Here is a 72089-nt window from a genome sequence, read left to right as displayed (position 1 = left end):
GAAATTTTACTAACAAACAAGATGACCATATATGGTCATGTGACCTCATTGAACATGCATAAATGTAATAACTCAAGCACAGTAAACAGACGGGAACATGCAACCTGTGCAATATCGAAGCTATGAGACAAGAGATGTGACTAACTAATGTGATGACCATATATGGTCATGTGACATCATCAAATATACATCTCTAGCACTGTTACAGATAGAAACATACAACCAGTGCAATATTGAAGTTATTGCACAACAGAGGTGACTAACATATCCGATGACCATATATGGTCATATGACCTCATCAAATATGCATAAATGTAATAACTCCAGCACTGTTACAGATAGGAACATGCAACCAATGCCATATTGAAGTTACTGCACAACAGAGATGACAGCCATATCTGATGACCATATATGGTCATGTGACCTCATCAAACATGCATAAATATAATAACTCAAGCACTGTCACATGCAACCTGTGCAATATCGAAACTATGGGACAAGAGATGTGAATAACTAATGTGATGACCATATATGGTCATGTGACCTCAACAAATATGCATAAATGTAATAACTCAAGCACTGTTACAGACAGGAACATGCAACTAGTGCAATATTGAAAGTCTTGCACAAGAGAGATGACTAACATATCCGATGCCCATACACGGTCATGTGACATCATTAAATATGCATAAATGTAATAACTCAAGCACTGTTACAGACGGTAACATGCAACCTGTGCAATATTGAATCTATGGAACAAGGGATGTGACTAACTAATGTGATGACCATATATGGTCATGTGACCTCGTCAAATATGCGTAAATGTTATATCTCAAGCACTGTTACAGATAGGAACATGCAACCAATGCAATATTGAAGTTATTGCACAACAGAGCTGACAAAAACATCCGATGACCATATATGGTCATGGGACATCATTAAATATGCAAGACTGTAATACCTTAAACACTGTTACAGACAGGAACATGTAACATGTTTAGTATGAAGACCATGCAATTCCTTTAATATATTATTGTCAGTGTTGCTGATTTTGGAACGCTGCTAATAAATCAGTGGGCTCGAAACCCGACATTGCTGCAACGCAGCTATATTTAGGGTTTCGAGCCCTATGGGGCGAAACCCTATTGTAATTGCTTTGATTATTAGGCTTTCAAGTCCCTTCAGGCTTGAAAGCCTATTGTTTTTGTTATGTTTATTATTATTATTATTATTATTATTATTATTATTATTATTATTATTATTATTATTATTATTCTTCCGCCAAGTTCAAACGACTTCTTCTCTGAAACGGCTGGACCGTTTTGCCTGAAAATTTGTATATACCTTCTACATGTCATGCCATTAAAAGTGACTGAAACAGATTTTCGATTAGTCACGTGGTTCGGCCGCCATCTTGGAACTCATTAAATATGCATGTCTCTTGTATCTCAAAAACTATTGCATGTACAAACATGGAACTAATGGTATATTGAAGGCAACGGACAAGAGAATTGGCCAAAATATTCGTTGACCATATATGGTCATAGAACTCATTTAATATGCATGTCTCTAATATCTCAAGCGCTATTCCATGTACAAACATGGAACAAACACTATATTGAAGACAATTGAAAAGAGAATTGGCCAACATATCCGTTGACCATATAAGGTCATATACCTCATTAAATATGCATACCTATAATATCTCAGGCACTATTTCACATACAGACATGGAACCATTGCTATATTGAAGGCTTTGGACAAGAGAAATTGTCAACATCTTCAATGACCATATATGGTCATATAACTCATTAAATATGCATGTCTCCAATATCTCAAGCACTAATGCATATATAAACATGGTACCAATGCTATTTTGAAGGCACTGGGAAAGGAAATTGGCCAACATATCCGTTGACCATATATGGTCATAGAACTCATTTAATATGCATGTCTCTAATATTGCAAGCAGTATTGAAGTTAGAGACATGGAAATAGCGCTATAATGAAGGCATTGGGCCAGAACGTCATGTAAGCTACACTTATATACATTGCACAAATCAAATCTTCAAACTTTTTTTTCCAAATTTAATGGTGTTATGGCCCTTTTTTCTTGAAAGCCGTTAATAGCTGCTCTGCAGCTATATTTAGGCTTTCAAGTCCCTTCAGGCTTGAAAGCCTATTGTTTTTGTTAAGTTTATTATTATTATTATTATTATTATTATTATTATTATTATTATTATTATTATTATTCTTCCGCCAACTTCAAACGACTTCTTCTCTGAAACGGCTGGACCGTTTTGCCTGAAAATTTGTATATACCTTCTACATGTCATGCCATTAAAAGTGACTGAAACAGATTTTCGATTAGTCACGTGGTTCGGCCGCCATCTTGAAACTCATTAAATATGCATGTCTCTTGTATTTCAAAAACTATTGCATGTACCAACATGGAACTAACGGTATATTAAAGGCAACGGACAAGAGAATTGGCCAAAATATTCGTTTACCATATATGGTCATAGAACTCATTAAATATGCATGTCTCTTATATCTCAAGCACTATTGCATGTACAAACGTGAAACTAAGGCTATATTGAAGGTAATGGTCAAGAGAATGAGCCAACATATTCGTTGACCATATAAGGTCATATACCTCATTAAATATGCATATCTATAATATCTCAGGCACTATTGCACATGCAGACATGGAACAATAGCTATATTGAAGGCTTTGGACAAGAGAAATTGTCAACATGTTCCATGACCATATATGGTCATATAACTCATTAAATATGCATGTCTCCAATATCTCAAGCACTATTGCATGTATAAACATGGTACCAATGCTATATTGAAGGAACTGAGAAAGAAAATTGGCCAACATATCCGTTGACCATATATGGTCATAGAACTCATTTAATATGCATGTCTCTAATATCTCAAGCGCTATTTCATGTACAAACATGGAACTAACACTATATTGAAGGCAATAGCAAAGAGAATTGGCCAACATATTCGTTGACCATATATGGTCATATAACTCATTAAATATGCATGTCTCCAATATCTCAAGCACTGTTGCATGTATAAACATGGTACCAATGCTATATTGAAGGAACTGGGAAAGAAAATTGGCCAACATATCCGTTGACCATATATGGTCATAGAACTCATTTAATATGCATGTCTCTAATATCTGAAGCACTATTCCATGTACAAACATGGAACAAACACTATATTGAAGGAAATAGAAAAGAGAATTGGCCAACATATCCGTTGACCATATATGGTCATAGAACTCATTAAATATGCATGTCTCCAATATCTCGAGCGCTATTCCATGTACAAACATGGAACAAACACTATATTGAAGGAAATAGAAAAGAAAATTGGCCAACATATCTGTTGACCATATATGGTCATAGATCTCATTAAATATGCATGTCTCTAATATTTCAAGCAGTATTGCATGTACAGACAGGGTATCAACGCTATATTGAAGGCAATGGAAAGAGAATTGGCCAACATATCCGTTGACCATATATGGCCATAGAACTCATTAGTTATGCATATATATAATATATCGAGCACTTTTGAGGTTAGAGACATGGAAATAGCGCTATAATGAAGGCATTGAGTCAGAACGTCGTGTAACCTACAAGTATATACATTGCACAAATCAAATCTTCAAACTTTTTTTTCCAAATTTAATGGTGTTATGGCCCTTTTTTCTTGAAAGCCGTTAATAGCTGCTCTGCAGCTATATTTAGGCTTTCAAGTCCCTTCAGGCTTGAAAGCCTATTGTTTTTGTTATGTTTATTATTATTATTATTATTATTATTATTATTATTATTATTATTATTATTATTATTCTTCCGCCAACTTCAAACGACTTCTTCTCTGAAATGGCTGGACCGTTTTGCCTGAAAATTTGTATATACCTTCTACATGTCATGCCATTAAAAGTGACTGAAACAGATTTTTGATTAGTCACGTGGTTCGGCCGCCATCTTGGAACTCATTAAATATGCATGTCTCTTGTATCTCCAAAACTATTGCATGTACAAACATGGAACTAACGGTATGTTGAAGGCAACGGACAAGAGAATTGGCCAAAATATTCGTTGACCATATATGGTCATAGAACTCATTAAATATGCATGTCTCTTATATCTCAAGCACTATTGCATGTACAAACGTGAAACTGACGCTATATTGAAGGAAATGGTCAAGAGAATGAGCCAACATATGTGTTGACCATATAAGGTCATATACCTCATTAAATATGCATACCTATAATATCTCAGGCACTATTGCACATACAGACATGGAACCATTGCTATATTGAAGGCTTTGGACAAGAGAAATTGTCAACATCTTCAATGACCATATATGGTCATATAACTCATTAAATATGCATGTCTCCAATATCTCAAGCACTATTGCATGTACAAAAATGGAACTAACGGTATACCGAAGGCAATGGACAAGAAAATTGACCAACATATTCGTTGACCATATATGGTCATAGAAGTCATTAAATATGCATGTCTCCAATATCTCATGCACCATTGCAAGTATAAACATAGAACTAACGGTATACCGAAGGCAATGGACAAGAAAATTGACCAACATATTCGTTGACCATATATGGTCATAGAACTCATTAAATATACATGTCTCCAATATCTCAAGCACCATTGCAAGTATAAACATGGTACCAATGATATATTGAAGGCAATGGACAAAAAAATTGGCCAACATATCCGTTGACTATATATGGTCATAGAACTCATTTAATATGCATGTCTCTAATATCTCAAGCGCTATTCCATTGACAAACATGGAACAAACACTATATTGAAGGCAATAGAAAAGAGAATTGGCCAACACATCCGTTGACCATATATGGTCATATAACTCATTAAATATGCATGTCTCTAGTATTTCAAGCAGTATTGCATGTACAGACAGGGTACCAACGCTATATTGAAGGCAATGGAAAAGAGAATTGGCCAAAATATCTGTTGACCATATATGGTCATAGAACTCATTAAATATGCATATATAATATCTCGAGCACTATTGAAGTTAGAGACATGGAAATAGCATTATAATGAAGACATTGGGCCAGAACATCGTGTAACCTATACGTATATACATTGCACAAATCAAATCTTCAAACTTTTTTTTTCAAATTTAATGGTGTTATGGCCCTTCAGGCTTGAAAGCCGTTAATAGCTGCTCTGCAGCTATATTTATTATTATTATTATTATTATTATTTTTCCGCCGTTTTTTGTAACCGCTGTAACTTGAAAAATAATGCTGCGATTGATTTGCTATTTTGCATGCTGATAAAGGGCTATGAGTTGTGGTTCATACCCCAAAACCAGCCATGTAGGTCACATGACCTGGCCGCCATCTTGGGTAGAACACAAACCGGAAGTGCTCAATTGCACCACTTTCTGAGGGTCTAGGAACTTCCGGTTTTTTTGTGTGGCATCATTAGCTCATGTCTAGCAAATATCAGCAATAAAATCTTTAGCGGTCATGTGACCTTGGCCGCCATATTGGATTTTCCGAAAATTGACAAAAAACTTTTAAAATCTTCTTCTCAAAAATGGCTCATTCATGTGATTATACATTTGCTTTGCAGCACCTATGGCCATAGCTCTACAAAGTGACTGAAGCAGATTTTTGAAAAATGGCTTCCTTTGGCAGCCATCTTGGATTTAATAAAAAGTGAAAGTACGCTATAACTCATGAACAATTTGCCAGATTTAAACCAAAGTTGGCATACATCATCCCTTCAATAAGATGATTATGTGTTCATAAAAATATTTCCCATGATTCAAGTGGTTTTGGCGGCCATATTGAATTTATCAAAAAATTGCAAAAAACCTCAAAAAATTATCTTCTTAAAAACTGCTTGTTTGTTTGACAATCAATTTAGCATATAGTATCTCTGTTGATAGCTCTACAAAGTAACTGTAGCAGATTTTCGAAAAATGGCTTCTTTTGGCAGCCATCTTGGATTTAGTAAAAAGTGAAAGTACACTATAACTTATGAACGATTTGCCAGATTTAAACAAAACTTGGCATACAACATCCGCTCAATGAGATGATTATGCGTTCATGGAAATATTTCCCATGATTCAAGTGGTTTTGGCGGCCATGTTGAATTTATCACAAAAATTCAAAAAACCTCAAAAAATTATCTTGTTAAAAACTGCTTCCTTGTTTGAAAAGCAATTCAGCATATAGTATCTCTGTCGATAGCTCTACAAAGTTACTGAAGCAGATTTTCGAAAAATGGCTTCCTTTGGCAGCCATCTTGGATTTAGTAAAAAGTGAAAGCACGCTATAACTTGTGAACAATTTGCCAGATTTAAACAAAACTTGGCATACAACATCCGCTCAATGAGATGATTATGTGTTCATGGAAATATTTCCCATGATTCAAGTGGTTTTGGCGGCCATGTTGAATTTATCACAAAAATTCAAAAAACCTCAAAAAAATATCTTGTTAAAAACTGCTTGCTTGTTTGAAAAGCAATTTAGCATATAGTATCTCTGTTGATAGCTCTACAAAGTTACTGAAGTAGATTTTTAAAAATGGCTTCCTTTGGCAGCCATCTTGGATTTAGTGAAAAGTGAAATTATGCTATAAATTATGAACAATTTTCCAGATTTCGACAAAACTTGGCATACAACATCCACTCAATAAGATGATTATGTGTTCATAAAAATATTTCCCATGACTCAAGTGGTTTTGGCGGCCATCTTGAATTTATCACAAAAATGCCAAAAACCTCAAGAAATTATTATCTTAAAAACTGCTTGCTTGTTTGACAATCTATTTAGCATATAGTATCTCTGTTGATAGCTCTACAAAGTTACTGAAGCCGATTTTCGAAAAATGGCTTCCTTTGGCAGCCATCTTGGATTTAGTAAAAAAGTGAAAGTACGCTATAACTTATGAACGATTTGCCAGATTTAAACAAAACTTGGCATACAACATCCGCTCAATGAGATGATTATGTGTTCATGAATATATTTCCCATGATTCAAGTGGTTTTGGCGGCCATGTTGAATTTATCACAAAAATTCAAAAAACCTCAAAAAATTATCTTGTTAAAAACTGCTTCCTTGTTTGAAAAGCAATTTAGCATATAGTATCTCTGTTGATAGCTCTACAAAGTTACTAAAGTAGATTATCGAAAAATGGCTTCCTTTGGCAGCCATCTTGGATTTAGTAAAAGAGAAAAAGTTCTATAACTCATGAACTATTTGTCCTTGCATTAAGTTTATCATATTCCTGTGAAATCAAATCCATATGTTGTGTAGTTTGTCTGCTATCTTTCATTCTAGACATGAAACATTCGTCAAATAATCACATCGAGCAAGTGCAATTTGCCATGAGCCACGCAGGCTCGAAACCCGTCATCGCTGCTATGCAGCTATATTTACTCCTTTGAATTTATGTTATACCAATGCGTAAAATTACTATTTATCTTTATAGATACTCGTATAGCATTTTGTGAAGATGTACAACCGCATTTGCTTTATTCAGACAGTGTTTACAATGATTTGTTATCTAAGCGAATGTTTTTCGTATATGGTTGTCGTATTGACAATTAACGTATAATTCAATTAGTTGGCACGGTTATACCAAGGCAAATTAGAACATACGTGAATTGTGATTAAAATGAATATATGTGTCATAAGCGTGATCCGGTGGTGAAATGTCACGAGAGGCTGGGACAAGAATTAAGGAGTCCGGAATATATATTTGCTATTACTTCATATAAAACTGAATAAACGTTTTGTTCATATTTATTTTGTAATTTCAATCAGCATCGTCAATGAATTATTATTCCCGCGACTGAACTTTAGATTATAAAACAAATAGATGATCCTGAACACTCACCTCCCTGCAATAAGTCTTTTGCGCATGTCTGTGCCATAGAATTGTGTCCGATTTCTTGATCAAATATGTTATTTCCTTCATCCTCGTTCGTATCTGGTCAACGTGCATTTTAGCACTAAAATAGTTTCCAAAATATGCATCTGTCGGAAGACAACTTGGAAATGCGAAGACATAATTTGAAGTACCAAAGACACTTGTAGACACAAGTTGTAAAGTTATGCGAAAGTCATTAAATTTGTATAGAGAAGCAAACCCGCAAGTGGCGTATTCGACACCATGGCATTTCACTTGTGGGGAGAATGTGGCCATTTAGAATCCAATTTGCTGTCCAAGGTGTGAATTCACATGAGTAAACACCCGAGAAAACAGTTGGTCACGTGACCAGTAATTCGTTCACGGTAAATAAATGTCAAGTCGGAAACAGATTATGGCAGTGACGTTGGCGGCATCTTTGATGTACCAGCCATATGGAAACAAGGATCACGTGGTTTCCAAAAAAACAAATTCATTTGCAGAGTGGATTCCCGTGTTCTGTCACTTTTAAAATTGCTTGGTGCGATTGTTGTTTCTTGAGTAGAATATTCTCTGCTTGAAGGTGAGTATGATTAGTATAAACAGTTTTATGAAGATTTGAAGTTGATGAGCGTCGCAGTATGGTCAAAAAATACTTTAAAAGATGTAGTATACTTATACCCTACACCCAAGTAGCATATGCTGAGATTCCATCATTGGTAGATATCGCACTTTACAGAATGTATACATGAAATTACATTAGATCCCCCACTGGGAGGGAGATTTCAAATAGCAACAAAACTTCAATTTATTGTTCTGAGCTACTTAATTTCACTTGGTGTATGTGGATCTCAATGATATTTTTTTCATTGTGCATAATGTCGCGTTCAGTGTTAACTATCAGTTTAAGGTAGAGATGCAGGTTCTTGGGCACTTGGGAATGATTTTTTTTGTTTTTGCTATTTATTATCCAAACAGTCTTGCCTATAGACTGTTAAAATTTTGTAGAATTTGAATAATGGAACATACTTAAAAAAACGATTTTAAAATATAGATAACAGGTGAAAACATTCTCTTATTTGAATGCTTAGCAAGATTTAGCAAGGCTGTACAAAAATAATAAAAAAAGAAACATGGTGAAAAAAAGAAATGATGGGATCTCCATATTATGCACTATATTTAACTTTTAACAATACGATAATACAATTAAATTTAGAACTGTTACAGCCATTTAAATTATGAGCATTAGCAAGCTTCTTACTGAGTGAATTGTTATGCAAATTAGCAAGCTTCTTTTGAGTGCACATTCCAGAAAAAAATAGCGCCTAGACGCTTTGACCTTTTGTTTTGAAATTTTCACAAGTGATTGACAATGTGTTTATCTTCAAAACGCCGTCGGGCATTGTTTTTGGTTGAACAGTGTTAGCTGGGTAGCCTGGGTGTGAATTTATGCATAAACTTGAAGTAGTGAAATTTACAACTGGTAGACAGTTTTCAAGACGGCACTTTCTTCATAGTAAACAGATGTACCCATTAACCAATTTTGACAGGGAACAGAAGCATGATTTAGAAGCTATTTTTTTTTCAAATCACTTAATGACCAAAAAAGCACATTATTGTGCATATTTCAAACTACATTGTCCATAAAAAATACTAACAAAATTTTAAAATTCATGCAATAAGCTTTCCGTAAATATATAGTTTTGTTGACAAGGGAGGTCATCTTGGTTTCCTAATTAAAATTAATTAAGCTAATTAAAATACCTGTCAGGTAAACTGCATCTCTACCTTAATAGTGATATTTCACTCTAAACGTCACTAACTGTGAATGATATGTACCATGGTCAATTGATAAATTAATAGATCAGCTCTCTAAAATACAAGTTGGGAATTTACCCATTATTCACGCAAAAGATTGTAAATTATGGTTTGACAACCAAATTAGTTTACAACTGTCCGTTTGAGTACTTAGTTAACATATAAAAACATTTCGTTTTGTGGTGCAGTATATATTTCGCAATAAACACGACAAATGCAGAAAAAGTACAATTCCAGTGTTAGTTTGCGCGTTTTAAAGGCTGTGATACACAGAATAAACAAGATATTCGTCATCATACATAATCAAATTTATTAAACTCGTGTAGAAAATTCATTTATGCAAATTAGCCTGGACAGTCTATGTAGAAATGACTAAATGCTCATAAATTATAATCGTTGCGATTATTTGTGCGTTGTAAAACTGTAAAATAGATACTGAGATAGACAAGATATAAAATTATTCAACAAAATGTATGAAAATTTAATATTATCGTTTAATAAATCTGTATTGTATTCAGTTTATTTATACTAATCGTATACTATGCTTTTTTTTCTGATTATACGAAAAATGAATGTCCTTACAAAGTTATTCCATTAAAATATCATAAACATCCGCTACAAGAACATATCGGTTCAGTAATTGCTAGTGGACAAGGACAAACCCACTTTGCTAAGTACATATACAAGTACAATACTTATTATTCACATGATATTTTCGGGCAAGGCATTGTAGATATAATTAAAGATTTTACTAAAATATATCAATATGGCGTATAAGGATCGGGTTTATGGATCAGCGTTTTTACATTGTGTCTACTTATACTAAATATTGGACATATGGTTAGGAAATGTTAACAAGCATTGTTCCGTTTCACGGATCTTTTTGACTGAGCGGTATGCACCATCTTGCAAACATATATATGTCTAATTGATATGCAAATTAATACCATCGTCTCATTCGAATGCATGCGTGTGCAAATGATGTATTGAGACAATGTAAATATATAATCACGTACTAAATATCCAATCTAGATTGAGACCAATGTTTTAATAAACCATTTTCCGTTCACTGCGAGATCCCGCGTTATGCGTGAAATTGAACGTAAAAACAGGACGAAAGTGTTTCGGGAATATTTCCATGCTTAATAGTGTGCTGTACACATTTGATGATGGTCAATTTGGATGAAGTGAGGATATTCAAACGCAATATTTCCCTGTCGAAGATTGGCCGGTCGATGTGAGCTACGAAATAAAACAATTCGAGTTCAAAATCAAATCATTCGATTGTTGCGGCAGGCGTTCGGTGAGCGTCATTTCACGCAACTCGCGAGATCTTGCAGTTGAACGGAAAATCACCCATTCACGAAGAGTTAAATAACGAGTATAATTAATCCATATTATTTTAAATTAAACTCCGAAGACCGCATTTTTGGTTTAATTGGTAAGCGTCTGAAAAACCAGTTGGTTTACACCGCACATTTGGCGAGTTTCCCATAGTGGATTACACCAGTTTTTTTTGGAAATTGTTGACAAACCCCATCGTGGTTGTAATGTACTGACCACTTGATATAATGCATTTATAATCACGGGTCACTCGTGTCACTGCATTTTTACATTCTCAGCGATCACTATTATAATAATAATTCAATCATGCAATATCATGCCAATTTTATAAACTGTGTAATTTATTGTATTGTACGATATTTAGAGTGTATTGTAATTTGTGTAATGTTTATATTTGATGTAATCAAAAACGTTTTGGTGATAACTGTGTACGTGATTACCCGGATTGTAATTGAAGCTTTCAAGTTGCAATGCGGTGCGCAATTGTTGGTATGGAACATAACGATACAAGTTACGTAAATATAGTTTTTAGCTTCAGCAATTACTATGTAAACCTGGGAAGGCAAAAAAACATATACTAGTTAAGTGCTCGTATTTGTGAAGTGCCTGTAATCCGTAATCTTTAATTCTGGGACGTAATTTTTTTCTTGTGAAATCAGACATTTATGCGTAAATGGTCATGTGGTTTTATGTGCTCCTCTTTGTTATTGAAAATCCCCATTGCATGATGCATTAATCCAAGTCTAAAACGAATATGTGTCAATACTGCTGTTCGATACATAATTGAGACCTAATCGGATTATTATTTTAAATGTTGTCTTTGCAAAACTACGCATACGCGGTGGTTGTTATTGTACGTACAAAAAACAGCCAGTGCGCATGCATATTAAAGAATTTAGTTATATATCCCTCATCTGGTCAAGTCAATGTAAATTAAAGTATAATAGGCTGGCAGGATGAGGGTTAATAGAACCATTTCTCAGATATGAGCGTTTTCGGGACATGACAATATACAATTCCAAAAAAACAAACAATGTCCATGCTTTCAGTGTCTTGAATTTTATAAGTAATCTTGTAACAAAGCTGTTTTTTCTGATTCAGGATGTTGTCATATATACTGTGTGTGACTGTACTGATTGGTGCACAGTGCCAAGCGGTTTTAGTAGAACCCAAACGTGAGTGCGGATTGGCGCCAGTATACCACGGAGATATACCCGATGCCTATGCTATCGTTTTTAATGTGAGTGTAGCGGTCAAATTGGAAAATATACTAGATCTAGACAAAAATCGTATAAGGAAGTTTAAAAATAATAATAACACAGAATAATTAACTGACAATTGAAAAATAAACAAAATAAACTAACGGGTAAACTACGCTACACCAGTGAGAGAAACATATATGGACTCTGTGAATTCATTTGAATATTCTAACAATGTCATATGTTTTGTCATACTAATTAAACAGGAAGTTGACAATTGAGTTGTAAAATAGAATTATGGGAATATGAAAATACAACACATCTCAACTACGCTGTAAATAATAACATTACGCCTTTTCTACAATAAACAGGACATAAAATAATTATTGTCAACATTCTATTTCACACCCAAATCGCATCAAAAGAGAACAGTAAACCAACCGTTACGGTTATCTTTGAATAACTACTTCATTTTGTTTTACAAACGATAGCTTGCATGCAATATTATCAACAAAACTGAGACCAAAATTCATTAAGATAAAACAACAATTTCCAATAGTTCTGTTTGTTAAGCATATATATTTATACTCTCGCATTTCCATTATATAGTGTTAATTCATGTTCTACCTTACTTAAGATAAACAAGAAATTTCACTTCACCTTGGATCAGGTCCGTAATAACGAGAATAGAAACATTGTCAAATAATAATCTACAACAATTTGGAATTATTTATTTATTATATAAATAATTTGTACTTGACATTCACATGGATGAGTGCATATTTTTTTTTCCTTTTGTCAATTCTGGAATAGAATATCCAGATTTTAGCATATTAGCTTCAATCAACGTATGAAGTATATATACAAACAACGTGTATAAAAATGTGTTTTCTATATTATTTATTCAATGTGCGATGTCATAATTGTGTTTTCGAATTCAGCAATTGTTTTAACTGTAAACCCGTTACGTGTTTCCTTTACTTGTACTGACATACAACTTGCTATTCATTATCGTATAGGAGGCATTTACTTTATCAGAGGTCCAGGCCATCTTAGGCGGCGTGGTTGGCCCTGGATTAGTTATTGAGAAAATTAATTGCAACTTTGTTGTGTCGTGGGCTGAAGTTACCATCAGTAGTGTAGAACGAATGGAACTGGTAAGTTATGTTTTTATATATCATTAATGATAATTAAGTTAACAGTGCGTGTTCATTCTAGGAATACAAATACAATATGTATTCATATTGTGAAGTACCACCCACTGTTCAATATATACACCATACATTTTTGAAAATGTAGATGAGTAATGAGAAATTTACTGCAGAATATGAATTTAGGCGATTCCCTTAAAGTAAATTATGCTTGTAAAAAGATACATTTACTAAGTTAGGAGTCTTGGCTTGTTTTGGAGGTCAGCTACATTGTGGGATGTTTGCCCAGTGGATAAGAACATCAAGTTCTCCAGTAAAAAGATACAGCTGTATGTGAAAAAGGTCTGAGCTGATATTTTTAATATTGCAACAAAAACAACATTATTATCACACATTTTAATGTTTTAGTGATCAGTTGCGTCACAAATGCTAAGGTCATGGACACCATCCATCAATTAGTGATATTTACTTCACAGTCAAGTGTTATTCGTCAGTTGTCGTTCCCGGAGCAGTTCGCGTTACGTCGTTTTATCTCTGATCAGACTTTGTACTCTTGCTTTACAGTTACATTATCTTTTGTATATAAACAAATATATGCAAATACTCCAGTAAATATGTTTCCGTTTCAGGTCCGCGCGTTATCTTCAGTGCAGTTTGTTCAGGGAGTGTACGGTGTAGCATTGGCTGAAAACTGGGGTCTGGACAGAATTAATCAGAGATTGCTACCACTGGATAGTGATTACCTAACCCCAAGATGCGTAGTGACAAAAGTTTGCACTGCGTTGGGTAAGGCAACTATTGCTGATTATTGGTATAATCTATGTAACGACTTGGGATGACGTATTCCTAATGTGTTTGTCAGTCAGCGCTTGTGGAGAAGAATTCCACTGCAATGTTTCATTGAAAGAGCTACGCTACATTTTTTTGTGTAATAATGGTTAGATTATTATATATTTTATACCTTGAAGCATAACTGAAATTGGTCAAATGAATCATAGCGCCTCTGTCATCGCGAAGATGTTTGTTTCTATGCGACGTATACAATGCGCGTAAATACATTGTTTTGTTTTTTTTAATTCGAACGCGCGCTGCGTGGCGAACGTTTATCGCGCTGTACGACAACTGCGATTTTGTAATTATATGACGCGCGACAGGCAAGGCAAACACATTTCCCGCCTTCGATATTTTAGTCGAATATTTAATGTACGTGATCTGTCCACTAACCGAGTTAATGTATTCATGTTGTTACTGTTTTAAACTCACGCCATTGCGTTCAATGCCTTGAATCTATACCCGTACTTAAAATGAATTGTATGTGTACAAGGATGCGTTCGTAAACGCGTACGTTTTTTAAAAGGTACCCTGATGTTCCTGTACTTGTCACCAACTAGAATTAACGCCAACAACATTTTATTATTAATATTCACATTTGTACTTATTTCATCAGTAAATTATAACCATACGCTATTCATCGACGGAATTTACTATAAAGTCCTAGTAGGCTGATAACAAATTAATTCTACCATATGACATATGAGGGCCCATTAGTGTACACAATATATGCAAGTTACCTTTCCTGTTCCAGCCCTCCCGCGACGACGCATTTTAGTGACATAAATGGGTAACACATTCTCAATTATGAACGAACGACTTGTTGCAGCGAGCAATTATTGCATGCAATATCATCTGTGTTTTTGTTGACGTAATAGTGGAACTATTTGTCCACGTGGTGAAATATTCAAGGACATTCACATGTAACCACACTGTGAATAAATTTCACACGTTTTACAACAAAATAATAATTTTGCGATTGAAATATGATACTTTCATTAAACTAGTTCGATAATAAATATATGAATGTAACACAAATTTGAATGGGAGGGGATATGTACAAGTATTGACAGTATACCACCCATTTGGTAATTTATTCACTATTATTATCAACGTTTTATTATATGATTTTTCGTAGATAATGAAAACAATACATATCATTTTATTGTAGATGCTCCTAATATTTATTTGATTGATACTGGAATTCTCTACACACACGAGGAATTCGAAGGAAGGGCGAAACCTCACTATGACCACTTCCCAGACGAAGGTTACAATGTAAGTAGAGGATTTGTTGGAAGCGGGAGAGTCACGTGACTTATGTTCACTCATCAAATAGTGTTACATTCTCCTTCGTCACCGCGCCCAGTACTCCTAATACAATTGTTACATAGATCCTGGACACATTGAACGTGACGACAAAAGACAACATTATTCGTAAGTCAAAAAACAAGTCCTGTGATTCTCTCGTTCTCGGCGCGAATTGGGCGGCCATTTACGTCTAAGATTCTAGCAAATGTATAATCGTGAAATTGCAAATATCAATTAACTTGTTACTGCATTATGATCGAAAACAAAAGATCTCGAATATAATTTTATAGCTCTACATGTTGCAAACTTCCAGTTTACGATAAATCAAAATCCTGAGTGTTCATCGGCATGCAGTATCAACACAATATTGAAAAAAAATGTGTGTTTCCGTTCATATTGCATTTTTAAAGCAGATTTGCTGCTTTGTATTTACATTGGTTATAAGGAGCCCAACTATTAGAGGAGAATACGCACACAACAAAAAAAGCTACAAGAGACCACCAGTAAAAAGCATACGCTGTCATATTCTGGGGAGCTGAATAAAGAGATGTCTTCTTTGTTATCAACATGCACTAGTTTAGAGTTGTCCATCTCCAGAAATGTTGACATCTCCCCTTTTAACAAATTGTTTCTTTTACGAGAGTTATAAAAAAGTCTTTCGTCTCACATAACGCGACAGTTCAGTGGAATGAAACAGCGTAATGCAAATCTAATTGATCTGTTAATGCCAAGCAAGTCGAACATTTAACACCATTTTGGTGGTTTCAGATGTATGTAATGTTAAGCCGTGTATATTTAAAAAAGTCATTTCAAATTTCAAATACATGCCAAGGTCAATCATTTGAAAATTATCTAATAAATCACCAAAATAATCTCGTATCAGAACTACTGATCTTAAAAAAACATACTTTAGTTGACGTCCTAGTGTATAACCCCGATATATGTATAAGAAAAACGAATAATTATTGTTCGTGTTTATCTAAGGGATTTCGATTTCGCGGATATCATAGAGCGGTTATTCTACACGTTATGAAATTATATTACGTTGTTTCAACAAAGACACAACAAGCTGGCGTTGGATGTCATTCTTTGTTTACACGCAAATTGATTTCAAAGTACAAATTCGCATTTTATAATTGATTGGTTCACGCGCAACAACAATAATATATCAAGCATGTTGATATACTACATCTTACTCAGATGAAGAAATACATAACAGTATTAGCGCAAATGCACTTACATATATCTTTATCGAAGTAAAAAACAACACAGTTTGTTCATGACACCTCTCCTATTACAATGCAGTTTGATTTTTGACGTCAGTTGTTTATTTTGACTATAAAGTGCACGAATGAATGCATATGAAGTTCTGAAAGGACACATTCAATATGATGCTTATTAATTGCGTATGTCCATTTCACAGGGAATTGACATTGAAGGCCATGGTACTCACGTGGCTGGCATAGCCGGTGGGAAGACGTTCGGCGTTTCTAAAAATGCGAATCTCTGGAGTGTTCGCATATTTAATAAGGATGGCGTAGCAACGTCTAAAGGAATTTGGCATGGTGAGTGTTATCGATATACAGGGGTAGTGTTGAATTCGTGATCATAATCAACAATCGCTTGAAAATAATATGATACACATCATAGTCATACATTTGCCGTGCTGGTATTTTCCACCAAATGAGTTATACATTTATTGTTTTTGTGTAACAGATTTTATGTCAATTGCAAGTTAATCAGTATATGTGTTTTCTGTGCTTGTATATTTCTTCTCTGAAATACGACTATGTGGTTATCTGGTTTCCATTCTTCTGAAACCTCCGCTTCCAAAACGAACTTTCACTCATCCAAATATTTCTTATTGTTCTGCACTTACGCACTACTAGTAAACTTCAGATTACAATTGAACCGAACAGTGTATGCTGTCATTTCCGGTGCTGCTATAACACCCACCTATAATCGCGTTCTCTTGCAGGATTACTTAGCGTTTTCAACGATGGACAATTACCCGCCGTCATCAATTTGTCTATCGTATCAGCGTCCTCATTACTAGATAAGTTTGGTACTTTAATTATACGTAATATTCAGAACCGTGATAGGATTCCCGTCATCGTTGCTGCGGGAAATAAGGACAGTGACGCGGGAGACTATTGGCCAGCTAATTCTAATATTGTAAGTTCATTACCATCTTATTTGATTGGCGTGTCCATATTCACCACTTATATCATTGACGTAAAATATCAGACAATCGTTGATTTGCATACTCAGTATTTCCGCATTGACGCGCGCGTATTGAACCCGCAAGATCTTAAAGCGGATGGGTCGTTACCTGCGCACGCGCAGGAATTGAATCCCAAGCGACGATGATAACGCGCGATAAAAAACGCAAAGGCTCATGGGTAAACACGTGTTTGTAAACGCTATGGCCGCTTTAAGATCTGCATTACATATCACTATATATAGATATCAAATTTGTATATCGTTAACTTATGCATCCTTGGTAGTGTCATATATATTGGAAGATTGAGTACATCCACCGCCTCCTGTCAACTTGTATATGACACCCATCGTATATCAATTTGAGTCATTATGGTCTTAATACAGATGGCATTAATGCATTTAAACAAGCATAAATGACAATGCCATAATAGCTTTGTACCTAAAATACGGAACACCGTAGTTTATGTACGCTATAGAGGAAAGGCGAGACACAGGAGAAAACTACAAAGGCAAGGTTACGGCAACTCACCTAATTCTTCATTTACACGTGGAATCGAATTGGTTAACAATTCATTTGCGTAGATCTACATAATCGTGACATTTGCTATGGTTTGATAAACTGTAGTGTGCCAAATGTGGGGATTTTTTTTAAAACAATTTACGTTTGTTTTTTTACTTATCTCAAGGTGACGGTGGTTGGAGCAACGGATAGTAACGATGTCAGGGCAACCTTTTCCAATGTCGGAGAATATGTTAACTTATTCGCCCCAGGGGTGGATATTGAAAGTGCTGGAATAGGATCCGATACAGAGGTGGTAACCAAATCTGGGACGTCGATGTCAACTCCGTACGTTACGGGTAAGTATCAAAAGATACAATAAGTTGATTCGTGAAGGCAGAATCTTATGTGCTGCGTCTTTACATTTGCGTCATATGCCTGTCAGCGTATTACATATATCTATAATACCAATATTTGTGTTATCTCACTACTAACTCGCTATTACTGATTACACTGAAGGAATTGCGTCACGGATCAAGACTCAAGTTCCAGGAGCCACCGCAGAAGAAGTGCTTTTCAAAATGAACTACTTTGCCACTAAAGATGTTGTAGTTGATGCCGCCGGTACCCCTAATAGGCTATTTTACGGGTGTCATCCCTAGGTGAGCGTGAAATAGATTAATAACCGAAATAACATTTTGCATTTTCCCTCCTTCAAACTGAGCATCATAAATGTTACTGGTGTTAACGAAAATGACATTGACATTGACAAGTGATATGTGACAATGGTTAAACAGTTTCTTTCAGAAGACGTTGAACATTATCATTCTATAATTTATCAACATGCTCTTTTTGTTTTCACAGATTATCTTCACTAGAACAGTGTTCTTTCTTAATTAGTGATGCACATGAAATATAATTCTTCGTTCTGTTCATAAAATATTATCACGTTCTTTTGTGGGATGTATTCTTCATGACGTAATCATCTATAACGCTAATTTAAGATTCCATATTACCAGACACCGTACACGTAAATGCACTATATGGCTTTATATTGTCCCCATAGCAACTCATTAACAATACCACATGAAAACGTACATTATTGTTGTTATGACAATGTATTGTACTCGATAGTAATCCATTGTACTATTCACAGGTCAGTTCTGTACAAATAAAATAGAAATCTCAATAATTGTTGGTGGATTTGTATTTGTGTATTGTGTGTATTGATGGAAAACGAAAAAAATTAAAACGATACTGCTTAGGTTAATATGCGTCATACAATTTCTACGACTTGTGGGTAGACATTCTATTTGTCTGTTGTTTGCACAAAAGTAGATCTTTTAAGCGGCTCAGAAAGCAAGCACGTGGTACACATGGTAACGTAATTTATTATTTATTTTCCTTTTTCGGTAAACCCAAACACACTCTTCACACTCTCGAAGACGGGCAGTTACAGTTATCCGCTAAATTTGCGACACAGAATCTATGATACTGTATTGTTGAATTTCTACTTCCAATTTCTGTAATTTGTTTGGTTAAACAAGAAACGAAAACACTATACCAAAGATGGCCTGTGGGTCGTTAGTTGCCAGGCGTGGATAAAAAAATGTGCACATTCAATAATCAAATATGACGTGCACCCGCATATATTACACGGATTAGAAATGATCATTGTATAATTTTATTGACACCGTTCACATAATTTAATATACAAATGTGTTATCACGGTAAGTGTAATGTTTTAATATTCTCAAAAAAAAAGACTGTTCATCACGACTAAGATGTGAATAATTGCCAGAGAAATAATGAAGGTAATGTCGCACATTCCATTAACAATTCTTCACACGCACAGTATATTACAAGTGATAGAGTGTGTTCAACGATTAAAACTCGTGTTTATATTGTCACTTTTAGTGGCGATGTAACGACAAGGCGAGCGTCTTGTTTCATTTGCATAATCGCTAACTGTAAACCAGAGAATATTCAGGCTATTTAAATTAATTAGAGCAAATCCGAATATTATTGAAGAGTAAGTAATAGCTGTGTATTTAATTGATTTAAGTTAGACAAAACAGAAAGATTTTAGATTATTTGTTTTCCAATATAAAACGAATATCCACAGACAAGCTCGAACACTTTCTGTTTGGTTATTGTCGTCGTACTGCGTTATAGGTTGTCTGATTTACTGTGAACACCATATGGTAACCCGAGTTGTACTAAATATATCCATACATATTCATTTATTTAGCCGTACAAAAGTATATTGCTTGGTGTGTGAGTGTGTGCAATTTCCAACCACTATTTATTCTCATTTCAGACGAATAGTCTTTATTGAATTCTTGAATATTCATGACGCTTTGAGTGTGTGGGAGTATACTTTAGTGGCGATATATGTTAATGAATAATCACGGCTGTTGAGCTGTTGCGAGTATTCTAATAAATGTACAGAGCGTTATGAAATGTTAATAACTAAAAAAATAGAATGTCAATACCCAACGTTTATACAATGCAATTTCCACTTTTTTAAGGTGAATATGGGAAAATAATGTATGAGATCTCCATGTCAAAAACTGAAATAATGGTGTCATCATACGCAATTCCATACTACATCGCGTCCACTGTTCCAAATACCATTGCTAAATAGGCCAGCTGAAAAGTAACCACCATGACGGTAGAGATTAAAAAAAAATATTTAGGGCAAATCAAGTCGCGTGGTTTTCTCGCTCCCAGCGTGATCTCGGCGGCTGTATTGAGTTCATTATCACACGGAGATTAATAAACCATAACACGAGTATTCATGTTAGTGTATATGTGTGTCGGTGTGGAATTCATTCTTAAATTCTTCAATTGTTATTGTGTATGCCGCATTTACTTCAGGATAGTATGTGCGCATGTGCGTGAAAGGGAAACAGTAAAACAATTGACATGTCAGTTTCTAAAAACATATTGATAAGAAAGAGTAAAATATAGAGTAAGGACGTTGCAACTAAATATAAAAATACATTCGGTGTGTTATAATTTGTAATTAATTTTACTGCAACGCGTTAATGTTATACTTCATCTGCCAAATGCTATGTATTACTAGAATGTATCTGATGCCATCATTCTGGTTCTACGTTTATAAGGTGAAGTTGGAATTGTTAGCTTGCCAAAATCAAGAAGTGGCATTGGTTGTTTTCCGTTAAAAAATAATTGTTAAACACACTTAATTAATTAATAAGATAAATACACAACAAATTGTCAACAAGAACAATTCGATTTCGAGAGAGACCCAAATCATCCTGCCATGGAGGCAGCGATTTTGAAAAGTTCTTTGCAATTTTCAAAAGGGGTAAGCACTTTGCAGCAAAAGTTTGCATTCTTGGAGTGCATTGGGTTCTAGATGTTACCAAAAGGTCTTCGCCTGTTATACGTGCATGGCCTAAATCAATTTCCTACCACAACACATTGTATTTAGAATCGGCCCTATCAACACGGGTATGAAACACTACGGAACAAAAGGCCGTTAATAGGCGCAGCGTACACGAACTGATATTTCCTCATCCACAAATCATTCTCTAATTCCCATCATCTGCTGAAACTGACAGAATCCAGGATCTGCTTAAAATAACCCCTGCTTTTGACTTCGTAATTGGGAATTAATGTCAGTAACATTATGGCATGTCTCTTATTAATGCAAGAAATCACCAGCTGCAACGCGGTCACCGATTGGCTAAAAATGCTGCCAATCACTTGGCCGGTATATAATTGCACATATCCCATATCTGCCAAATGAGTTCATTCGACAGTACAAAAACAATTCATCGTTACAAAATACTCACCGAAACAGGTTAATTCCTGGTCGAAGATTAAGTTGGTTACTTCTAAAACACGTTTATAATCGAATGTAAAAAAAATAATACATACATTGTTTCGACCAACAATGTTGTTCACACAACTGTTAATTTTTCACATGGCAAATAAGAACACTAATCAAACATAAAAAAACAAATATTGAAGAGTGCAAACTATCGCATTTTTTTCAAACAATGTTACGTTTTGAACTGCGTTATTGGCCGTTATAATGCGTCCTGCAGCTGGTCAACATATCATGTATTTCCCGTATAACACATGACGGTTTCCTCAAATCGGAAGTGTATCACTCAACAGTACAGTTCACACATAAGTCCAACAAGAGATGACACCTGCCGAGTAAATATCTTTGTAAACGTGCGAAACCATGTGTGATATTGGGGTTATTACTCGATAACGGGCAATACGTTTTCACAAAGATTGTCATGTAACAAACCCAATATATATGGGTATGTAATTACAGGCAGGCATTGTCATAACAACACAAGATTTGAACTCGAACACTCGGCCTAGCGCCTCGGCGCTGTTTAAATACCTGATGAAATACTGCAACACAATGCATCTACACTATAGCTCTCGTGTATCAAGTACAGACATACGTAAAATAGATACTAGTATGTTGGATGTGTACACAAATCAACAAAAATAGTCACAATAATAATTTATAATTAAACCTTATCTAATGTGGTGAAATATTAATATGAGGAAGACTTAATAGAGAAGATCGTTGTATTCTACAGTATTCCAATGATTATCTTGATAAAGTTAGGTCGCAACACAACGGTAAAAGTTGGCATAAAACGTATTGTTATCATATGTGTATGTTACTACTTTGATCACAGATCACGTGCGTACACGGCAGGGTGACAACAATGTAAATCTTATTCATATATGAACAGTTGTTTGTTCGTCATTCAGTATGTCAATTATTAATAAACATACTTATTAAGTATCGTGCGTGTTCGGCTTTGTCCTGAAGCCATTTTAGCCTACTAGCTATGTCGCATTTATAGCAATCGAATGTTTAGTAGCCGACGGGTATCATGTTTATTAAATTTGGCATTTTGGTTGTAAATTGTAAAGTGTTGTATCATCTACACTTGTTCGATATATGTGCTAATTTAGGTTCGATTGGATGCACGCACACCTATCAATAGATATTATTTTATTTTGATGTTTTTCATTATTTAGAATAAATATGACATAAATAAATTGACTTCATTTCATCACAATTCTTAAAAACCGGTAAAAACCAGATTAGAATAAGCCTCAATAACGAAAAATCGCCTTTAATGCAAGCCATATGGATAAAGATCGCCAGACACCATCTTGCTTCAAGTCGACTCATTTGACGTGTGAATTCACATCGTCCAGCACAGTGACAATACGTGGTAGGACTTTTATTACTGATCTAATTACCCTCCAGTATAAGGTATGTCTTATTTATTAATTTTAATTTAAAATCATTTACAGTAAAAGAAAGGTGTTATAACCAGCATCAAAGTATTGCTTGGAATTTAGTTTTCAAACTATATATACCATATGTTTGTAAAATATAGTGAACATTAGGAATGTCTGAAATGACAAAATATAGTTACGATATTCGGTTAGTCACTTTCATAGCCACTGCAAAAAATCTACCGTGTTAATGTTGATGCTTAATATGTGTGTATAAAAGATCGTAACTTCGGATGCATTTTTTTGCTTTTGAAATGTGAATAGTTGTATATTTATGCCATGTAATGACATCTAATCATGTTATTCATAATGTTTAAACAAACATCTAGATGTTATTTGTATTATTAACATCGGATATTAGTTTCTATAAGTTTTCGCCAGAGCCATTTTGTTCTAGTAGTGTTGATGGAATGGTGCGTGTACACACAACGCCAATTGTGTCTAAATCCTATCCTCGGGGGCGGACATCCGGGCATTTTCACCGCCTGGCAACCCACGGCGGTGAAAACAAAGGCCCAAAACTCGCAGAAAACGGTATTTTGGGATGATTGTTGAGACTCCTCTGAACAGTGTAACAAGATTAGCCCTACGTGTGTAACATATATAAATTTGGTTGTTCAGGATTACTTCTAAGTTGAGTTTGTGTTGTTTTCTCGAATTTTCACCGGCTCGACCGGCGTTCCACAGCAGCGCGCACAGAGCCCATAGAAATGCATGTACAGTGGTGCGCGACGTAGTAACGTAGCTCCGCCCCCGAGGATATGATCAGAGCACTGATCCAGCGCCAGTCATGATATATATTCTACCCTGGTGCTTTTAACACTCAACAAATGAGAGTAGTGTGTATCTGGTCAAACACAAAGTATGGCATTTAGTAAACCAAGAAACTGTAATGGCCTTCCTGTATTTGTGTTGTGGTTATATATCGCCACTGTGATACGACATTTTCCATACAAAAAGGTGATCACGTGGTGATGTTTATCAAAATACACAATATATTGCAATATAGGCATGTTGGGTTGTAACAAATGTTAAATAGGATATTGAATGAGAAAACTTCATGTCCCAAAGTCTTGCTGATATCAACAACCAAAAGAACACTAGACCACATATCAAAACAACATCAATGTTGTCAGCAGTGTTCATATCAAGCTTTTACATCACAAAATCAATTGATCACTAGAGGGCGCAATTTTCATGAAAGATATGGTAATCATTTTTTGATTTGTTTTTGTTCAATCAGGATGTTGTTTTCTATTTTGTTTGTCGTTATACCTATTGGTGTATATTGCCAAATAGACCCATCACTAACGGAGTGTGGTATGGTTCCGCTGTATCACGGAGATATACCCGATGAATACGCCGTCATTTTTACGGTAAGTTATTCATATTTATATTATATATTAATTAAAGAAACTCTGGAAATGTTAATGAATACATACACACATACAATCGAGCCCAATAGCGTTACATTTCACATATTTCATTAGTACGAGTCACGAAGGACTAGATTATTATTTTATATTGTTTTGTTTTTCTTTTACTTTATAATATGTTTTCAACCTAATTGTACCATTCATTGGATCGATACATTGCCCCTACGTGTGTTATTACCATTAGGTCAATGACTTCAGTAGATCATCTAAGCTATACATCTTTAAGCAAACATACATGACGAGGAAGACGTCACACAATGAAGACCATGATCTAAAACAAGTTGATGGGAAGCATTTTTATAAAGCCTAACCCATTTGCAGAAGAAAGGGGAGATCTCATTTCATTTGTCTCAAAGGATAATGCTGAATCAACTGCAAACATATCTAACAAAGCAGCTATGGCAAGTGCAATGACTAGAATTGTTGTATGACGATTATTTTACTGCTAGTTAGCCACACGAGCTGGAAAGGAATTGCATTAGAAAGTGGATTTTCCCTCTTGTCACAGTTCTTGAAATTGCTTGCCTCGCTGATAACAAGAAAGAGCTGATTAGTTTTCGCTCACATCAAACGAGGATGATTCAAACTAAAGGAAATCAAAGCGTGTCTACTGACGGGCAGGACGTTATCATATTTCCACAACGCGATGTGTCTAGTATAACACCTTGGTCACAAGAAGAACCTGAAACACAAGTGATGGATGGTGCATGTTGCTCATTCAGCAAAAGGTCTTTTTGCCCATTCATTCAAACACAATACTCTTACACGTTCAAGTGTCTGCCAATGTTCCATGTATTGACGGGATGCAACACAACATCGTCCTTAGCTGATCATGTTACGAAAACGCCATGAGTGACTTAAAAAAACTTTCTTCTAGAAGTTACAGATGCGTTCATAGAGTTGGAAGAATGTCCAGAGATTTCCCTGTTCAGTGTTTGGCAATAGTTTAGAGATTTGTGTTTTTGAGAAGATGCTATCATTTTCTGATTATATTAATCTTTGATTCCACATTCCACATGAATACAATATAACATTTATATTTTCGTATATGTGCATTATTTTCAATTACTCGCACTCATATGTATTTCACTGTATAGTGGACATATGTGTGTGCTGGGTAAGTTTGTAACAGGGTATATTTGTGTTCTCAATTATTTCAGAGTTTCCAATTGCGCATATCCAGCCAGCTAGTGCAAGTGCACATTCGGTATATGGTATTTCCAAATATTATACCTCATGACCATGACAGCCAATCAGATTTGAGCATTACAGGTAGACATAATCGTGTGTCGGCCTGCTGCCATATTCGTATGTCTACATCCATCCGGGTACCTTCCTCCTCAATTTACCTGATTTAACAATAATTTGTTAGGGGAACACGATATATTCGTGAACTGATTAGATTGCTTCGCCTCGCTTGACATATAGCTAAACCTATATGTCTATCTCTGTTGAGGTAAACATTTGTATACTGTCCTTTCTTAATCAGTGTGATGTAGCATGACGGGGAGCATGTATACTTCCAGTGGTGTAGTGCATTTGTCGAGTTGTGAGTTTGTAATTCAAGTTTCAATTACTCAAGTTGATATTGCCTGCCGTATTTATTCACCGAGATGAGACGATCAGTTGAAGCTGTTCCACTAATCCAGACCCTACCATTGTAACACATACTACACACTATATTTCAAGAGAACCACGTGTGTGCACAACATTGCCAACACTACAACCTGTTGTGAATTGACGATCAACTCAAGCCAACATGGACAACACAACTGGAAGCAGCAACATCTTATAATTATTATTATTATTAATTGCTACTTGAAGTTATAGATGAAATCATATCTAAATCTTTCAATACAGTAGCTATGGAACCATACTTTACCCACAATCTTCTAGTGAAGAAGATGATGATGATGATGATGAACTGTATAATAGTGATGCAAAGTTAAATATTTAGGGAATGAAAATTATATAGAAAATGTAAAGTGCATTTTTCTATATTTGTGTTTTTTTATTTTTCATCTGGGTCATTATGTTTTTTTGTCCGGACTTAAAAATATAACATGTGTTAGTGTTGAATTCTAGATTGTGTATAGCTCGAGAATCAATTTGAGTAACGGGTTCCGCATGAAGGGTGGGTCACCGTTTCTCAAATGAGAACATTACGTTTTAAAATGTCATGCAATTGATGAATACCTTATGTTAAGTCAATTAGTCGAAATCCTTGCACCTTGAAGGTTACAGCTAGCTAAAATTTGATGAACATACAATCATTAACAACCATTAGCCAAATTAGACAGTTATTATGCAACGTTCATTTCGCCATGTGCTCTGTGTATATGCTTGAGTGCTTGCGTTGTCAACAACTACATATATAGCTTGAAATTTGTTCAATGCTTCTATGCAGGAAGATTTCACTCATCCACAAGTAGAGGATATATTAGCCCCCATTGTTGGCGATGGATTTGAAATCGACACGATTTATTGCAACTTCCGCAACTCGTGGGCAGTGGTGACAGTAACTGATGTCGATAGAATGGAAATGGTGAGTTTATTTGAATGTGGCGTATATTTCTCTCTGATAAACTTAATCTAGAAAAAGTACACGTTGAAGGGTGGAAACGATAATAGAATTGTTATAATATATATGTTACGCAACTAATAAGTACTTGTTTAGTTCTGGTACCAGGCGTTGTCTAAGTGAGCGTTATTAGCTTCAGTAGGTTCTATGTCCACTCAAACACCGACAGGGATCACATAGTACGAGCAATAGGCGAACGCAGACCAATGATAACGTAACTTTTATTCCATGAAGGAATTCAACCAAATCACATTTCAATTAACATTTTACAGATTAATCAGTGGTCTTGAAATTACTACTTTGCATATATCTCTCTACCCACCTGATTTCGTACCCTTGGCGATATTTGAGTCGGCGACGGACAACCAAATAAAAATTATGATTATCACGTTTTCAGGTCCGCCTACTTCCTACAGTGTTGTTTGTTCAGGGGGTGTACAGACTCACTGTGTCAGAAAACTGGGGACAAGACAGAATTAATCAACGAGAAACAAAACTGGATGGCAATTCCACAATATCAAGATGCCAAGTCACTAAAATCTGTCCGGCGACAGGTATGGCAACCACCTGATTTTCTGATCTAGTGTTTGTTTGTTTTGGTCCACTGCACTGTACTACACTACACTACACTGCACTACACAACATTACCACCAGTGCACTACACTGCACAACATCAGACCATATCACAATACACTACACTGAAACATATCAGACCACATTAGACTACACTAAACTACACTACACTACATATATACACACTACACTACACTACTTATACTACACTGCACTACTTATACTACACTACACTACATTGATTATACTACACTATTATTATATAATGATGACAACTGAATCTTATCTATATCTCAGAGTCTCCGAATATCTATATACTTGATACTGGTATTCGTTACTCACACGAGGAATTCGGAGGCAGGGCAGCGTTTGCCTATGACTTTTTGGCATCCGAAAACCAAAATGTAAGTTGAATCTTGATAAACATCACATTCTTACTTTTTAAAACAAACGAAAAACTAGTATAACATATGTTAAAATAGTATCATAGCATAAACATTTAAACATTAGCCGCGTAGTAATAAATGGGGTAATTCCAATGTATGGAATAATAGATAGATAGATAGATGTTAAGTTTTTCAACGCAATCAAGAAATACGGTAGCTTATTTTATTGCTACCTACTATAGGTGATATATAAATATTTTTTTCGTTCATATTTTAAATCTTTCAAATGAATATTAAAATACACACATAGTTTGTAAACCCTTTGAATCCCATAGTTGTTTTTCTTTTGGGTTTCTCGTTTATTTTGCTATGTTTGCATTGATTACTTTAATTGTGGATCAAGTTACATACAGGGGTTGTTCAAACTTTAAGAAAAAAAAAAATATGTGGAAAATGATTTCATGAAAGATGGCAAGAGTAGGAATTCAAATAAAATTGCTGCATATTAAAAACCAATATTAAACAATTTGTTGAATGTTCCGTAATTATGTGAAGGGATAAACAAATCAAACATTACAATTACGACTTAATACATCTCAGAGAACTAATAATACAATGTTAACTAATATTATTAATGTACGCGTAACAATGTATAATTTAAAGCTGGTATTTATAATATGGCATCGCGTTACCTTTATAAGCAACTGTTGATACACACATGGATGAAATACTGTCAAATACTTCATTTTAGATAGAATTAATTTTGACTGAAGGCTTTTTTGATTGTTTTCTATGGAATTTATATTCACTGATATTCACTGAGTTGAATGTAAAATATCGGAAAAATAGAAAATTAATTTCAATGGAAAATAAAGCATTTTACAATAATATATGATTGTTCAACAGTTTCTATGTATTAATGATTAGCTGCATTGTATTGTTTTTAACCTGATTGATGAGGCTACAACAGTCGTGCCGAAGCATATATGCAAACTGCTCTCTGATTGGTCTGATTTGTAGATGTTAGGATTGGGTAGCCAATCAGACAAAAAGTAGCTTCGCATTGACTCTAGTATGTTACCAAAAAAATGCAACTAGCGAATGTTTATTTTCTCACAGGGATTTGATACACATGGTCATGGAACTAAGGTTGCAGCAGTAGCTGCTGGTAAAACTTACGGCCTCGCCAAGAATGCTTATATATGGAGTGTTCGAATATCTAACATAGATGGAGTAATCGATTCTAAAGGCTTGTGGAATGGTAAGTTATTTATATGTTACATAAATTTAAATACACTACAGGATATCGTGGGTTTACTGATATTAACCAATTAATTTATTTCTGTAAATATTTGAATACGTGTATGTTATATCACGTGTTTTACTAGTTTGTATAGTAAATTTCACCAATAGATTAGTGATAAAAGGCGGTACCCTCTGTTGTTGTTGTTGTTGTTGTTGTTGTTGATGTTGTTGTTGTTGTTGTTGTTGTTGTTGTTGTTGTTGTTGTTGTTGTTGTTGTTGTTGTTGAAGGTATGAACCCCGATTTTTTTAATAATTGATAAAGAACAGTAATGTTAACTGTCACAGTGGTTAACAATGCATGTAAGCTAAAACAAACAACTCCATTAAAACCCCAAACATATGGTTGTATAATTTATAGTTATTATAATTCTTTTATTTTATAAACTATTGCGTACATAACTGTCAGACCAGCTGAGAACATTTACTGGTTGAGTTGCAACCCCTGCATTGTTTGCTGCTTTCAACTATAACTGTTATTATTTTTACACTAATTTTTTAGCGGAAAAAATATTGAAGTAATACAGATAAATTCTTACATGGAAATGTCATGACCAGACTTCAAGTGTGCGCACATGATTTAAAAATAGAAACTGAAAGACACTGTCACAGCTAGAGGGGACGTTGTCCATTTTGTGCACATACATGTAACTCAATTGAGGACAATACAATTTGTGTCTCATTTGTCTCATGATTCATAAATTACGTGTCCAGTCTATCCCGTTATCTTATCGCAATGATTGTTATCCTGGTATCGAGCTCGTGAGTTGTACCATTGAAAGTTGCCACTATACGCAATACAGCTAAATTTGCGCATGTGCATATGAAAACATGTGTGCTTGCTGTTCATTGGTCGTCACACATATCTTGCTTTCTATGAATAATTGGACGCACACATCGATATATCTTCCCTAGCTTCTATACTAGCAAAATGTTTACAGATATTTGAAACATCGATTATTGGGTTCCCCTGGCTGTTTTGCTAAATGTTATTTTCTTGTAATTAGGGTTCATTTCCCAATAACTGTAAATCGGCAACGTTTTGTATAAACAGAGGGCTATAAACATTCAGCACTGTACATATTAGATAAGGTGTAGGTGTCCACGTGTCGTTAGCTCGTGACCATTCCATGCATAATTAACATACAATTATCTATGACATGCTAACTACGCTGCCGATTTCCCTCAAAGAGGGGGGCAAGGGTTATTTTCGTTCAACGTAATTGCAATATTTTTTTGTTCGTACAACGTAAATTGAAAAAATAAATTCCGTAATTCTGTAATCACAGGCTAGACGTACAACGTAATCAATCAAATATTTTTTTCGTACACTGTAAAAATGTGTCATTTTTCTCGGTACGTACAAGAATTTACATCCAAAATAAAAAAAGTCGTAAAGTATTATTTTCGAAACTGTAAAACGACTAAATGACACATTTCACTGCAAAATTCAATTTTCACTGTAAACTGTAAAAACGTCTTTTTTCCCTTGTAAATTGTAAAAAGCCTTTTTATTTCCCGTAAAACTGTACCAGCTACCCCCTTGCCTCCCCTCCTCAAACTACCATTGCACGTACTCGCCATTATGATGACATTGCTTGGATGGGGGGGGGGGGGGTGTTCGCCTAAATAATGGGCTCGTCTGTGTCTCGACCGTTTTTGCGTACATCCCTGTCATTGCTCTGCTATTATTCTAACGCAATAATGGACACAGTTCTTTATTTCTTAAGTAACTCAGAATCGCCATGGTAAACCTGCTTCCAGTTATATATTTAATTGCTGCAATGATTCTTAGTAATATGTTTGCTTTTTGTCAAGGGTTGTTATTTGTGTTCAATAATGGCAAGACACCTGCGGTCATTAACCTGTCGATTAACTCAGTGACACCCGACATCCTAGATGCATTTAGCAAACTTATAATACGGAACGTCTTAAAGAAACGAATTCCTATTGTTTCATCTGCGGGTAATAACAATGATGATGCGGGGAATTATTATCCTGCAGACTCCGGTATGGTAAGTTCATGCATAATCTATTTTCTAAAAGACGAACCATTAGAAAACTCGGATAGAAAAACTATGTAAATGGTGTTTTTCTCCACTCACTTTTGAATTAGGTTCTACCTCGAAGTCTATAATGATCCGCTCTGTATGATTTGTGCAATAGTCACAACCCGTCATTTTCGAATTATTCTCGGGGCGAACATCCGGGGATTTTCACTGCCTGGAAACAGTGTGACATGATTACCCCTACATGTGCAACGTATATAAATTTGATTGTTCAGAATTGTCTCATAGTTGTACTGTTTTCTCAACTTAAGCTGTTTTCACCAGTTCTTTGACCAACGTTTCACAGCAGCTCGCGTAGAGCTCATAGAAATGCATGGTACAGCGGTGCGCGACTTAGCAACGTAGAACGTTCTGTGACGTAGCTCCGCTTCCAAGAATAGTTTCAAACAAGCTTCTTTATCTAAATAGAAACTCAGAACATATTCCCATATTGTAATCGTATTATCTATATGCATACGTGTACATTATGTACAGTATATATTTCTTCCACCCTGTCTATTACATGGCTTACACAATTGTCACATTTGCGTCGTCAAATACGCTTTCCGCAACCGTAATTGTAGTTTATAACGGCCAGTCACGTTTGCATGATTTTACATGATGTAATTCAGGCTTTCTTTACATTGTTCATGATATTTATATATTTAAGATATTGCATGTGGAAAACGTATACATAAATTATGCGCCGGGTTAAACCTATGAAAAGTATGCCGATAGAGGGAGGCATACCTGGTGCTCCATCGAGTAATCGGACATGTGTATATAAATAGACCACTCACTATACATAGCTGGTAATGTCACACCGGATTGTACGTGACTTCAATATAAGGTTTTGGTGACCTAAAGCATACTCGACCATCGTTCGTGAGTTAATATTGCATGAATATTTCTACTCGGCGATCACAAACTCTGATCTACTGGCCCCAAAACTAAAGGAACTTGTTAGAAACGGAATGTTTGTATGTTTTATATAGTCAGTAAAAGAGCTGTTATAAAGCAGTCAACAAATCAGTCTACGTGCTGTTCATGTAAGTCAATAATCGTGTTATTCATCGATATCGCGAATTGAGAAGCAAACAGTTGTCAAACTGATAAATCAAACTGACGTGTAGTTCAGTAAAAAATATCAGCGATAGATAGTGGTATCGGCAAATGATCTGTTATACAAAAGCCAATGAGATGTTGAAGTATAATCACGTTATTTGATACACAGATACAAGATGTCCGCAGAGGGTAAACATCACTTAAGACCCCGAGAGTTACTCGTATTATACGAGGAATTAGACTCTTGTCAGAGTTGTTGCGAGTTGTGCTTACGTGCTGTTTTAAGGTAGAAGCCTACTCATAATTTTTGACAAAATTGGTCATAAATCGCATGACAATGTTCATTAGTTTATTTTGTGCAATCATGAAGCTAATGTCCCATGGTACAGTGAAATAGCATTATTTTCTGTATTACAGTTAAGGTTTTTGAGAAACGTGTCTTAATATTTCTTGAAATCGCTATTTTTAGAACAATTCCATAGAACGCAATGGTAAAGAAAAATCGCATTTGTTGGCAATTTTTAAAACCCAGACCCAGAATAATTCAGAACAACAAAAAGTACTCCATCATTAACAATATATGATTTTTTCAGCCTATTTCACCAGGCTAGATTATGAGATATTGCTTAATATCTATGCCATAGGAACCTATGATAAAAGCATTATAATAGTGTCAAAATGGCGACTTTCCACTAAAATACAACCATCAATTTCTCAAAAATAAGGCTCCTTATATTGCCTTGCAGTACAGTTTATTGTAAAATGAATAAATACTGGGTATTTTAATTTATGTGTAGGCTTCTACCTTAAGACGATTGTCTAAACTTGAATCTATTTTCATAATCTGAACGGAATGTATAGGTTCGTAATTAACGTGATCTTTAATCGCATTCATATAGTGTTTTTTTTGCTTGTTTCTTCCTTCAAGGTGATGGTGGTTGGAGCTACTGACGAAAATGATAAGAGGGCGCCCGATTCTAATTTCGGCCCATCTATCGATTTCTTCGCCCCGGGAGTGAATATTGAGACTGCAGGTATTGGGTCAGACACAGAGACTGTAACAACATCCGGTACATCAATGGCGGCAGCCTTTGTCTCAGGTAACGATTACGTCATCTGATATATTGCACCATAGTGAACCAATCAGGTGTCAGAGACTCTTATCAACTGCAATGTAAAGCGGTCCACCGTGTGCATTATATCTAATATATGTAAGATATTTAGGATGTTATATCGAAATTATCATGTTAAATATGTGATCATGAATTTAATATTCTATTTAACAAATTTATCAGTTTCTGACGTGGAGTGTTCTGGCTAAATATATAAGTTAGTTTACTCTATTGCGATTAATAAATATAGTTATTTTTGGAGCTATCACTATATATACCGTATCTGTGATGTTTTAGTAACATAATTACATAACATACAATTCCTGAAAAATGGCAAACCAATTTCTTTGCGCGGATGAATTTAAGGTTGGGATAATTTGAAATGTCATCTCAAATATATGCAATCTGAAACTACCAAAAATATTCGTATAAATATGATTCATGGAGTATTGCGTAAAACGACTAACATGTTGGGATATGTTGTCAAATGTTAACTCTGCTTGCACAGACCAATCAGATTACATCGATGCCTATTACATAGTATGGAAAGTATGGGAATATAGACAAATTATTACACTGTACAGTGATAAACCAGATAAATTCGTCTATTTGTATTTAATTCATTTGTATTTAAGGTCTGGCCGGACTAGTCAAAACACAAGTTCCAGGATCAACCCAGGAAGAAGTGGCCCATAGAATTGGATACTATTCCACGAAGGATGTTGTAGATGACGTAAATGGCTCCCCAAACAGACTATTCTATGCCTGTCACCCCTAGGTGAGTAATAATCAACACTTTATTGCACGAGTCTCGATTGGTTGATTCTGTCTGTCTGTCTGTCTGGCAGATTGATTGGTGGACTCACTGACTAGGGGGCGGAAAGGCTTAATTGATTTCTACTTTATTCTTATTTTACAGGCAAATATTACTGATCATACTAATGGAATCCATCATAGATGGTGGCGCTTGCTCGGCTCGGTAATTTAGCATAACTGTGATTCCCCAAAATGACGCTGCCTACCGTAGTAACCTTAGACGTTGTCGTTATCACACATGATAACCAAGTGTACTACTAGTATTTACTCGATCTTCGTTATTGTTCTATGAACAAGTAATTCATATCATACAGCATACCACAAACACTGGCGGCGCTCTGACTTCCGTTTCTCTCGTTTGTGAAAACCTGAACGAGAGGAACGGAAGTGAGAACGCCGCCAGTGCCTGGAGTGTGATAATTCACACGTACTAGCTAGCGTAATTCAGACATTCAACGCATTTATTATTCTTAGCAACGAAAGTATTTCATTGTATCTAGCACAACCAAATAACCCCGTGACATTGATAAATATATAATGAAATCGTGTCGTCTCTATGACGTAAATTGACGTAATGGATAACCCTGACAGCATTCATATTGTTGTTTTTTGTTTGTTTTTTCGTTGTCCGTCATTAACAAAATGTGTGCTTCCACGAGATTTGTAAGACACAGTCGCAAATTACGTATTTTGTAAACAGGAATAACAGAGCGAATTGCGAAAATTACAAAAATTGCGATTTTTATGTCCGGGTTGCATCCATATCGGACACGTGCACGCTTGCGAAAATCTGTATTTTCGGCTTCCGGGAAAGTGGTCTATGCTGCTACCTGGTAGAAGCGCTTAGCCGGTAGATGGCGAGAGTTATAAGAAAGATGTATTGTGTGTAGCCTGACAAGTAAGCGTGAGTAGCGCCCTCGCCGGCCGAACGGCATCAGACCTCACTAACGCCTGACAGAATAGTGCATGTCTTGTCGCCTACTTGCAATGTGTTCGAATGAATATTCATGTTGGTGGTCATGGTAACACCATCAATCAAAGCCATGTTTGCATTGCCAGCAAAAATCAGATTGTTTTCAACATGATAAACATTAGGTGAAAATTTCCCAACACCTTATCACACATTATGTCAACAAACAAACAAACTCTGCAGTGAATGGTTACTGTTTGATGGCTGTTACGATCTGACAATCCTGCAATTTGATTGGTACCGACAAAAAATAGTCCGGGAAAGCGAGAAACTACATCGTTCTGTCGTGTTGGGTTTGGAGCATCATGGAGGGCGCAACTCACGCGACCTCGTCAGGATATATTGTGTGTGACTTTGTCATGAACTTTGTTAATGTATTTATAGAGCTATGCATAATAAATAGTTGATAATCCAATCTCTGTTTACTGCAGTATTGAAAATTATTTTTTTAATAATAAAAAAAAACACAGGAGATAATAACGAGTCGATACTAACATTCGACATGGTGAACTATATGCCCAATATGACTTGACTTCTAACAGTTACAGGGCAAGAAACATACTACCGGGATAGTTTATATTCAACAAAGGAGTCATATTGCTATATGCACACGTATTACGCACAGGTCAATGTGTATTCATGATAAAGTCATAAGTGCAGTGATGGATTTGACTATGTGAATGTATTGTTAAGGGTGGTAGTCGTTGCGCCGCACATGCTCAAAATATGGGTCTCATATAAACAAAGATGGCGATTTTGACTGTTGCGCACACCAACTAGCAAACACTGAGAGGTTACCAAGCTTTAATTAGGTATTTTTTTTTTTGGTGTTTGGAAAGTTTTGATGGAGTCGCCAGTCATAATTAATGCAAGTGCCGCTTTGTGCAAAACTCACATTCGTGATTATATTAGAATGGCGGATTGGATTGTGGGAAAATCAATGTTTATCAACACAAATATCGCACATGTGCGGCGCAACGACTACCACCATTTAATGTCATCAAGAGCTCTGTATCACATGACTACGCTAATGCAACTATAATACATGCAACTCGTTGCAATTTTTCTGCGATGCAGTAGTTGAAGATGAACGATATGATAATCCACAGCGCTGGAAATGAACGAGTAGAGTGGTGGTCTAGTTTTGAAAAGTGTCCTAATGAACATGATGTATCAAATTCACCAAGAATCTGTTACCCCATGGTTACCTTAAATACACACTGTAAATTGTATTTTGAACACGGAGGGGGGATGAAAAAAATAAGAGATATAAGTACCAAACTATTACAAAGCAACCACATCTGATGGTAATAACAGGCACTGTGTGGTGCATTGGGTGAGAGGTCGCATGTGCAGTGATGTATTTGACTACGTGTATGTATTGTTAATGTCATCAAGAGCTCTGAATCACGCGACTAAGCTACTGCGCAACATGTAACTTGTTGCAAATTTTCTGCGATGCAGTAATTGAAGAGGAACGGTATGACAATCCGCAGCTCTGAAAATGAGCGAGTAGAGAGGTGGTCTAGTTTAGAAACTACCCTAATAGAGATTGATGTGACAATGTGTCTGGTTTTATGTCATTGAGTTTTCTGAAGCTTCGAAACGTGGAATAAAAACCACGAACATGATGTATCAAATTCACCAAGAATCTGTTACCCCATGGTTACCTTAAATATGCACTGTATATTATATTTTGAACACAGGGAGGGGGAGGGGCTTAAAAAAATAAGAAATTGTAAAATAGTTTAGCTGGAATTAATTTGTATGGGATTTATTTTCACTGATTTTTGACAAGTTAAATGTAAAATATATGAAGAAAGATATATTCGCTAGCTTTTATTTTCACTGAATCATCCCTTCAGAGAAAATTAATTCCAAGCGAAAATAAAGTATTCTACAGTAGATATGTACTATATTTCAAAAAATATGCTATTATTCAATTTCAGCACATAAAAAAAAAAATTTAATATTACTGAAATTTGGAGAAAAGAAAAATTTGTAGTTTCAGAATGCATGAAGCAAATCCACAGATGGCTGTGTACTGGTATAAAATGTACCAATCACAAAGCAACCACATAGGATTGTGGGTAATAACACACTGTGCAGTGCGGTGCGGTGCGGTGCGGTGCGGTGCATTGGTTCCAAGGTTGAAATCAAACTAAATGCCTACAGATCACCACATCATACAACACACCGAGCCAGTCAGTCACATCAGCTGCACCATAATAGTTATACAAGACAACACTTTATGGTTCTGTTATAAAAAAAATTTCTTTATTTATGTAGTTCACTTACAACCCAGTAGTGATAATGTTCAATTTAGGAAGAATATATTAATTATCTTTTTTATAATTGAGAAAAGAAATGTCCTTGCTTCTAAACCAAAGAAAATGCTGAAATTCAACCTTTTCAGGTCAATGCATAGCTTTCTCACAGAAGACGCATTTTAATAAAATAAAACAAAACAAAACTATCAGCTTGAGCAACTACCTGTATGTTGTAATAAATTTAATTTAAAGCGGGGGAGGAGGGTCGTCACCTGCGCACATGGAGGGAGAGATCCCAAGCGACGATAACACAACCTAAAAATGCGAAGGTTCATGGCTTGTTTGTAAACAATGACACGCTATGGCCATCCGACGCATGCGCAGGTGACGACTTCCCCGCTTTAAGTGTTTTTGAAGCTAATTTTGTGTTTACCCGGTACATGGGACACACATCGAACACAAGCAACAACTGATGCCCTAAATTTGTTGTAACATACGTACACTTATACAAGCTAATACAATTTTATTTGCAAACAAAATACATATCAATATTTTTCCAATCAAGCATTTCAAACAAAATGTACTTTTTATTTAAAGTAAAAAAAAAAATCTGAATTTCAATAAATTAATGGAGTGTACCCTGATGCAATTTTCAACAAAAATCTTAAATTTCATTTATCTATTATCAACATATTCTAATGTTGTGCCATGCTCCAAGTCTCATGAATATTCATAAGTTCATGAATATTCATAAGTAATTTACATATATTTACAACTCATTTGCATGACGCTACCATTAGCTTAGGGTACAAACCAAACTGATAAAGACGCTGATCTCTATTCATCTAAAACAGCATAAACCAAAAAATGCGATTCATATCACAATCCTGGGAGAAATAAAAAAAAAAAAAAATACCAACGGATAAATAATATAGCTTTGTTTCAAATCTTTGTACAAGATTCACCCGTGTTCACGAACATGCTTGCAAAATAATGACCCTGGACCAATCGCGTCAAATCAAAATTACTATGTACATAATCGTCATTAATAATAATAAATAACTTACAATCTTTCTTTTTTTTTTAAAGAAACAGGTCATATATTGTCAAACGATTGGTGAGGTCTCCGTCATATTTGTTGACAATCTTACAATGCTGGTGGTAACAAATAGTGAAAATCAATTTGTTACTGTCTTTACAGGGGACTTATAGAAGCTGAAAATACTACAATTTCAGCAATTCACTTAATGTACACTTGTAAATCAGTGATAAAAATTGATGTATGCAATCTAGCCGAGAATATTCCTGTGACGGCAATCACAAACTTTTTCACAGCAGGTTGATTTTGCAGTTTAGTTGTTTCGACAGATAACCGATTAGAAAAAGTGTACATTTCACAATTGCTGGCGTTGGAGACAACCAATTGCATACAGTGTGTATACACTGAAAAGTACAGCTTCAGCCAACGCTGTCACATATTAATATTGCCTTACATAATGCATACATTGCCTTCGATCACATATCTGTCATCATCAACTCACATTATTTTCATCACACATGTTAGCACAACACACTGAGGGAATTTTATTTTTGTTAGATTATTTTGTTCAAGACCTCTCAGAGACAGGCGATAACAGATGTTAAGGCGAAGATATTTGCGTTTTCTCAAGTGTAGGTCCCCCAGTAAGGTGGTAGAAATGTACGATTCAAGTATGCAATGGGGGCATGCAATGTAAAGACAAAAGATTCACAACCTGAAAGTGAATTAACAGAGACAATACCAACAAAGAATGCAATAAATGATAGGTTACATCAACTGACCAATCAAAAGAGTCACTTCTAAGCATGTGACATCAACAGACCAATCAGAAGAGTCACTTCCAAGCAAACGACATTAACAGACCATAAACAGAAAATATTCAATAAATAAGGTTGACTATTTATACAACAATTTCAACAAACTCAGGATCAATACACACTGCAGCATGATATATATAACTTAATGTAAAATAAAACACTTCATGATTGTCGAGTTCTGGTATCATGTTGGTACCAGCCAGACTCAACATAAAGAATATATATATAATTTAAATCCGAGACGAGAAAAAGCTTTTAACACTGTCCATACTGCCCCCCCAAAAATGGTTAAATAATATGCGAGCAACCACATAATGATAAATCCTATTTTCATTGCCAGTAAGATCTGTATACTGCCCTCTTGTGGCAATTATTATTGAACACTTTTTTTATTTTCAAAATGAAATTTTTTTTTCATTTTTTTCTCTGGAAAAGTTATGAAAATGCTGAAATGGTTGGGATGTTCTTCAGAAATTAGTTTTTAACTACTTTTCCAGGATGAATTAAAAAACTTGACATTAGACGCCCGTTTCATCCTCGCTCCCACTTCCCTGTAAATAATGGTCATGATAAAAAGAAAGTCTGGTTACGACAAGAATTAAAGCAAAAAAAAACATGATTATGTTTCAACCATTGGACAATTGCAATAGAAATCTCAGATTGCTCAATTATAATTAGCACCAAGATTGGTCCATGATCGTTGAAAACAAATGAGAAGGCAAAACAAAACAGCACCCTCTAGTGACATGAACATTGCCCTCTAGTGGTGACTTTTCTATGAAGAGAAAAACACTTTCACTTCACAACGATCTCCATAGTTGGTTGTCTAATTACATATAATCCAAACATAACAGTGGTAGACAACGCTTCTCCAATAATCAAATTCACTTTAGTTTTTTAAGAGCTCTATCAATAGTCATTCTATGCCCGACTCTGATTACTCCTAGCTCAATATAATCATCTTTTGCCAGCGCTGGAAGGTGTTCGCCAGTAATCTCATTTTCCACAAACGTTGCTCTGTGTTCTCCCATATTAATGCTGTCCAACCAATCTCCAACATCCTCTGCTGTCCACTCATCTAAAGGTTTGCCAAGACTTGAAAAGGATTTAATACTGTGGGTACCTAAAAACAAGTACAAATTTTAATTAATGAAATCTCTTTTACAGGATATGAAATGAAAAAGTTCAAACATCTCATAAGAAAAACTCAAAGTAAAAAATACGTTAAACACCCTAGAATAGTAGTTGTGTACCCACAAGTACAGAGCATAAAAGTTGGAACACAAATACGCATTAGATAATACAAAAAAAAAATACAAAAAAAAACAATTCTATTGACACTTTTTGTAAGACAAGTATATAGTTAAAGGGGAACCTTCCAAGCCCAGGGATTGCACCAAAGAATCATGGGACACTGTTGTTTATGTTATTTACAAAGTTAATCTATCTTTTGTTATCCATTGTAATTTTAATCCAGAAAGTAAATTTCTTGTGAGATTAGGCTTAACTGGAAGCGCCCCTTTAAAAAAGATGTTTCGTCTAAGAGTGTCAAATGTAGGAGTGCTGCAGGACTAAACAAAACACATTATCATACAATACAAAGATCACCAATGTGTGTAAACAATACATGTTAGAGCACAATATTAAGGTTGATCCGTACTTTAATATGATGTCTATTAAATTACTAGACAATTTATCGTTCACCACAAAATCTTAAGTTATGCGTGAAATCACGTAAAAACAGGACAAAGGTCATTATCAAAGTGGTGTTGAAACATCACATAGAATTTGACCAACATATTAAGGTATTGCTGGGTACATGTATATTCCCACACTTGGTAATGTGCTATACACATTTAATAATTGTCAATTTTAATCAAGTAAAGGCAAGTCAATGTTATTTTTCTATCTGCAAGATAGAATTTCTAGTTCAAGTTCAAATCATTTGATTTTTATGGCAGAATTTCAGTTCATGCAGTGAACAATAAATCATCTATTGTGTATGTCACAAACGTGGCATGTGCTTTTGGAGTTGCCATGTGGCATGATGTGCTTTTGGAGTTGCCATGTGGCATGATGTGCTTTTGGAGTTGCCATGTGGCATGATGTGCTTTTGGAGTTGCCATGTGGCATGATGTGCTTTTGGAGTTGCCATGTGGCATGATGTGCTTTTGGAGTTGCCATGTGGCATGATGTGCTTTTGGAGTTGCCATGTGGCATGATGTGCTTTTGGAGTTGCCATGTGGCATGATGTGCTTTTGGAGTTGCCATGTGGCATGATGTGCTTTTGGAGTTGCCATGTGGCATGATGTGCTTTTGGAGTTGCCACGTGGCTCAATGACGTAGGAAATTAAGGTGGTTTAAGGCAAATTATATGTCACCAATGTCATGCTTATTATAACAGAGTAATGTCGGTAGAATACATGAAAAAAAAAAAAAAAAATGGGCCTTCCGACAATTTTTCAATACTAATATTTCATTGTATACAATAGGTTATCTCCCATACTGCATTGCATATATTGGCAGTAATATGCTCATTATTAATTTGGTGCAAACTACCTTAATTTGTAAGAGGGACTGACCTGAGTTAAAACTGTAATTCTCTCTACCATCTTCACTCCCTCCAGTCTCACTATTAGCTGAACTGTAGGCAGTATCTGTAAAATCTGACGGAGGGGGAGGAGTTGATGTTCTTGAATCAGCTGCCGTCAAATCACCCTGGCTTGATCTAAATGGTACAGGAATGGTGTGCTCCGTATCCAAGAACCGCTGCCTTCGTATCAATTCATGTGCCTCTTGATGATTACCAGTATTATAACCAACAAGGGTTCGATGTGAACTGCTACTTTTATGCGATTTCAAAGTGTCACTCTCGGAATCAACCTCCGGGATGGTTTCGCACATTTCAGAATTATCAGCTGAGTATGCACTCAGACTCGAGAGCGTTGACAATGTAGAAACTGACGACACTGTACTAGCCGTGTCAAAGCTATGCTCGCGCTGAGTACGTCCTTTATAGTGATAAGTCCTATCGTCAAACGACACAGGCGGTGGGGGTGGAACAATATTGACTGTGGTGATACCATTCTGGTCAGTGGTATCAGGAAGGGGCGGTGGAGGGATACTGTACATTACATCAGAATCCTTAAAAGTTTTATCAACCACAGGTCTATTTATTTTCCCCGCTTCAAATTTTTTTCGAATCGTATTAAAGCCTGGTCTACTCTCTTCCTGTTCATGACCAATGGCCCTCTGGTGATTCATTCGATTCCTCTCTTCATCCGTTAATCCCTTTTCATTTGTAAATATATTTGGAATGCTTTCAGGTTCTTCATGTGTAGAGAACTCCAATGGAGGTGGCAATGCCTCATCCAGGACAAAGCCTGCAGTTGTGTTTGTGTCAACAGGGGGTGGGGGAATAAATCCTGGAGTATCTTTTTCAGCCATTTTTTTCATTTTCATTTTCTCTTCAATTTCAGCCGCTCTCCGTGCAATACTACTTTTTAAAGCCTCCTCATGACTTTCCGTTTTTTTACTCTGTAAATTTGCCTTCACTCTGGCATTCTGGTCGGCTTTTTTCTGCTCAAGCTCATTTTGTTTTTTGACCTCTTTAGAAACACTAGCAGAATTTATTATCACAATTTTTTTCTGCGTGCCACTCGAGGTTTCCTCTTTTTTATTTATTGTGAAGTTTCTTTTTTTCACAGACTTTGTAGCGAGACGGTTTTGCATGGCTGCGGCGGCAAGTTGTATTTCACTTTTCATATTGTCATTCACACCACCGCCTGTGTTTGCTGGATTTTCAGGGACCTTTGCCGACTTCATCGTTGTCATTGTAGTTTTCGAAACATTCGGCATTTTAGTGTTATTTACTGAGGCACTCGAGTTTGTCACTGTTTTAGGCTGGCTGTACTTATTTTCTTGTATCTTCTTGTCAATGTCAACACCCTTATAATCTTTTGCTTCAAGTTCAATTCTACGTTTTTCAACAGCCAACCTAAGTGCTGTTGAAGGATCCACCGACTTTACAAGTTCTTTTTTTGGCGTTTCTTTAATACTTTTATCACGAGCCTTTAACGCAAGATTCAGAGCAGATGAATCAAGTTCTTGTTTCTCTTTCACGATTAAAACAGAATCAGAGCTTCTCCGCTCAGGTGGCGGATGATTTTTATCAAGTGCTGCTCGCGCTTTGGCCACAGACAAGGAACTCGCATCAACGTTATCAGTTTGTGTTAGTGTTACGTGCTGCGTACATTGCTGACTGTCATACGAGGCATGCACCTCAACAGGCACTTGAGACTGGGGTTTTGGAGCAGCGTAATTTTTTGAAGATTTTTTGGTCCCAGCATTACCTTCCTGTAGTTTTTGTTGCCTTCCTACCTCAATGTAATCAGGTTGTGGGAGAATGTGAACCGATTGCTTAGCCGGCATTGGATTATTTGTTCTATCAGTTAAACTATTGGTACGCTGATGCTGATGTTGTTTCAGTTTTGAACGTATTCCATGCTCGCTTATAGCAGGGGGTAACATATATAGTTTCGCTGGGTTATCAGGGTTAAAACTGGATGGTATTTTCTGCGATGATGATGAAGGAGGTGGTGGGGGTGGCTCCATAGGTTTGTTCAAACTACTGATAGATGCAGATCTTTGATGCGAGAATGTATTTCGTGTTGATGACATAGAGCTAGCACTGCTAACAGATGCTTCGGCATTGTCCGAGTAACCTCTAAATGGAACAGCGTAGACAGCTGGAGAATCAGGGGTTCTCGGTGATGAGACAGGTGATGACGTTGTCTCAGAATCCGTTAACGAGCTACGTCTTCTGTAATCAATAACACTTTGCCGCACAGACTCTTGTTCAGATGTTGAATCCATTAATATTGGACGACTAATGACGGGCCGATAATAACCATCAGAACGCACAGTCCCCGATGGTGACGATTGTCTACGTTTCATATACATTGCTGACGCTAAGTTGGGCGTTGATGATGCACTTCGAAGATTAGATCTAGGTACATTTTCTTGATAATACAAAGAGCCGCCGTCAGCTCCAGCAATTTGTGAATTCCTCTTCAACGTTGCGGCTTTAACACCCTCAGGAACGATAACTCTTGGTCCGCTTGGATTTTGGGAATTTTGAGAATAACCTATTGACCCTTGTCGCTCAAATATTTCGTACATTTCGGCCTGGCTGCGCCGTGGTGTCGTAGGACGCGATTTAATAGAGGCATGTCTACTGGAGTTCTCCGATGGAAGGTACAGATCACCCATAGAACTGTGACGTTTGATTGCATCTTCAAGTTCCTCTGCAATTAATAAGAAAGACCAATAAATGTTAACACATTTCTAGAACAGATCACCCTACAAGTAGTTTGAGCAAAGTTGTTAATTTCAGTCGATTATTGAAGTTGCATTCCTAATTCGTACGATTTGAAAACCTCTCACTGACCAATGCAGGAATTATAGGGGCTTTGGATTATGTACAGAAATTTATCCAACAGAAGCTCAAAAATTAAATTTAAAGTTTACGCAGATCATGAGAAATCTTATCCAACAGATTACTGAATGAAATTCAGAAGTACCTTAGCCGAGAGTGATTACAACAATGAAAACTTTCAGTGCAGGATAGCAATATTTCAGGATTTCTTGCCAACTGATTTTATCATGCAATCTGATTTTATCTTGCCATCTGATTTCATCTTGCCATCTGATTTTATCATTCCATCTGATTTTATCATGTCATCTCGGTGGATGAATTTCAAATTGTGAACCTACAGGTAATTTGTTTTTCCTGCCTAAATTTGGTGCTAAATTTTATAGATTGCTGAATGTTTTTCTGTTTTTTTTTTGTTAATTTTCAACCAAATGGACACAATTTACAGCTTTTGATCAACATTTTTTGAAAAAATATGAAAATAATTCATAATATTCAATATAATTTTGTGAAAGATATTTGGCGCCAAATAGTTAAAGAGAAAATATTTCTTTGAGATTAATTTGAAAGTAATACAAATAAATACATTGTATTGGCTCTATTAGTAACTTATTAGTTTACAAAATATCTTCATTATTTATACCCTCTCGCCAACTTCAACTCCATGATGGTTGATCCTAAAAGAATATATGCCGTACTTCCCCAATCCTAAGCCCCTCCTCAAATATAAGCCCACCCCTCTATTTTTAGACAAGTTGAGGGCATCCCCAATTACAGGCCCAGTGTGTTTTTACTGGGTGTTGATGATATTTATTAAAATATGCATATAAAAAATATGTTTCATTGCATAAAATTTTGATTGGTATGGTAGTTTTGTTTGTGCTTTTATGCGAAAACTCGCATTAATTTCAGAGTACATGGCAAATGCATGCAACATGGTACACACCCTTTTTATTCTGTTATTTACTCAGGATGAACCCTGATGTTGCAAATAATAAAGTAATCCACATCTCTTTGAGTGGTAGCTTTCAAAACACCAAAAATGTGACTGTCAAGTCGTGAAACCTGGTCATTGGACATCATTTTACTTTTCAAAATAATCGTGTCTATTGAGACTATCGTGAATCGTATATTGTCTAGTCGGATTATTTCCTAGTTTCTTCCCCTTCAAGGGGACTATTCCATCTATTGTTTCATGAGAAGATGCATTACGGGAGTACCACAATGTAAATGTTGCTTTGTTTATTTCAGTGGTTGGAGTCTTTGATAGTTTGATGAATTCATGCAGCTGTAGCTGTTGATTTTGAAGATTTAAACAAGATTTAATGTTGAATAGAAAACTTCAACGCTCAAGTCTGGGATGATTCAAATTGGACATGTATAGTCTTTTCTAATATGCAGTATTATTATACATCTGTCACTGTAACGTCATAAGTTACAGCGTGTCGCAATTTTGCGGTATTTTACTGGGTATTTTCATCCTACTGTATTAGGAAATGTGAATTCCAAATATGAAATGATTACGCACGTAAGCGTCCTCTATTAGTAAAAACAAACATGGCTGCCACCAGGGTTTGACCGGACTCAACTCAAAGAATTTCGCTGATTCTGTTCAAAACTTTTTGGATTTCGGTAATCCCATGATGTATCCTTGAATCTGCTGCTATATGTATAGTATGCAGCCATAGTATTAATATTTCCCTCCTAGGGAGCTCTTAGACTACAACCTGTTTTTAGACCAAGTTAAGCAGAAGTTATATTTTTCAATCCTTTTTTTTGTTTCAAATCCATTGTGACAAGACAGCACTGTGATTTTTATTTCTTAAACTGTTCCACATACAATTGAATTACGAAAAGAGATAATGTATTTTACATTAAAAACACAATAGGGAGGTTTGCCCATTGAATGGAACAACCTTGGAGAGTTTGATTGAGCAGTTCAGCAAAATCTCTCTTAAAATGGTTAGTATTATTTAATCAATCCACTGTAATGTTACAGGTCTATAGAATATTATACAATGTCAATGATCATTAATTATACTACAAACTGAGATTTTTTTTATTTTGAAACAAGTCAAATTTATCTTGGTACCCTGGCTTCTACAAAAATTCTCACAGTGATGTGCAAAACTTTGTTTATCATTATTATTTATTGGAATTTATTCAAATATTATCTGTTTTCAAAATTTCCCCTTATTTGCGATAAATTACATCACCAACAGTGATCTAGTGTTGCATTATTGATGTTGCGTCTTGTTTACATTGCATACAGCGAGCACATAATAGAAACAGAATCCTGTCACATAGTCCAGGGGTCTAGGCTTCAAAATATGCTTATTTAAATTCCCCCCCCCCCCTTTTCCAACAAGCATCACATTTCGCCTATGCTATTTGATTGAGAGACTAACACAGCAAATAGTCACACAAATCTTGTAAAACATTTTTTGACTTTACCTTACTATAATATTACTACAAGCTGTAAAGATGTAAGATACATTGTATGGTTTATTATGCAAAGTATGAACTCAGGCGGTACAGGATTGCATTGATGTAATCTTTATGCATATTTCATGGTAATCTCATGACAACCTCATAATATTGAACAAATACCGGGAGATGAAAAAATACTCAATTATAGGCCATCCTGATTAGGCAGTGATTGATCAGTGAGAACTGATAGTTCGTACCCGAAGATTGGTAAGCGATATCTGTTATCAGACATTGGATATAATGTAAACATATGACGTCATAGTGCGACGACCTATATACTGCACTGTTTAAAATACAACATTAATGTTAAGCCAAAAAAACAGGATATAATATTACATATACATGTACTTGTAAGTGGAATTGAAACTATTTCATGAAAAGTTACAAAGTTGACAATGTCAATGAATGGTTATATATTAGGACGGTCTTAACAATATTAAAAGCAATTGGCCGGCCATGTGTTAATGGTAATTTAGAATAACACCACATTATGCCGCACTACACAAACTTAATCAAATTAACTAGAATTCATTGTTAAGTTGTTAGTATATCCAGCAACTCCCTATACAACACAGTTATTTACAAATCTAACGACGAGTTGCTGTGTGATTCTAATAACTGGGTACAACCTCCACATAATAGTCTAACTACATAACAAAACACTTACAGTACATAATGACTGCCAGGAATGTTTTCTTTGTTAAACGACTACCACGTCTGATAGAAATTGACAACAAAATACAGTAGAATACTGGTGCATACAACAATGTATATTAATCACCACATGACTGTCATTTACACAGAGTTTCCATAATTTACCTGATTTGTCCTTATTTCTAGACTTTTTACGTCTTCGCGGCAAAAACCCAGGCATGTTTTACCCTATTCCATACATGGACAGGTCGACATAGATGTTAATAGTGTCTGTGATAAATTGCTAAGGAGCATAGCGAACTGTGTATTGTACAATATTCATCAGTTCACACAACTCGCTGTCTGTCGGTGACAATACACTTTATTCAGGTTTCGTTACAGTGAATGCAAAACAAATTGAAAAGAATTCCACTCAATAGCATTGTGTATTGAGGTCAAAAGTGCAATTACTAAATCCACACTAACTTAGGGAGTCATACAACTCCTTAACTTGGTTTCAAATGAGTTGACCAACCTAAAATACGTGGATTGCCAACAACAGAACTACCACTTTTCAATAACAAGACAATTTCGCTACACTAAAACATTAGTGGATCTTGTATGTTTTGGATAAACTTTTAGTCTATAAACTTTTTTTTCTCAAAACAAAAGCAAACGGAAAATGTACTAAAGGTGTTCCATTTCATGCATAGGTTATGGCCAGTAAAATGAGATGTTTCAGTTTACCCCAAGCAAAACTTCACTAGCATCTGAAATTACAGCTTGCTCAAACAATTCTTATGAAAAACACAACTAAGACAGTTTATAATGTGGCCTTGGGCAATTCAAATTTTAACTTAACGATTTAAGCTGGAAAGTTAATATTTGAAACTTTTTTGGCACAGAATATTAATCTTCGCTTACTCAAATATAATTTTCAATTTCATCAGCAATGTAAATTATTTCTGCAAATATTAATTTATTTCTTACCTAATGCTGCAATTTCATCTGGACCAAATGTCTGGTTCTGGTTCTCCCCTAAATTCTGGCTAATTCTAGTATCTGGTGACCTTTCTGGTGGTTTTGGTGCTGGGATGGAAAAAGAAACAAGTTGAGTGAAATATTCAGTGATTTGCAAAATACTATTTTTTTTTTTAACCCGCTGAGTACCATTATGTCAATTAGATTTAAAATTAACAAAAAACTTAAAAGAAAAATACATAAAAATGTCCTAAAATATTGCAAGAAAAAAGTATGGCAAACAAGGGGTGAAAGAAAACGCTGTCAGTGTATGACACTATTGCATCATGGGATATAAATACTTTGTAATTATAATTCGTTTTTTAAAAATACCAGACAAGCACATTTTTTATAAAGTTAATTTTTCTTTTTCAATGAATGATTGGGAGAAAAATTTGGCTCTCTGAAACTAGTGTCAAGCCAGAAAGAGATTTGTTTCAAAATGGTCAACAAGTTGAGGAGCTAAATGTTTATGCCAAAATAACATGGGTTAAGTTTCCATGGTGACCATTCAACTAAGTTTACATTACTGAAGTTGTACACTTTTTCAGTAATGATATGACAGCTGACAAGAAAGTTATTAGAAAAAAATATTATTCACTTTTGTCATAAAAGTTACAAATTTAAAAATGATAAGAATGAGTGATAGGAATATTTGTTTATATGCGTGCTATAGTACTAGTCTGTATAACATGCATATATTAAAGTAACATTCCCACTTGTATGATATGTAGAAAACATCTCACTGACTGCTGTAAGCACCATAAAGTTCACAGCTCATGAGAAATCACCAAAATCTTGAAATTGAATTCACAAAACTCTCCTCTCCAAAAATTGCCCTTCAGTGATCACAACAATGGAAACTGTGTTTGATTTGTTGATTAGACACCATGACTGTCAGTACAGGTTATATTTTTCGTGATTTATTGCCAAACCAGTTTATGATTTTTCATGGTGATCACAATAATCAGAGGGAGGTGTTCTGCATATACCGGCAATGTGAAGAGAAAATGCAACTTTAAAACAGTTTGATGAATTTAGAATCAAAGTTTAAAAAAGTTACTTCCATATGGAAGCCATTACAGGAACTGCAGAGAATACAATAATAGAAGTGCCATTTTAGATTCATTTTAACATGCGCACACAGCACACCATGCATGGAACATGCAGAAAAGCCCTCTGCATGCTTGTTTTAGCATGCTATGACACACCATGCATGGAACATGCAGAAATGCTCTCTGCATGCTTGTTGTTAGCATGCTATGACACACCATGCATGAAACATGCAGAAATGCTCTCTGCATGCTTGTTGTTAGCATGTTACGACACACCATGCGTGAAACATGCAGAAACACGTTCTGCATGCTAGTTGTTTACATGCTATGACACACCATGCGTGAAACATGCAGAAATGCTCTCTGCATGTTTATTGTTAGCATGCTATGACACCCACTTCTTACCAAATAACATCATTACACCGGAATCATCACTATGAGATGTATGTGTCAATGGATCAAAGTGTACTGAGTGAAAACCAACATGCATTCAGTTAGACATACATGTACATACAACAGTGCACTGGGAGACAACGAGACAACACAGCAATGGGTGGGAATATCAGGTACACAAAATAAATACAATTTCTTAATGCATCATCAATATTTTTGTTGGGTTGGTTGGTTGTTTTATTATCAAAGGCTGGTGTGATCTGTAATTCTGAACAACTGTCAGGGAGAAAAACTTATTTTTTTTTCCATCCATTTTATAGGACTTTGAGCTGGACGTATTTTTCTGGTGAGACCTGGATTGATGTAAATAATCAAAATTTCCGAAGTCAGTGAATATCGTGAAATTCTGTAGCAGTGAACATTTCTTTGCTATACTGTGAACACCAAATGTCAGTGACTTTCATAAAAAATATGGCTTCATGAATGCAATAAAATTGCAAACAATTCTAGTAGTGTAAATTAAATAATTCGCAGTACTTGCAGGTGTTTCCGCAAATTCAAATTGAAACACGTTTCTTTCCATCCAATCACTTGTCAATTGGAAATAAATTCAGTGACATGAAGTTACATGACTTTGCATAAGATCTTCTAAAATATAAAATTAAAGAAGGCACTCACCTTTTTTACTTTTTTCTTTTTTCTCTTTATCCAGCCATGCATACGGTTTGGTGGGTACCACAGTCACTACCTTCAGTACGAGTGTATCACCCGACTTTTTAACCAATTCCACCACGTGTCTATGTGTCGCTTTCACTACATCCTCACCATTAACCTTAGAGAGAGAAAGGAAACAACATGACTGAGCTGAACTCAGCCACCACACATATACTAGCTAACTAACCAAGGTGGAATAAAAAAAAAAAATTCTGATTTTACAGTCTTTCACCCTCTGAACGCAAAGGCCAACTTTTGCCACAAGTAAACAATAAATTTGTACAATTGTGCGAGATTCTAGAAATTGTTTTGGGGTTTTCCTCTTATTTAATATACATATTTGATGACGATCAATTCTGAAATTATCTCTATCTGGTTCAAAATTAACAAAGAAATTCATGAAAATGTGCAAAATTTGTACCATGATCGCTACAAGCATGTTGTATTTTTTAAAAATGATTTGATTTTGTAAAATAACAAACACTCACCTCTACAAGAAAGTCACCTGCTTTCAGTTCGGCTTTATGTGCCACACCCCCTTTATCAACAGCATCCAGATACTGCAACGCTGGGAACTCGGCACTAGGTTGGAATTCTAATGATGGATTGGACGACTTGGCACCACGCAGGACAAAACCGTAACCTTTCTTTGTTCGATGCAATACAACAGTTCTAACATGGTTATCGCAAACTGACGATGGACTATCCAGAAGTGATAGAGGATAACTGATGACATAAAGGGAAAACAACAAAGTTTTAATTTGCTGCATGGAATTAGAAATCAATCATCTGAAACCATGGGGAAGTGTGACCAGTACAAATTTATTTCACAGTGTCTTGTCTGTGCATTTTTATTATTCTTGAAAGTACAAACAATTGGTGGCAAGCTTACAATTTTTTTTTTTTCAACAAATCTTTCAGCCACACCCCCTCATGATTTCAAAGGGTTGACCCCTTAGCAAAGACTTGGTTAACTAGACTAAACAATGCTTTGATTATCACTACAAGCAAAACCATCAATGTCACACTTAAACACAGTGTAACTTGCTCCTTGTATAAAGTAATTATTAAGAAAGCAGATTAATTCTAAGGTAACAACAGGGGGGAAAAATTAGTTAAAAATTGATTTGTAATACAGACATTCTGTAAATGATACTAAGCATACAACTAGTATAACATCCTATATATTATCTGAAAGCTTAAATATAGGGGAATATGTAATGCATATGATATACCAGAAGTCTCACAAAACGTAAAATATCTTTCACAATTCACTTATAAAATTGGCTATCATTGACATTAGTACAACATATGCACTGTATTCTCCTATATTTAAGCTTTCAGAAGATATATAGGATGTTATAGCAGCATGATCAGTAATGTTTACAGAATGTCTGAATCACAGATCAATTTTAACTTGTTTTTCCCCATTTTTACAATTAGAACATTATTCTAAGCACATGTCAGCATCCATTTACATTTCCCATGCAGAAATAGGAGTGTCTTTATATTTTGTAATACCCAGATATTATTGGCATTATAACTCTGAATATACATTGGCTGTGAGTGCATGGCAACACACTTCAGAACACATACAAAAATATTGTGTCCTGTAAATAGTCTAGTATTAAATTTGCATTCTGAGATCGGATTTTTGAATCATTGCGCAATACATTTTGATGGTGTGAATACACATGCATCAAGGTGAGACATGTTTGGCATATATTAAGAATTCTAAATTTCTGCAGTCCATGATAATTGGAAAATTATGTGATTCCCTGTTGCATGATGAAACTTAACACAAAGGTGTTGAACACTAGGGAAACTGGCAAATCAAATTATGGAACATGCAGATGATCAGCTTCCATCAATAATGGTGAAGCAGCTTATCTAGTAAGTGCAGTCACATGTACTGACATCATTTTTTTATTTTAATTCAAAGAATGTGATGCCATCATCTGCTGCATTTTTTGGTATTGTCCAGCATATTATAGATCATAATTCGGTCAAAACAATTGACATTATTCTGCCATACTGAATTTAGAATATTTGGAATATCAAGTATGCACTGTAAATTTCTTTAATTTCGCTAGACAAATTATCGCTAATTTCACAAATCGGTAATAAAGCATGTAATTTTGTAAGCAGTAAGAATGTCTCTACAGCCTTATACAAGTGTCAGCGACTTTCACAAAATGTTGTCTTCCCGAATGCCATGAAATCATAAAATGGCAAACATTTCTAAAAAGTGAAAAATTAAGCATATACATAGCAGTATTCATACAACTTTAATGTGTTTATTATTAATCCAAATACCAACCCGAAAATTGTAAAGACAAGCATAACTTTGTAAAATGTGTATTGTACCAGTAATACAAAATCTTACCGATCATCGATAGTCAGGTCAGGTCAGATCAGATCAGGTCAGGTCAGGTCAGGTCAGGTCAGTAGATAAGAGGAAATGGATGAATGAAAGAATAAGAAGCAACAGAAATATTACTAAGTTGCAAAACCAGAGTATATTAGAATAAGAATAAGTCTAGACTTAAAAACACATGACAGTTTGCAGTACTGCTAGAATGGTAAACATAGCTACAGGTACTAACATTCTGGCAGCATAATTAGAATAAACATGGGTTGTATAGAGAGTAAAACGTCACATAAAAGTACTGCTATAGATTACACATATGCTGCAAGGTATGTTGATATAAGGGTCTCTCCGATATCAACAAGATACACGTAAGAAACACATGCATACCTCTTTGTTTCTTCTTCAACTTGGAATGTCTCTTCTTGACCCGAGATGAAAGACAAATCAACTATTAGTATCACAAATTTAAGAGATCTGTGTTTCGTAATGTTCGTGCAGTTACATTGTACATTGTGTGTACAGAGGAATCAGATTTACCGCTATGTCAATGCATCGTCCTGTTTTGCATATGATCACATGTTCAGAGTTTTTGCCCTCTGTAGACAGAACACTGAAGAGATAAGTTTTTCCCTAAATGGAGACTGTCTCCAAATACCTCGATCTGGATAAAAGCCGCTCTACTGTAAAATTCCAGATATGAAGAAAGAGTTTGGCATTCAGAACAGCATTCCAAAAATTGACGAAGATAATTTCACATACAAGGAAAAATAAATCTTTTTTTTTTAACCTGATTTCTACACAACTGCATATTTCACATTTTTGAGAACTAGTGTCATCTGTGCTGGTAGACATTCCTGTCTTGTTACACTTCATTCATCTATTTTTTATTACTGCACTTTGGGGGTATGCAGGTGACAGAAATATGAAAGTAATAAAAAAATTTACTAATAAAAAAATCGACTAATGAGCTGTACCTTTGACCTTTTTCCCTCTCATTTTCACCTCCTCGACGCAGTATGAAGGAAACCAACCAGCGGAACCTTTCACACTACCTTCCCAAAAATTATGCTCACCAATATTCAAAACTGAAACAAAAAACATTCTTTGAGAGTCAACATTGAAGGCATAGTCCTATGTCACAGTGCCCTCTATGTGTATACCCGGTAAATAGAAATTACAATATATAGTTTTCTTTTACCAGAAGTTAAAAACGCTATTATCACAATTCCTGTAATATTTTTGATTTAACAAGAAAACTCATCCTCAATTTCTTTGGAGATGAATCCTGAATACTTGCCACATCAGGAATGTTAACTTAGAATGCTACTTGGAATTTTTAGTTACAATTTTAGATTTTGAGAAAAATGTCATATTTTATCCCATAGATAAAATTAAAAATGTAATTTTTTTAGTACTTCTAGACATGAACAAGTACATTGTCAGAGACTGTATATCAATTTTTCACACTACGTCACCGACCAAACTTTTTATATTTTGAGATGGTAAAAAGCTTGAAAACAGACAAAACGTGACATACTCATTTAATTTTTTACACCTATTTTTTTTTTTTTAAACTGAGTGCGGTAACCCCATATTTTTATTTTATTTTTCTCAATCACTATGTTAAAATACAGAAATTACATTATACTGACTATTGGTTATACGGTAGAAATCTACCTCAACAGTGCCAAAAACGGGTTACAAGAACACAGGTGGTATTTTGTTATCGCTAGAGGCATATACATATACAGGCGAAATCTGTGCAAAAACAAAGCTAGCATTTTCTTTGCTCTATGCCACCTGTATTGGCGATGCAATCCTACATCGTGATTGAGCATCCTGCAAAACTAATTTCTCACCTTCAACAAAATCTCCTTTTTTCAAGGACAATTCACCTGCTTCTAACGCTGTGTAGTTTTTGACCGCAATGAAGGTCCTCCCAGGAGTGCAATCGTAAAGCTTCTTGTGCGTCATTATTTTACTACTATCGAATTTTATTGAATTCTTTGTGCCTACACGAGACAAAAAACATCAAATTATATCATGCAAACTTATACTATAGTACATAATATTAATTATACTACATTAGAATACCACTCATTTACATCATACAAAGTTGCTAATATACTACATTAGAATAAACCACTCATTTACATCACAAGTTGCTAATATACTACATTAGAATACCACTCATTTACATCATACAAAGTTGCTAATATACTACATTAGAATATACCACTCATTTACATCACAAGTTGCTAATATACTACATTAGAATACCACTCATTTACATCACAAGTTGCTAATATACTACATTAGAATACCACTCATTTACATCATACAAAGTTGCTAATATACTACATTAGAATATACAGCTCATTTACATCACAAAAAGTTGGTAATATACTACATTAGAATATATCACTCATTTACAGCATACAAAGTTGCTCATATACTACATTAGAAAATACTGTTCATTTACATCATACAAAGTTGGTAATATACTACATTAGAATATACCACTCATTTACATCATACAAAGTTGCTGATATACTACATTAGATGATACCACTTATTTACATCATACAAAGTTGCTAATATACTACATTAGAAAATACTGTTCATTTACATCATACAAAGTTGGTAATATACTACATTAGAATATACCACTCATTTACATCATACAAAGTTGCTGATATACTACATTAGATGATACCACTTATTTACATCATACAAAGTTGCTAATATACTACATTAGAATATACTGTTCATTTACACCATACAAAGTTACTGATATACTACATTAGAATATACCGCTCATTTACATCATACAAAGTTGCTGATATACTACAATAGAATATATCGCTCATTTACACCATACAAAGTTACTGATATACTACATTAGAATATACCGCTCATTTACATCACAAAAAGTTGCTGATATACTACATTAGAATATACCACTCATTTACATCATACAAAGTTGATAATATATTACTTTAGAATATCAAGCACAATTACACCATACAAGGCTTTATTTAAGGCTCAGTTCAAATGAAACATTCATGTACAAATACAAACTTTGTATGACGTGAATGGTTAAAGTAATTCTAATTAGTTCCAAACATTAAAATGCTTTAATCAATGAGTTTTAGGACAACCAATCAGAATGCCTGTTTTGTTCCATAGAGTGAATAAACATTAAAAAGATTAATAAAATTAAAATAAATGAATTAGGAATTAGAAACTTGTACTAATAATTATACCAACCCTTACATTATGAACATGTATATTATTATACCAAGACGCACAATACCATGTTAAATATACGTTCCCAAAAAATACCACACTTATATATCATGCTACCATATACCATGTCAAGATATACCATGCTACGATATATTATTCCATGATACATAATGATATAGTATGTCATACCAAGACATACATGTATTAAGCTAAAATACACCATGATATGATATACCATAGTATGGTACATCATGATGAAATAAATGTATACTATGTGATAATACACCATGCTGTAATACATCATGCTAAATTATTAAGAAATGATATACAGTATGTTGATTATTAATGTTATAAAAATGATAAAGTGGGGTGCAATAATGTAAGCATGGACCGCTAACTAAAACATTGTAAGTGACGAAAAACAGACAGAACATTAAGTAGGACATGATGGATAGTGTTGGGGACTGTGTATTTGTATATGATGTGGAAGAAGAAACAGTTGAAATAAACCATGACAAAGAATGGTTCAGATAATGTATATTATGTGAAGACAGTTTTTAAACAAGTTTTGGCAAATAACAGTTCCTTTGACATGTACTAGTATACGGTACACAATGTGATATAGTTGCACTCAAAGGTGATACATTGTTTGACAGTAGCATAGTTGTTAGGAGTCTGTGTAACACCCCAACCATGTGTGAACAGCAATTATAATACCATATAGCTATCAAGTTTAGGATGGAAATTGCAGGCTGCTACAGAGTAAAGAGATACACCTGATACTGCCACCCTCATCCCATTCCATGCCACCCTACCCTTCCCACAAATGGAATGACCCAATTATCACCATGTTTAGGCATGACTGCAGCAGTATCAAATCTCTGCAGGATTACTACTGCACCAGTCACTCCAAAAGCCAACCATGTAGGTGTGGATCAGAAACCAATGAAAAGACTCCATAAGAACATGATTTCAAGCAGTTATAGATGCAAGCCAGCTACACAAGGCATGACACACCCAACAGCTAGTTTTTTCCCAATAGGCTAGGGAGTTTGTGTGATAATATGCAAATTAGACACCTGTTGTTTAATTAGCATATTTTGGAATGGCTGACATCTGTAGTTGTATAACTTTCTATAATTCAAATTGTGGAACCTCCAAAATGTTGGTTACATTTTCAACTCTATTTTGTCAGCTACAAATGAGGAACACCATAAAAAGAGCATTTTTTTCTTAATATATCTGAGCCTTTTTAGCAATGTTTAGTGTATGTGCAAAATGTATCACAGGTCAATAAGCTCCCCTAAGTGTTAGAAAAATTGTTTCTTAGCTTGTGTTTTTATGTGTTTACAAAGTGTATGATTGATGATGCCTTTGCACTCGTAAATAGTTAGTAAATATTTCCAAAATATAAAAATATGAAAGAATGTTAATACATTGAGAGGAACTGTGCATTTAAATAAAGAATGGCTACAGTTTTATGTTGCCGTGCTGATTGTAAGGATGCTATAGAAATCTGAGAATCTTTGACACCTCAACAGTTTATCAGCAGTTCTTCAAAATTACAACTTGTGGACAAAGTATTTGAAAGCCAGAAAACAAAGGTGTTGTACTAGTAGAAAAAGTTTTAGCATGACCATTTATAAATAATTTTTTTTCTTTTTCATCTCTTGTGTAGAAGACAGTTAGGATAAAAATTAGTACTATTAAATTGATTCACGCAGGATTAGGAGTGTGAGTTTTTCCACTTTTTTTTGTTATGTGTGAAAATCATGTTGAAAAAGAACCAATTGAAGTTGTTTATGCAATGATGTGATGAACACCAACAACATTTACAAAGTACAATACTATTGGCTGTGAAGCAGCAAGACCAAGCATATTAACCAATATGAGAAAGTGTTACATTCTCAATGCAATTGCAACAATGGACAATGACAAACAAGTTTCAATTGGTTCTTTTCTTGTCACATGACTTTGCTCACCATTTTTACTTCTAGGCAAGGTGCAAGTGGCAGCAGCGATACTGTGCGGCCTCTGCTTAATTCTTTCTTCATATTTACTTGTGTTTAAGCATCTGGCATTGTGTAAAAATGAACTACTTCTAGGTAAAGTAGACGTACTTGGAGCGACAATGACCGGTCGATACATATCTTCCGGTTTTCTAGGAGTACTACTAAGAAGGGATTCTGCCGACCCTGTACTGCCGATGGACCGTGGAGATGAGCTGCCAGCATACCCGATTGGTAAACTCCGAAGCGATCCATTTGGGGATGAATATTCACCATTTATTTGCGGTATATGTGTATCACTCCATGTACTATGTACGTACATTGACGACGGCCGCCTACGCATGCTGTATTTGGGTGCATCCCTAAATGGAACTGTAATGAAAACATACATTGCTACATGGTATCAACATTCTAAACAAAGCATTGCCTTTTTTTTCTGTTCCTCTACAATGTTTACATCAGTGGTACTGCATGTGTATCAGAATGACGTTTCTTTTCAACAGAACTGCCAATTTGACGATGTGATGTGCACACATATAGCACAACTTTCTGGATGAAACACAACACAAACACACACGCACAATATTAACAGTAATTGAGGTATATTGGACCATGCAATTACAGAAATCAAGTGTTTTACAAGATTTACCATGAACCTTAAACCAGAATATGACCTGACATATCAAACAGTGTTAACTTCTGAGTTGCTTTAAAGACATTCTATAAAAGGTAATCTACCGGTACTTCCAGTATCTGAAAGCCAGACACAACCCAAAGATCATACAATACAGGTTAACATGTACCGGTATATCCGACAAAAAATAGGGGATGACTACTACTATGACGACATGATTTAGGACAAAATATACAATTTGGGTGAATTGTTGAAAGTTGAGCACAGCAAAACAATGCACTGAATGGGTCAGGCTGAGATCAGAAATGAAAGTGGGGTTTAACATAATCTCCGAAATGTAACCTGTTGAGACTCATTTCAAGTTAATGTGCATTTAATCCTAAATATCATAAACAATGAAATGCACAGAATAATTTACAACTCAGAAGACTTGGACAATCATGCATTTGTTAAAACCTTAAAATTATTGAGATCACACATGGACCTACAAAATAGACTCCAGACCCTGCACTTACCGCTCTCTAAACAGCAGCACATAGGAAAGAAATAAAACTATCAAAGTATAACTGAATATTAAATAAAAAAGTTACAAAAAAAAGCCAAAAGACTGCAAACTACACTGGGGAACTACATGTATGATGAAAAGATATTTAAACAGCAAAGTGACACTATTAAACATGATACACTTCATGATTCAGTCACAGCTTCATATGCTAAGGTAGGACACTCTCTGAATATGAAAGCTTCCGTTCAAATGACAGTTGGATTGCTGGTTGATTAAAACCACAATCGTCACACAATTCATGTATGTAAACATGTATCAAAAACATGTATTGTTTACACAAAATCTGACGACTGTAGTGCTTTACTTCATCAAGGCTTAAATGTTGACCCCTAGTTATAAAGTGACCACCTCCCACCAGGGCACTTTACCTCAATTTTCTAAATCGAGAGAATTCCCTAGACAATCAAGATTATGATTACTAGTTCAAGAGATAATAACCATAACCAGTAACCATTTGTTGACAGCCCAAGAATGCATGCACAATTGATGTGACTGTGTGCTTTTAGCCTTTTTCACCACCAGTTCCCTCTTTTCAACACAAATTCACAAAATTGTCCTGTTTATAGTCTGTACTTCCCTTCAGATGATCGGGCAAAAATAGTACAATTTTTTTAGTAAAAGCTGAAAATTTACTCAAATTTTGTCTTTGGCTCTAAAATTAGGGTTTATTTTCAGAAATATTGAAGAATTTAAGAAAAAAGTACAGACAAATTTGGGCAAGAAAGTCTGGTGTTGAAAACATTAGTACAACACAAAAGCAAATTCTACATTCATTTTGAGGGGGAGTTACAATTGATGGAAAAAGTTGGATATGATGAGATATTCTCTCAATATTTCAACCTGATTTGTTCACAACTAAAAAAACTAAAATCACTGTAATAAATATTTCCAAATATCTCAAAGTTTCGAGATAATCTCAATTTTTCACAAAAAAATTATAAATCTATGACTTCAAAGTTGTCATTCACGTTGCTATCCGGAAAGATGATAGAAAGTGCCACAAATAAAACTTTGTTTCTTACCAACATCTTCAGATCCATGATTTCTAATGATTTCAGCCAAATCAAAATTATTTGCAACTATGGCAACCTGTGCAGTGAAGATATAAAATGTAGTCAGTAACAACGAAGATTTATAAGATTAAGCATAAGCAAGATTTATGATTAGGTACAGTGTGATAAAGATCCCATTCTATAAGACTTGTGCATGTACAACAATCATCAATTCATCATAGAACACTTTGGATGCAAGTCGGTAACCAAGAAAAGGTTTTGGAATTAGAAATGAGCAATTGACACCCTCAATGGCATAAAAGAATGATTACTTTGTCTTTATGATATAGCACCATGTGTTTTCCTATTGATATTGACAACACGCATGATTGAGTATTGTCAGGAAGAGTATTCACTAGAATATCTTCTATAAACAACCATTGGTCGGGAATAATTTCAACAATTTAATTTTTACACTGACTAAATCTCATGAAACTTACACCAGTAAGATTCACACTGCTACAAAAAATTTGTAAGATTGCTGATGTAGCGCCCTCAGTGGCACTAAAGGATAATTACTTTGTCTTTATATCACCATGTTTAGTGTTTTCAAATTGACTTCCTGATTCAAACACACTGGAATATGTCAGGAAAAGTATTTATAATTTAAACAGTTGGGTGGCACCATCAATGGAACACAGGTATGATTACTTTGTTTTTATGATATATATCATGCTTCATTCCAACTGTCTGATTCCACACACTGAAATATATCCCGAATAGACAAGACAGTGAACAGTCAATATTTTCTTACCTGAAATGCCGTCTGATTTGCATAGTTTTTAATATCTTTATCTGCACCTCTGAATAACAACACTCTAGCACATTGTTCTTGGTTATAGAGAGCGCAGACATGTATTGCGGTATTTCCAGCACCGTTCTGAACATTCATAATAGCGCCATAGTATAGTAAATGCTCCAAGTGTTGTACTCTACCGTATCGACATGCCTGAAAACAGAGAGACAAGGTGGTCTGCATGATGCATTGTATTCAATGTGGGACCCATGTGAGACATACCAGATATGCTAGACATAATACTTATAATATATTCACAAAAGTGAGTTTCCAATTTATGGCTAAAAGAGTCTGCTGTAGCGCATGTCTTTAAATCAAGTGGTAAACTATTTCATAATTGTGGTGCAGCATTTTTTAAAAAAAAGCATGACTTTCAAAGGCATTCAAGTTTGATTTGTGTTTGGATAACATAAGTTGATTTTGTGAATGGAGAATGTTTTGGTTTGTATAATGTCACAAGATCACGCATATATATAAGGGGCAATACCAAGAACACAATGAAATGTAACAAGCAGAATCTTAAATATAATACGTTTTATAGGCAAGTAGTTGAGTTTGTATAAAATGTTTGTGATATGACTGTTTACACAAATTTTTCCACATGCGCTGCATGACAATTACTAGGTTGTTTTTTTTATTTATTTAAATTTTTTTTTATTTTTCTCTTGCATGTACATGTGATGCAGGAGGTTTCAAGAAAAGCCATATCTGCGTTCCCACTTTGCACATTTGTGAGGTTTTCTTCCCACACCAATATACTAATATATATTCCATCAACAATTGCGGATGAGTAATTTAGAGAAATGAACTATAGAATATGAATTTAAGCACCCCCCTCCCCCCAAGAATTTAGAAAGCTTTGTCGAAGGTTAAGTACTCTCTATTTCGCTACTTTGTCGAAAGGTCAAGTAAGCTCCAGTACTCTCAAAATGAGATAAGTGAGAAAGGGAGCTCATCTGCTTTTAATATATTATATTTTTCAAACACACATATTATGTTTTTATCTTGTTTTGGGAGTGTTTCACATAATTGCAAAGTGAGAATGCAAATTTAAGAAATCATTTTGTAATGGAATCCAGGCAGTTTGCTTTTTTGGGATTCACAAAAAAATCAATTTAAAAGCTATTCCCGGAGGCATTCTGGTAATGCAGTGTTGATCTGTTGGAATTGATTTTAGAAAAAAAAGTGGCATGATTTTGTTAAAAAAATGGTAATTAGCAATCCTGAAAAGGTAAACTGAAGTATTTATAGCTTTTCGCAGTTGTTAACAGTTAATGGTTACCACCGTGTACATATTTGCACGATATTCACGGCGGTGTAATGTCTTACCTGATGTATCTCCCGCCAGCCTTGGCCATCAGCAGCATTGAGTTCGCATCTCTCATGTAACAATAACTGTGTGCACTCCGCGTTCACTTTATTAGTTACTGTGTGATATAAAGGAGTCAGTCCTTTGTTGTCATGGTAATTTGGTGATGCTCCTAAATCTAATAAAGTCTACAAATTAAAAAAAAAAAAAATAATTAGTATTCAGTAAAACATGACCTAATAATGTTATAAAGTTAGAAGGCTACTCATAATTGTTGAGAAAGTTGTTCATAGTTTGCAAGGCTCATACTCATTAATATAAATTTGGCATACATTCAATACTGTTATATTGATAGTTCATAACTGTAGACAAAAGATCAGGCTTTAGATCTACTGTAAAATACTTTATTTACGCTTGGAATTAATTTTCGCTATTTTCGCTGAAGGAATGATTTAGTGAAAATAAAATCCAGCGAATATACCTTTTTTCCTATATTTTACATTCAACTTGTCAAAAATCATGGGAAAAAAAATTCCATACAAAACACCCAAAAAATCTTTACAGCAAAAATCAAGTCCAGCGAAAATAAATTATTTTACAGTAAATAGTAAAATATGCAGGTTTTCTAGATTAGTAATAATATGACTGCCTGTTTTAGAACCATTATAGACAGAAAAGATATTCAATGATTCTAGTTTAATTTCATAGCTTTTTGCATTTTGCAACTTTTTTCTGCCTTCATGAAATTAAACTAATTTGTGGTATATGGATGTTACATTACATTACTAACTTTTAATATGCTGTAATTGCCTTTCTTCGCTGCTTTATGTACCGGCGTTAAACCATCTGTGGATCGAAAATCTTGATGTGCCCCGCCGTTGACGAGTAATAGAATAATATCATTAGTTCTATCCATAGATGATGCTAATGTCAATGGAGTCTCTGAAAGTAAAAACAAAACAAAATGCCATATTATGCATGTACGTGTACAAAGACTGAAAGGTGGCTAAACCTCTTTTGTTAAAATGGAAAAGGTTTTTCATGAATACAGTTTCATATGCAAATATAAAGAATAAATTAACGCATAATTAAAACTAGAAATATATAGTGCACCTTCATACTAATCTTACCTCCAGTCTCATCATCATGGTAGTTTGGGTCCAGCCCTTTGTCTAGAAATTTTCGTACTTTATCAATGTTCCGAGACTTTACATGATCCATGAATACTTTCAGATTGGCCTTGGTGTGTATTTTACGTATCTGCATTTTATCTAATTTTAATTGTTTGTAAACTCTTCTCTTGTACTTAAACTGAAAAACAAAATTATGATTGTTATATATTTAATTATGAATGAAATGCTTATTAGCAAAGCTCCCAAACAACTAGAATCTTCAAATTCAGTGAATTCAATATATCGGGGGTAACACTGAAGTAGACAAGTTTGATGATGTTTGATTGGCCTGATGTATGTGCATTCATGTTAAAGAGACTGTGCAGTATTCTTTATTAGATTTTGCAATAGTTTCTAATAGTTAGTAAATGCACATGTTTGTATACAGTACACTAATCCTGCTAGACTAGTACCTCATACATGTACAAACTCCTCCAGTTAGACAGTACAAACATGTAACTTGAATAAACTGCAAGCTCCCCTAGATGGATGGAAACTAGCATTAACTGTAAGCTCCCCTAGCTAGATGAAAACTAGCATTGACTGCAAGTTACCCTAGAAATATTAAAACTGGCATTAACTATAAGCACCCCTAGCTAGATGAAAACTAGCATTAACCGTAAGCACCCCTGGCTAGATGAAAACTAGCATTAACCGTGAGCACCCGTAGCTAGATGAAAACTAGCATTAACTGTAAGATCCCCTAGCTAGATGAAAACTAGCATTGACTGCAAGTTCCCCTGGCTAGATGAAAACTAGCATTAACCGTAAGCACCCCTGGCTAGATGAAAACTAGCATTAACTGTGAGCACCCCTAGCTAGATGAAAACTAGCATTAACTGTGTGCACCCCTAGCTAGATGAAAACTAGCATTAACTGTGAGCACCCCTAAGATAAATGACATACATGTAATATTGACACTTACTTCTAGATACCCTATGGGACTACTCAGAGGATAGTCCCGGAGTGGTCTCTCTTCTTCCAAGAATTTACCAGCTCTGCCATTTTCTGGTAGACTATAAAAACCGTAATTATTACCATCTTTCAACTCTTTGGCCAATGTCGATAACACTTGTTGTTTGGCAGTATAAACAGTCTTATCAAGGTGAAAACATAAACATTTCTGAAAATAACAAAAAAATTATGAAAAATGTGCATAATATATAAAATTTCCCTATTGGTGTTTTTGCTCATATTATGGGATACATGTATATATTTCAGAGTGACATCACATAAGTGGATATCACAGGAAATATAGCAATATTACTGGTATGCGACTACACACTATGCTTTTATTCAAGTTTTCCTGATTTTTGCAAGTCAGTTAACATTTCTTGTGGGGTCCAAAATACAGAGACTTTTGTCCTTACCATTAATTACTAATGTATGATCAAAATATCATATTAGCTCTATTAGTAGTGCACATGTACTGAGGTCACAAACAAGCAGCCTCTCGGCTGAGAAAGCTCCGCTGTTTGCAATGCACATTTCAATTATAGAACAGAAGATATCATTAGAAAATGAACAATATCATTAGTATCAATGCAATGGGACTTGCTGTTTTCAACAAAAATTCAAAAATATCATTTTTCACCATGAATGATTGTGGTTTATAACAAGAAGAAAATATCACTTTTTACCAAAAATGACAAAAATATTCACCAAAATTAGAGAATTAAAGATATCATTACAAAATGAACAAATCTGAGAGAGGTCCACATGTAGTACCTATATATGTAATATCAAAGCAATTGAACTTGCAGTTTTTAACAAGAAGTCGAAAATATCACTTTTTACCAAAAATGACAAAAATATTCACCAAAATTAGAGAACTAAAGATATCATTACAAAATGAACAAATCTGAGAGAGATCCACATGTAGTACCTATATATGTATTATCAAAGCAATTGGACTTGCGGTTTTTAACAAGAAGTCGAAAATATCACTTTTTACCAAAAATTACAAAAATATTCACCAAAATTAGAGAATTGAACAAATCTGAAAGAGGTCTACCCAAAGTACATATACACCAAGTATCAAAGCATTCAGGCTTGTAGTTTTCAAGAAGAAGTCGAAAAAGTAAAACATTGACACGGACGACGACGACGGACAATCACTCATATGATAAGCTCTGCTCGACAAAGTCGACAGCAGAGCTAAAAAGGGATAACTACATGTATGTCAAAATAATTCATATTTTAATAACAGTATAATAAATGTAATATTGCTGTTTATTCACTTTTATTAGAGATTTGATTCTAATGGAACAAATTTACATGTAAGTTTTAACAACACTACAAAACATTAAGTGTTAGGTTTATACAGAGTCATCTTATATAAACCAAAACTTTGTCTCTCCCACAAATTACCAGGAGATTATCAAAGTCAGGATCAATTCGGTTATGGCCGCGTGGAAAACAAAACTCTCCACCACTAATCCATTTAGCCAGTCAAAGCTATATGGGGGTTCAGAGCCAAACTCAGATTAAGCTGACTTGATCTGAGCCAGTGAGCTCTGAAAACATACCTTCGGATAAACAAGGCAATTAACACTTACTTGTAAATTTTGTTCAGGTATTGATACTCTCACGTAGATAGAGTCCGAATTTTCAGATCCACTCGACTGCATAGACTCTGAGGAACCATCTTTTTCTAAGACCAGTCCATTAATCTTAGGGGAGGGTGGCCTATTTGGAGGAGGGGGAGGTATATGATCTGGTGGAGGTGGAATATCTTCTTGGTGGATATTCATGCTTTGTTTCTTCTCCGTTTCATGAAAATTCTGTAATAAATAAACATGAATCAAATTTAGAATGATTATTTTATATGCATCATTGACTCAATTTCAGTTTAACCCACATGATTCATTGCAAGATAAGTATGTGTGGGACTCACAGGAACACCTACAATGTAAGTCCCTACATGCAAGTATGTTCTGTTAAATTAATGATACATGTAAATAGAAAGGGCTCACTAAGTGAGTTATACTTGCAATACAATATCACATGAAGGAGCCCCTAAGTGAGTTCCATTAACAAAATATGCTCATAATAAGGAACCCGTAAGTGAGTTCTACTGGCAATACAATCTCACAGGAAGGAGACCCTAAGTGTGTTCTATTAACAAAATATGCTCATAAGGAACCTGTAAGTGAGTTCTACTGGCAATACAATCTCACAGGAAGGAGCCCCAAAATAAGCTTTATTAACAATACATTCTCACAGAGAGGAGCTCCTAAGTGAGTTCTATTAACGAAATATGCTCGTAATAAGAAACTCTAAGTGAGTTTTATCAACTATACATTCTCATAGGATGGAGCCCCTAAGTGAGTTCTATTACCAAACCATGCTCATAATAAGGAACCCCTAGGTGAGTTATATTACCAATTTATTCTCAAAGGAAAGACCCTAAGTGAGTTCTATTAACAAAACACTTTACAATAGATGCTGCAGCAATAGAATCCTACTACTGAACATTCGTACAACCAAAATCATTAGTACAGCACAAAGTGTTTTTCATTGTCATTTCAGGATGTTATCACCATTAAGTTAATACACGTATATGAACATAGAAAAGATGTACATGTATAGTCACAAGAATACCACATGTAAGTATGAAACCAGGCGGTACAGGATCACGTCAACCTCTACTACACAACGGTCGATATGTCAGTCATACTGCCTTCTTACACTTATCACGGCATTTGTGTGATTACATCATTCTATATGTCCAAGCAATGAAATGTACAATACGAAGATTTGCCATGTACTTCACCTCATCCTTTTCTCCCAGGCATCACACATGCATGTACATGTACAATACAGTTAGTCAGTACTTCCACAGAAGTTAACAGGAATTCCAAGAAAAAAAAAACAGCTGTCACTCAGGGAGAATCAATAACGCAATGTACGACAGACAACACATCATACGTATCACATACGTGTACATTCATGGATTTCCATCGGTGTAAAAATAGGACCCTAAGTAAAAATAGCGTCAACACAACAGCTTATAAGGACATTGACGTCAGTGGGAAAAAAGTATCCACCAAATCGATGACTTATTTCCATCAGCAATGGTACATGTATGTACATTATAGTGTAACTTGGGACACCACCTTTGTGAGGGAATTATCACACATGTACAATATTGTATACCAATGACATTCTATAGAAAGATAAAGAAAGCCATTGACAAGTATTGTGTTTCACAAGTATACTGTGTGTATACTGAACACAATGCTAAAAACCACAATGTGCAAGGATTATCAGGACACAGAATAAAAAAATTTTGAGAAAATACAAGCCAATTCTGTCAATAATCTGCGATTTAACACACAGTTTTCACATAATTCTTTGAACATTGGCTTTACATAGTGGCTTTTCAAACATGTAAATACTTCAACCAGATGAATACAAGTAAAACGTGATGATTTTTCTACTTTCATTTAACCCTTTGAATGTTCATGTTCAACCTTTTACAAAACACAAAATGTAGGTCGTCTACATAATTTTTTTCCTAATTTTTAAACAATTTTGATTACAATCTATTGGCAATGCAAAATTAGGTTCATTTGTTCCAAAAATAACAAATACACAAAGGTAAAAAACATAACAGTTTGCAATATGTTGTATTTAAATTTTGGAAGGAAATATTATGACATTGCAAGAGTTAAAGATAAATATGGCCAACATAGTGTTTGAATTACAAACTACAGACGTATGTCAACCAACTTTCTATTCAACATGGCAACCAGAGTATGGGAAAATTACATTGTCATTGTCTTCCTAAAATTAAGTTTGGGTACTCTTACTTTTTTTTTTTGATCTTTGTCATTTATTTGTTTTATCATTCAATTCTTTTAAATTTAATAAGTTAACGAAGTCCATTCTTTTATATGATTATAAAGTTGTAGAAATGTACTGGGTTCATTGGTTGTCATGGAAACATCAACATTGTTGCAATCATGAATTAGTTCTGAAAAAAATAAATCCCAGATCTTCATTCAAATTATGACTGAGAATAGGTTTCATTGAGTTCACTAAACTCCTAGCAACATTTTTTTTCAAAAGTTTCGATATAGACCTGTAGGCAATTGGACAATTTGCCCAACTGGTTCAAAATTAACCAAAATATTAGAGAAAAATACATAAAAAAAGTCAAATTCAAGCGAAAAACATAATTGTGGTTCTCATCCAACCTTGGAGCACCAAAGACAACCTTTGACATCTTTTCACAAAATAAAAAGACAAAATTGTTTTCATATTTTGAGTACTATGACCTGTAATCAATTAAAAACTTGTATCCATTCGATACAACAACGAAATTAACAATAATAATTAAAATATGCAAAATGGGACACAAAAATTTCAGCGGGATAAATTTGTATGTTAGGCAGGTGAAAACAAGCGCTAGAAATATGACAACAAATACATGAACACAAACCAGAACAGGCAGAATCCAAATTAATGGCATTTATACATGTGTGCATGTTTAAGTACAGAATTTAAAAATTTTCACAAAATTATCTCTGTCTATTTTCTGTCAATTATAATACTCTTACTTTCATCAGTGAATGGAGTAAATTTTTATTGTTTTCAAAACTTACTACCGTGAATACCTCACGATGAGTTAGTAAAAATTAAATTACGTATATGGTAAATGTTTTCTATTTCTTGTTCTCTTTTAGCCATTACCAATCTTACTAATATTAAAAATTCAAGAGAGCGTCAGCTTTACTGAAAACAATTACCATGACAACGGGAATAATTTCACCGCTTCAAGTCTAAATATACTGCAAATCAAAAAGGTTGATTTAACCAACCATGGTAGAATGATGTCCAGGGTAACACGCCCACTCATATCAAATACAATATTGTATCAAAAAAAACATAATATCAATTTTGCTGGTATAAGTTATGAATACTAAATTTTCTGAGAAATATATTTAAATGAAATCTGACATTTAGAATCTATTCCATTAATAATTAAAATTTAATATTCATCTCTAGATATCAAAGATTGGAGTAATATGAAATGTTCAAAAGTGCACGATTCATTTGCGGTGGTTAATCGTCCATGCATGCAAGCAATGATCTATTAAAAACATGATTCTTGAATCTCAAATATAGAGTTGTGCAGAATTATGGTCTGTGCACTTATACAATGGTACATTGTACAAGATTTGAGGACAACAAATTGTAAGGTACATTTGTAGTACAAGTTTCACTGGAGGCACAATGGTCCAAATGAACGAGATCGCTGTGCACCATTCATTTTTGTTTCCAACTCGCTATGTGATAAGTCCACACAAAAAAAAAGTGATCTTTGCACATACTCACAAAAGCCTCTGAAAATTTGCACACTATTTTGCCTATTAAAGTAAGAAAAACGAACATGTAAATTATCTTCACCTATAGCAAGATGTTTATTATATATTTTGGGTGGTTTTTGGTAGCTCAAAAACTATATCATGATCCTATTTACTGAGTGAAACACACAATATATCATCTTCTATTGAGTTCCTTTTTTCTGTGAAATTCATCTTTTTCAACTGATAATCCAAGTTCTAATTTAAATTACAGTTCTTCTAGCAGTACTCCCTATACATTTCAAATATGCCACTGTCTTCTTCCAGAACTGCCTGTCCATTATTGTTTTGAACTTTTATATTTTGGTCCTAGCCTCGCCTGTTGCCTTACATTATCGATAATTTGGGAATCAGGAATTGAAATGAACGGTTTATTCAAACCCTAACGTGCTGATTAAAATGTACAATGTGAACGTGATAATTGCGCAACGCGAATGCAATCAATGTACAACAGCTGGGTGAGAGACGTACAGCATACAGGTGTGAGGTACATGTAGTCACTTTGCATATGTAGAACACAAAAGTACATGCACTTACTTATGATGCACATGGAACAGCAAAGTTCCATGCCTGGCTATCACTCTGTTAAGGTTATGTATGAACTACATCATGTACGCATACCAGATATGTGATGTACAGGTGGTATGTTGAACTTTAAAACACATAGACTTGTCCGGACTTGTTCCCCAAGATAATGTTAATATAAAAAAGATCAATCACCACCAATAGCTTATTAAACAGATAATAACCTCTGACTATTGTCATAACTTG

The 72089-nt window shown here is 34.9% G+C and overlaps 3 protein-coding genes across 7 annotated transcripts; 2 read left to right on the top strand and 1 right to left on the bottom strand.

The window, feature by feature from the left end:
* Window positions 1-8431: 8431 nt before the first annotated feature.
* Window positions 8432-19525, top strand: LOC100366919 (uncharacterized). Its single transcript, XM_085505903.1, has 10 exons — window positions 8432-8529; window positions 12210-12348; window positions 13327-13464; window positions 14088-14244; window positions 15428-15567; window positions 17024-17165; window positions 17579-17775; window positions 18510-18681; window positions 18842-18984; window positions 19187-19525. Exons 2-9 carry the CDS (start codon window positions 12211-12213, stop codon window positions 18982-18984), a joined length of 1227 nt encoding a protein of 408 aa, XP_085362029.1. The 5' UTR covers window positions 8432-8529; window position 12210; the 3' UTR covers window positions 19187-19525.
* A 3961-nt stretch (window positions 19526-23486) lies between these two features.
* On the top strand, window positions 23487-36339 carry LOC102802746 (uncharacterized). The gene is made up of 10 exons (XM_006818324.3): window positions 23487-23609; window positions 24879-25011; window positions 27479-27616; window positions 28050-28206; window positions 28523-28629; window positions 29731-29872; window positions 31732-31928; window positions 33955-34126; window positions 34774-34916; window positions 35058-36339. Exons 2-9 carry the CDS (start codon window positions 24880-24882, stop codon window positions 34914-34916), a joined length of 1188 nt encoding a protein of 395 aa, XP_006818387.2. The 5' UTR covers window positions 23487-23609; window position 24879; the 3' UTR covers window positions 35058-36339.
* Window positions 36340-38172: 1833 nt separating this feature from the next.
* Window positions 38173-67730, bottom strand: LOC100366763 (uncharacterized). Of its 5 annotated transcripts, XM_078010523.2 has the most exons (16): window positions 67506-67730; window positions 65873-66070; window positions 64906-65086; window positions 64566-64717; window positions 63796-63963; window positions 62425-62619; window positions 61641-61707; window positions 59393-59791; window positions 56021-56173; window positions 55136-55246; window positions 54549-54582; window positions 52279-52516; window positions 51755-51908; window positions 49599-49697; window positions 42634-45357; window positions 38173-41174 (listed from the first exon to the last, which is right to left on the bottom strand). In XM_078010523.2, exons 1-16 carry the CDS (start codon window positions 67698-67700, stop codon window positions 40936-40938), a joined length of 5307 nt encoding a protein of 1768 aa, XP_077866649.2. In that variant the 5' UTR covers window positions 67701-67730; the 3' UTR covers window positions 38173-40935. The 5 variants fall into 5 exon arrangements, with proteins under 5 accessions (XP_077866649.2, XP_085362564.1, XP_085362563.1 ...); XM_085506438.1 differs by lacking the exons at window positions 65873-66070; window positions 67506-67730 and having other exon boundaries at window positions 52279-52492; window positions 64906-65080; XM_085506437.1 differs by lacking the exons at window positions 65873-66070; window positions 67506-67730 and having other exon boundaries at window positions 54549-54579; window positions 64906-65080.
* Window positions 67731-72089: the final 4359 nt, after the last annotated feature.

The sequence above is a fragment of the Saccoglossus kowalevskii genome, chromosome 12 (assembly GCF_978046115.1).
Source record: "Saccoglossus kowalevskii chromosome 12, keSacKowa6.1, whole genome shotgun sequence".
NCBI classification, from domain to species: Eukaryota; Metazoa; Hemichordata; class Enteropneusta; family Harrimaniidae; genus Saccoglossus; species Saccoglossus kowalevskii.
This window is presented reverse-complemented; position numbering and strand designations above follow the sequence as displayed.

Excerpts from the sequence above, each read along its gene's own strand:
- LOC102802746 (XM_006818324.3), top strand. The coding sequence starts at position 24,880 with ATGTTGTTTTCTATTTTGTTTGTCGTTATACCTATTGGTGTATATTGC. Across the intron at positions 28,207-28,522 it reads TAAAATCTGTCCGGCGACAG|AGTCTCCGAATATCTATATA; the intron begins GTATGGCAACCA and ends TCTATATCTCAG. Across the intron at positions 29,873-31,731 it reads TTCTAAAGGCTTGTGGAATG|GGTTGTTATTTGTGTTCAAT; the intron begins GTAAGTTATTTA and ends CTTTTTGTCAAG.
- LOC100366919 (XM_085505903.1), top strand. The coding sequence starts at position 12,211 with ATGTTGTCATATATACTGTGTGTGACTGTACTGATTGGTGCACAGTGC. Across the intron at positions 14,245-15,427 it reads AAAAGTTTGCACTGCGTTGG|ATAATGAAAACAATACATAT; the intron begins GTAAGGCAACTA and ends GATTTTTCGTAG. Across the intron at positions 15,568-17,023 it reads TCCCAGACGAAGGTTACAAT|GGAATTGACATTGAAGGCCA; the intron begins GTAAGTAGAGGA and ends TCCATTTCACAG.
- LOC100366763 (XM_078010523.2), bottom strand. The coding sequence starts at position 67,700 with ATGAATATCCACCAAGAAGATATTCCACCTCCACCAGATCATATACCT. Across the intron at positions 66,071-67,505 it reads TACCTGAACAAAATTTACAA|AAATGTTTATGTTTTCACCT; the intron begins GTAAGTGTTAAT and ends TGTTATTTTCAG. Across the intron at positions 63,964-64,565 it reads GCAATTACAGCATATTAAAA|ACTTTATTAGATTTAGGAGC; the intron begins GTTAGTAATGTA and ends TTTAATTTGTAG.